Source organism: Pinus tabuliformis, chromosome 2_2 (assembly GCF_031772625.1).
Source record: "Pinus tabuliformis cultivar Carrire ecotype Pingquan chromosome 2_2, CPIR1, whole genome shotgun sequence".
NCBI lineage: Eukaryota > Viridiplantae > Streptophyta > Pinopsida > Pinales > Pinaceae > Pinus > Pinus tabuliformis.
Window position 1 is genome coordinate 221270987 of NC_142300.1, and position 72089 is coordinate 221343075.

Sequence of the window (72089 nt, forward strand, 5' to 3'; positions counted from 1 at the left end):
AAGTCCTTTCCATGTACAAATGAGGGGGTATTTATAGCCAAGGGTGAAACTGACCCTTGTGGTTGTTCGAATACCCTCATGACTGTTTGACTTCCATGACTTTTCAACTTTACATGACTCTTTGTACAACAAGTGGGTCTCTTGGACTTCCACGTTACATTACATTGATTTGACAACATGGCCCATAGTGGAGATGTGGACAACATGACTCATGACATGACTCGACATGACAGTGCTAGTACATTCGTGATGCTGTTGGAGTGCATGTCGAACTGTAATGTTGTTGGGTGATGAATGTCTTTATGGTGTATCACAGCTTCACCTCTACATGGAAAAGTGCGTGGAGTCTTCGATGGTCATTGGTTCACTTGATCTTTCTTTGGCACGTTGCTCCTTTCTTATATGTTAGAAGGCCTGATAGGCTCACCTGTTTGTGAAAGGTACATGTTCATCCGTCCATGACCACATCTTACATGTTTGCTCATCTGTCCGTCCACGAACACATCTTTGCATGATCATCTATTTGCGAGCACATCTCTTCGCATGCATCGTTCGTCTGTCTATTGGTGAACCGGTCCTTCTACATGTGCTCCCTTCATTCATCCCATTCATTTTCACACCATGTTTTTTCATGTACTTGTACCTGTAGTCACTCATGATGAGACGACATCAAATCTAAAAACATCTTAGTCTACCATGATACATGATTATTTCGTATGCAGGTGATTGGGAGAGGTAGCAAGGTTGCGAGGCGGGATGATGGCTCCAGACACTGCTGATGAAAACTACGCAATAGTCATTGTGTGATGAAGATGGGCAATCCAATTCGACAGTGACTATCCGCGAGGTCTAACACGACTGGAAGGAAAAACTGCACAAATTTTGGGAGCGAAAATTCGGGCTACAAAAAGGGAAGGCATACAAAATTTGCGCATTTTCGGAGCGAACATAGTTTTTTGGAGGAACTCGCTTGGAGCCTGGAAGCCAAAACTGTGCATTTACTGGAGGGAACTAGTAGCTGGTTGCTGGGTCATTGGCACAAAAAATTTCAAAATGCCCAAGTGGACTGTTGGGCAGCAGAGGGCCTACTCATTAAAACTACGCAATTTCCTTGATGAGTAGTCAGTCGACTGTTGGGAGGAATGGCTTGAAAAATTGTGCAATTTTCTGAGCGAGACAGGGACGGGCATTAGGTTTTTGTCCGACTTGTCTCCGCAATTTCTTCAATCAGCAGGATGGGAAAAGTTAGAAGCCTCTGCGCAATTTTTTAGGGGAGTTAGTCCCGGGGTGGCTACCGGGTCCGACTCTCCAGGTGGCCAGCGTGAAGGTTGATAGAATTGCTTGCGGGCAACACATCTTGAAAAGACTTTCTTGGTGCTTCTGCACTGATTTGGGTGACAGTCAATCGAATCGATGGCAGGGCGATGGTCTGGATGTTAGAGGGAATTCCGGTAGTCAGAACTGAGTAAATTGAATAAGTGTGTGAATGGGTGAAAGATGAAAATGTGATCTTACAAACACACACCAACGTGACTTGACGACACGACGACTCAAACCAACCAGACACACATGTTCAACATGACTAACCGACAGTGCAAGTGACAAGCGTGAAACTTGTGATTGATCATTGATCGAACGTGATGACGCTTGTACGACAGTGGATGTGACTCCGTGTGTGAGCATGACAGATGCTTTCATAGCGAACACAACAAGTACACACGAAGCAAAGACTTTGAGCATAACCAGAACAATGGTTGCAAGCATGACTTTGACATCAACATGCAAGACTTGGTGAAATGAACAAGCAAGGTGAATGCTAAGACTCACACAAGCTCACGAAGTGAACCCAAATGTGTGCAGTCATGAAGTGAAACTCTCAAGGGAGGCTCCGAAATTGGGTGTAGGCCAAAATTTTAGAGGGTGGTTGTAGCCACTACAACACTTGGTGACACACTGGTAGAACTCTAGATTCTCTATTTTGGTTCATTTCTAGCACAGGACCTTAGTCTTTCGAGGAATATTTAATCGTTGTGCGGGTTACTTCAGCTTCCCCACTTACCCCATGGAAATACATGGTTCACCTATTGCTAACTCAATCAACACAATCAAAATTTCAGCATGATCATAGTGTTTTGAATCCGAGAAGGGTAGTTTAGCTCGTGAGTTGAGGATTTTTAGAGTATAAGTTTTCATCTTTGGTGTTGCTCCGCTGCCAGCAGTCCTGAATAGTACCTCGGTGGAGTCACGCAAGAACACATGCATTGCTCCACTGCCAGCGAGCCTGGTCAGTACCTCGGTGGAGTTGCATGCTTCACCTCTCTGCATAGGAAGCCTTTCTTTTCTTTTGCCTTTGTATTTTTTAAATAGGACTGTGCATAGGCACTTATTTATTTTTGGGGCTAAAGAGGGATCCCAACTTATTGAGAGCGGAAGGGGTTGTTCCTTCAGAGAAGCATGTAAGACCTCTAACATAGGTTTGCTCATTTAGATTTTCCCCTTCTCTATTTCTACTAGTTGGATGAGCTTGAACACACAGAGAAAAAAGTTGAGTACAGGCATGAGGCTTCCCAGTGTGGACAGAGGTTCATGGTTGGACCAAAAATTCCCTTGCAGATGGCTCGTATTTTCCGTCAAGACTTCATCGACCAAGGGTTATAACCAAGCACAAAGAAGATAGATACAAGATTGGCCAAGTACTGCAGTGTCACAAATCTCTTCAAATCTCAGCCACATACTCTATTCAAAAGCTAGAACGTAGTAGTTGGCAGCACTTATTTCTGGAAACAAAAATAGTAAGGTATTAAGCAAACCAAATAAATGAAAACAAAAATAATAAGAAAAGAAAACAAAGTGAAAATAACAACAAGCAAGCAAAGCAATCAAGTCATCAAGCAAACAAACATGCAAACCAGAAAGAAAAGACAAGTGAAAAAACAGACACTACTCCTACTCCTACGTTAAACGGTCGGGGTTATGTGAAATGAAATTTCCAATGAAGCCACCATAGGCATACCTGACCTACAGTCACAAAGATACGAGCGATTAAAACAGATAAAAAATTGTGTGCAACAGAAAATGAAAAAACTTGAAAAACTTGCACACGAGAGAGAAGGTCTCGCCTGTGGGTAGAAGAATGTGTCATAACCACCCAACACACACACTTACCTCTTCCATGACTACCATTTTCCAACATACCTCAGAGGCCTCTTGCGAGTGTGTGTTGTTTTGCGCCAAGTTTCTCAGCGAGTGCAAGGAAGGACTGAAGCTTGTTACCTACAACATGACTCACCAAGTAAGATTATTCCAGCCATTCAGCGATTGGATCATAAAATTTGTGATGGCCATTTTGAAAGCTTCGTGATCTTTGAGAAGATGGATTCTTGATTCGAGAGAGGGGATCACGATGGGAATCTAATACAGATAAATAGATCTAGTCATTCTCATCAGTCATTTCGAGATAGTTAGGACCTTCCATAACCATCAGTGTAGGCCTAAGTGCCTCACTTGCTTGACATAAGTCTAAGAAGAAATATGTTACATGGTGAAGATCATAGTGCGTGAAGCGAATGTCAATGGATGTATTGTTGGGAAAATGATAAACTGCATGAAAACCACCCAAGATAGAAGAGAAATCAGACCAGTTGGTCAAGATGACAGATACCCAGTTTGATATGAACAAAGAAACATTTTGAGCAATCGTGTGAACGCTCTGAATGAGGGAACCAAGTTCATTGTGCGCTAGGCATGATAGAAAACCCACCTGCAACTAGTGAAAAAGTGCGTAGGCATCATGGTCATCAAAGAAATGTAGAAAGGATGTCGGCACTGTGAATGTGTGGAACTAGTTGGGGTGTGGTAAAATGAGAGTAACTTGATTCGCGCAATAATTTGTGCACTTGTCATAGCACAGGGAGATTGTTGGTGTGATGAGTGAGCAGATTTGACGTGAAAAAATTGCAAAAAGACTAAGGAACTGATTACGAGAGAGAACATCTGATAAGTATAATTCTAGATAGAGATAGTCTTTGAGAGGATCAAATTCACTGTCCCATGATTGGATGATGGATGGACACTCCCAACCCGAATTGGATGTAAGAGAGGTGCATGAAGACGGACATGTTGTAATGGACTTCTGGATTCAATCATTAGTGAAAATCTGAAATTTTGAAATATCATACCCTGAATAGTAAATATCCTTTACACGGGGATCCACGTCGAGTGAAACCATGTAGATTGATGGATTGTGCATGAGAAACGAGATCTGATTTGGTTTGATGGGCTTACCAAAGTCGCAAGGTCCTGACATAACCATCAACGGATGTTGAAGTGCCTCGACTCCCTGGCACGTCTTGGAACTTTCCAGAATTGAAAATTTTCATTTTGGGATGTGAACCAGATCATGCATGGTTTGAGGATGGTTGTTGTTACTGATTTCAAAACTTCTCTTAGGATGACAACCATCTCTTTCATAGGCTTCATCAAAATTTCCAACAAGCTGACTTGATGAGATGTCTTCATGCAACACACAAGATGATGATGAGTGGGAAGAGTCTTGTGTATTGAGACTATTTTCATCATGGAAAACCTCATTGCCTTGTGTCGATAGAGGAGATAAATCAGAAGATGAAGAAGTAAGAGAATGCAAAGTGCCTCTGACACATGTTGATGAGCTGTGAATGATAGGACACACGGGAAAGTGAGGTGTAGAGGAAGCTTCGCTATGGATGTCTTCTTTGACTGGTGCGCATCCCAGATCTGAGTTAGAGTGTACATGAGATGAAAATAGATCATATGATGTGCTTTGGCGTTCCTCACAACATACGGAAGCATGGGAGTGATGACAGCCCAAGACTGGAGGTTGATCGAAAGAATTTATTGTGCATGATGTTTCACCAAGATTCATAGATCGAGGATCGATCAAGAATGGAAGCTCAATGTTTTGAGAGGAATTGATTGTGTCTGCACTGTCTTGCTCCTCCACTTGTATGATGGGACTACCTTGCACATGACTGCAACTTGAGCTAGCAGATCGAGAATCAAAATAGTGCGCGCAGATAGCTTGTGAAGTAGATCGCTCAAGCGAATCATGGTGCAAGGAGTCATGGCTTGTAGGTGATGGAGGATGGCAGAGATGAATATTAGACTCAAGACTTGGGTTAGGAATAGTGATGTCCTCTTGCGAAATGGAGGGATGAGTTTTCGCCATAGGCTTTCCTAACCATTCTGGAATTTCCTCCATTGGGGCGGGAGATCGTTGAGAAGATGGATTGGGAACATGCTGCATAAATTTCTCAGCTTTGCAACCGCTACGAGGGGGGAATCGCTGCACAGATTTCTTAGTTTTTCAGTTGCTATGAGGGGGCACCCACTTTGAGACATGAGGTGTCTCGTGATCTGCAAGAGTTGAAGAAGAAGGGAAATCAGTAACTTCATCGTTTTGGGAGACATGAACGAAGCATTTCAGCTCTTGGCTCATGAAGTCAAGGTCCACAAACTGCTCAATAATTTTGTGACATACGGGAAGGAAGCGGGTAGCAAATTCCTCAACTGATTCGTCAGGATTCATTCTTAAACGAGAGATTCTTTCATAGACATCTTTGTGGTCACACTCATCGAAAGCTTGATGGACCTCCTTGAGGAAAGTGAGAAGGGAATGGACGGAAGCAGGTGGTAGGGTATGACACCACTGATTAGCACAACCTTCAAGGGTGAGGAAGAAGAGTATGCATACAAACTCATCACTATCGATTTCATGAGATTCACAGAAATTAAGAAAATCATAAATGTGCTCGGTTACGGACGTTCTGTCCTCATTGTCAAACTTTAACAAGGACAAGTGATCGAGAAGCTCATTGGGGATTGATAACTGATTAAGGGAGAAATGAGAGAAACACCCGAGAGCACGAATTATGTATTATTCATTGGGTAAAAGGTTCAACCTAGATGTACATGCTCAACTTGTCATCTAGCTGTCCTCCTAGCGCCAAAATGTCAACGGTGTCGAACCCACCAACATCAGGGGATCTCCCAGGTATGAAGTCCTAACTAGACCTCACACCGTTTTGGGTAGGAGTCCCATCCGGTACGATGGTCTGGTTGCCATTATCTTAATGATTTTCCTCAACTCTTACTTGTCAGCATAGGAGAGTGGTTTGCTTTGTCTTCCGAGAAGTGAGGTTCGCATGCCTAGTGAGTGTAAGTGTCACTTGTGTCAATGGTTCTTTCACCGTAGAGGGAGAGGGTGGGAGTGAGTCCCAAGTTGGTTGGGAGAAGTCCCAACTCTGCTAGGAACACAAAACACAACAGGACATGCGCAGCTTCCGACCAAACAGTCCACACGGATGCAGCAGTCACAACACACAAGGGAAGATAACACGTATAACAATCAGTGGATTAGTCTGCATGAGTACAATGGTTGTTATATCAAGTTCCATGTGAAAGGTTTGTCTGATGTCCGGGAGAGTAGTCTACACGGGCAAGATAGCGTTAACAACATATACAACACATTTTCATTAACATATAAGTATTATAACAAGTGAATTAGTTCAAGTGTTAAACATAAGTTCAAGCAACATGCATTACAAGTGTTAAATGTTAGTCTTACAACAAATATAGTACGTGTGAAAATGTGTTGTCCTATTAGTAGGCTTTTGAATTAAGCGAAAGTTCCAAGGCACATCATTACACCATACATCACAAACCCCGTGTGAGGGGCGTTGGAGCCACTGCTTACTCCTCAAAGAAAAGATAACAAAATCTCTTGGCTATGTGGGAAGAGTTGAGGTGAAAAGTCTTTTCCATGTACAAATGAGGGGGTATTTATAGCCAAGGGTGACACTGACTCTTGTGGTTGTTCAACTACCCTCATGAATGTTTGACTCCCATGACTTTTCAACTTTACATGATTCTTTGTACAACAAGTGGGTCTCTTGGACTTTCACCTTACATTACTTTGATTTGAGAACATGGCCCACAGTGGAGATGTTGACAACATGACTCGACATGACAGTGCTGGTACATTCGTGTTGCCCCTAGAGTGCATGTCAAGCTGCAGTGTTGTTGGGTGATGGATGTCTTTATGGTGTATCACAGCTTCACCTCCGCATGGAAAATTGAACGGAGTCTTTGATGGTTTTTCACTCACTTGATGTTTCTTTGGCACGTTGCTCCTTGCTTGTATGTTGGAAGGCTTGATAGGCTCATCTGTCCGTGAAAGGTGCATGTTCATCTGTCTGTGAGCACGTCCTGCATGTTTTCTCATATGTTCATATGTAAAAACATCTTTTCATGATCATTCATTCGCAAGCACATATCTTCGCATGCATCTTTCGTTCATCTGTCAGTGAACATGTCCTTCTGCATGTGCTCCCTTCATTCATTTCATTCATCGTCGCACCATGTTTGTTGGTGTACCTGTACCTACAGTCACTCATGACGAGACGACATCAAATCTAAAAACCTCTTAGTCTACCATTACACATGATCATTTCAGATGTAGGTGACCAAGAGAGGCAGCAAGGTTGTGAGGTAGGATTATGGCTTTGGGCACTGTTAATGAAAAATGTGCAAGAGTCACTGTGTGGTAAAGATTGGCAGTCCAAGTCAACAGTGACTGTACGTGAGGTTTAGCTTGGCTAGTAGGAAAAACTGAGCAAACTTTGGGAGGGAAAATCTAGGCTGCAGGAAGAGCAAGCAGACAGAATCTATGCATTTTCCGGAATGAGCGAGCAGCAAGGGCTTGACAGCAAAATTTGCACAATTTTCTGGAGGAACAGGTCAGGCTGCATGGAGGATCAGCGGGAAGAAATTGCGTAGTTTTTTGGAGGAAATGGCTTGGAACTTGGCAGCCAAAACTGTGCAATTCCTAGAAGGAACTAGCAGCAAAAACTGCAGAATTTCCAAGAGGAACTAACAGTCAACTGTCGGGAGCTTGGCAGCAGAAACTACACAATTCTTGGAGGGAACTGGCAATCTGCTACTGGTGAGAGAAACTGCATTGGGGTTGGGAGGTTGGCTTGCTGATCATCTTTGCATAATTTCTGAGCTAAACAGACTGTTGGGCAGCAGAGGGCCTGCTCATGAAAACTGTGCAATTTCCTGAATGAGGAGTCGTTCGACTGTCGGGAGGACTGACTTGAAAAACTTCACAATTTTCTGAGGGAGACAGGGACGGGCACTAGATATCTTTTTGGTAGGTCTACGCAATTTCTTCAGTCAGCGAAACGAGCAAGGTCAACAACCTCTACGCAATTTTTCAGGGGAGTTAGTCACAGGGTGGCTACTAGGTCCAACTCTCTGGGTGGCCAGCATGAAAGTTGATTGAATTGCTTGCGGACAATGCAACTTGAAAAGATTTGCTTGGTGCTTCTGCATTGTTCTGGGTGACAGTCGATGGCGGGGTGATGGTGTGGCTGTCACAAGGAAGTCCAGTCGTTAAAACTGAGCAAATTGACTAAGTGTGTGAACGAGTGAAAGATGCAAATGTGATCTTACAAACACACACCAACATGACTTGACAATGTGACGGCTCAAACCAACTAGACATACATGTTCGATATGACTAACCAATGGTGCAAGCGACAACTCGTGATTAACCGTGACGACGCTTGTGCGAAAGTGGATGTGACTCCATGTATGAGAACGACAAATGCTTTCATAGATAACACAAAAAGTACACAAGAAGTGAAGACTTTGAGCATAACCAAAACAATGGTTGCAAGCATGACTTTGACATCAACATGCAAGACTTGGTGAAATGAACAGGCAAGGCGAATGCTAAAACTCACACGAGCTCACGTAGTGAACCCGAGTGTGTGCAGTCATTGAGTGAAACTCTCAAGAAGCTCTACCCTACAACAATACCGTAAAAAATCAATCAATACCATAAACCCATAATTTTATTCTATAAAAAAATAAAAGAAAATGCATCAATTTCAAGATAATATTTCTCTTCTAAATGGTTCACCAATCCAGATATTAAATTTGAGATAAGTTTCTAGAAAAAGATCTGGTTAACCGAGTTCATAACGTGTATATAATTTTTTAAATCAAGAATGTGTTAACCGAGTTCATAACGTGTATATAATTTTTTAAATCAAGAATGTGTTAAACTATTAAGAAGGAAAGACAAGATTAATGATTTGTATGAAAAAATCGTTTTCAAAACCATCCTCGGCTTTGCCTATTTTTCGCGTTCTCTGTAGCTATTGCTTATCCACGGTGGGGGCTCAGACAATTTCACTGCGGCTATATCTTTTTTTCTCCGGGGCTTCCATTTTAGGCCCCGTGGCCATTTCTTAGCGACGGGCTTTTTCTTCCTGGGAATTGAAATTGGTTCCTGTAAATCAAAATTTCACTCACAGCCACCTAAAATAGAGGACTATTTACCTCCCAAAAAGCCCCTCTTTTTCTTTCTACGACGATCCTCTTCTCGTTTCCTGCCACCAATATAGAAACAAGCACGTGCTAATTAAAGTAACATTGACGTACTTTATATCACACGTCGTTTATAAATTTCAGTACCAAATATTCTCGATGTGATGTAGTCGGCATAGAGTCTATGCTAAATATTATTGAATATCACAGGTCGTTTATAAATTTCAGTACCAAATATTCTCTCTGTGATGTAGTCGGTAGCATAGAGTTTATGCTAAATATTTTTTATTATATTATATTCTTAGATATTTTGGAATATGCAATATTTGGCAGATAGCTGGAGTCAGCCAAAAGGCTCATGAAGTAGGATCATGAGAATAAAAACTATAAGAGCCCAAGCATTGACAGTGGAATGATATAGATTTATATCAGAACAGGATATGACTGATTCTGTTCTCTGGACATATCAAAATATATAAAGATCTGCTGAATAATAGCATCTGTAATAGAAGAGGATGATAGAAAATAGAAGAAACATAGAAGACAGCAGGTTCATGCTACGTACCATATATGAGAAGAGAAGGAATCAAAAATATAGAAGAAACAAGTTCATACAAAGTACCAGATATGAGAAGAGAAAACTATTATGCTATGTACCGGGGAGAGGGAATTCCTGGATGTTGTGCTGAATTTCTCCAACAGTGATGGAAACCTGCCATAATTCGTTTGGAGAGGAAAGACCTTCTTTGGACAGCGCATCTGCCTCCTTGTTGAATGACCTTCCAATGTGATGAATTGAGTAATCCTTGTGAGAATTCCATATAAATGCGATTCTTTCCAGCCACCCCAAAAGATTGATATTCTGAATGATATGAGCAGATCTCACATGATTTATGATCACCTTGGAATCACCAAAAATGTGCAGTCCTTGAATGTTTAGGAAGTCACAAAAGCTCAGGAGACCAGCCAAGGCCATTGCCTTGGCTTTGTTATTCGATCCCTTCCCGCCATTCCATGAGATTTTAATATGCTGGTCCACATGAGGAATTATGTAAACCCCACAAGCGCAGATTCCGTTCAAGGTTGCCCCGTCAAAATAAGCATGAGGAAGAACAGAAAGATCCATCGAGCTCCCAGCTTGTTTCTTGACATTTTGTTGATTTTGAGGGGGCATGCTGATGGGAAGGTGAGATAAGATAGACTCAATAACAAGTGTAAAACATACCTTTCTATGCTAAATATTATTGAATAGAGAGTTAATAATATTAATATATGTGGAAAAAATGTATTGTAATTTTGTTCCCAAATTTAGTTCTATCATCTTGTTACTCTTAACTTTCCCAAGGATTAAATCTTCACTCTAAATTTCTTATTATCTTGAACTCTTTCATTAAGTTTGAGGAAAGCTAATTCTTAATCAAGTAAAAATAATTATACTCGAAATCTATTTTTAAAACATAGATATTTATAATACAATATTGTAAATAATGATACCTTTTATTGATTTTTTATATTTTGGGTTTTGTTTAGAGGCTTCTCTAGTTGAGATTTGAAGAGTAAAATTTTAGAAAACAAGATATAATTAGAATAAGGAAAGGAAGATAAAATGAGAATCAAAATATTAAACCAAAAATAAAGAGCAAAGATGAAAGGATAGTAATAAACAATTAATAATATTAAAATCATATAAAGAAAAATCAATAATAAAAAAATAAAACATGAAAAAACAAACAAACAAAAAAGACAATAAAAATCAAAATTAATGATTAATAAATATTATAACAAATAAAACTAAATAATAAGATAAAAATAGTTGAATTGAGGCTTTTGTGAACCATATTAAGTTTATGAGAGATTTTTCGGCGTAAATCACAAGATATTTCATTTGTTGACACGTTTCGAACCAACCAGTGTGGTTCATTGTCAGGACAAGTTGAAATAGAGCAGAACCTCCAACAGCTATATTCCTTGACCAAGTAACAGCTATATTGACAATGGCTAGATTTGATTGGTTAGTTAGGACAGGATTAGGGGTATATTAATTAAATAAGTTACCCTGGTTAGTTAAATTCTTATTAAAGTAAATGGACCCTTTTTATCCACTTAAAATTATAAATATATATTAAAAAAAATAAATTATAACCTAAAATTAATAGTTAGTTATCAAAGTTATTATATCTAACTATTAGAGAATTAATAGTTAGTAATAAAATTATTAAAAATATAAAATATTAGAGTAATATATAAATAGCTAGATATATTTTTATTAAAATAAAAGTCAAAGGGACTATTTCATACACTAATAAAATGAATTATAGACTAAATTAATTTTAAATTAATAGTTATTTATAAAAGTTAAATATATAAATATTAGAGTGATTTAAGGGTATGATAATAGAGTAATGTAAATTATGATTATGATATTATAAATATATATCTAAATAAATTAAAAATAAATTAATATAAATTAATAGTAAGTTATCAAGATATTATATTAGAGTAGTTAGTTAAAAAAGTTATAAATATTAGAGTAATTTAAGGGTTAGAAAGAATATTTAAATATTTAAAATTATTGGTTCATATAAGTGTTAAAATTATCATAGATTAATTTCAAGATTATTTTCTTTATGTTATTAGCCTAAATAAGTGTTATTACAATACCTCCAAAAAAATCAACCTCAAAGAACAAAGGCCACAAGAAACATGAAACCAGTGGAAAAATTTCTTAAAAGACAACAAGAAAAAACAATAAATAGGGAGGGGAAGGGAGGAAGACAATGCCTCGGAGGAGAGGGCTGGGACCCAGCAACTACTGATCTTCCAGCCATCCTCTCTACTAAGATTGTTTGGCCTTTTTTCAATCTCAAGTGCTTCCCTAAATTTCCGGTGATGGAATTGGGACACTCTTGCAATCACACTAGCCTCCTCAATGCAAACATGATGATTGGTCTTCTCCACATGCTCTACTAAAGCAAAAGACTTGGCTCTCCTATGCTTAAGGTCAGTTGTGTGCTCACTAATCCTTTGATTAATGGAGCGCCCAGTCTCACCAATATAGGGGGTCCCACAAGAACAAGGAATAATATAAACCCCTTTCATGTCCTTGGGGTCGATAGGATCCTTCACTGATCTGAGAGACTTACGAATGGTGTTAAGAGGTCTAAAGGTCAAGGGGACATTATGCTTCTTAAAAATCCTCGCAATCCTATCCGTGGTCCCTTGAACAAATGGAAGATGGACACCGGGAACCCTCTCCTTCTTATCTCTTTTAGTCAATGAATTCCTAGCTACTTTGAGGAAAGCCTTCTGTCCCAAGTGCCTACTATAATTGTTCTCAACAAAGACATTAAGGAGATGGAATTTTTCCTCCTCAAAGCTCTTTTCATCAGAGATCCTTAAGGCACGAGTAGCAAGGGTGTTGAGAACCCCTAACTTCTGAGCCAGGAAATGGTGGGAACTAGCATGAAGGTATTGCTCCATATGAGTTTTCTTACAAAACACTCCATGGGAGAGGGAACCATCACTATTCTTAGAGATAAGAATATCAAGGAAAGGGAGGTAGCCATCAACTTCCTGCTCCTTTGTGAACTTAATGGTCGGGGATTGACTATTGAGATGATTGAAGAAGAGGTCTAACTCCTCTTGACCATGAGACCAGATGACATTAGTGTCATATACATATCTTTTCCAAAGCTTAGGCAGGAGGCAGGTTCAGTTAAGAGCCTTGGATTCAAAATCCTCCATAAACAGATTCGCAACAATAGGGGAAAGGGGTGAGCCCATGGAAACCCCATAGGTTTGCTCAAAGAAATCACCCTCAAAATTAAAAAAGGTCGATGTAAGGCAGATCTCAACTAACTGAGCAGTATCCAGATCAATTAGACACTTGATTACTTCCATGGCCTCATTTATAGGGATGCAAGTGTACAGGGAAACAACATCAAAACTGACCAGAATATCCCCAGAGTCTAGCTTAATGTCCTTGAGCTCCTCAATAAAAGAAGCCGAGTCTTTAACGAAGGACCCTGTACGACCAACTAAGGGTTTAAGCTTCAAGGCAAGGAACTTTGCCAGAAGATAGGTAGGACCTCCAATGGTGTTGACTATGGGCCTAAGGGGAGCTCCTTCCTTATGAATTTTAGGGAGACCATAGATTCTAGGAGTGATAGGATTTCTCTCAATGAGTTTATTGTGCAGGGGGCCCACCGAGCTACTGGATTTAATGGCAAGGGCCACATTCCTGGAGATCTTCTTTAACGGGTTTTTGGGAAGCTTCTTATAGCTTCCACTATTATGAAGATGCTCCAACATTTTATTGCGGTAGTCTTCCTTGTTGAGAATGACAACAGCCCCACCTTTGTCAGCTTTCAGAACAACAATATCTTTGTTCTGATTTAAGGATCTTAGGGCTTCAAATTCGTCCCTGCTAAGGTTGCTCTTAGGAGGCTTAGCCTTCCTAAGGACAACAGCACAATCCTGCCTAATAGTGTTTTTAATACTATCAGGTAAACCATGAATCCCAAATTCTATGTCACAAATAATGTCATCAACCAGGATCTTCTTAGGGGCCAAGGCAAAATTTAAACCTTTGCCTAAAACCTTAAAAACAGAAGGGGGAAAGGAGAAACTAGACAAATTGACAACCTTCTTATTACCATGAGAAGGAGGGGGAGGAGGATTAAACTTATTTAAACTATGATTCTTCTTAAACCTAGAATTACTGTTCATGTTAAGAACTTTTAACTTATTATTATTATTAAAGATCCTACTACTACTTTCTATGTTATTATTCCTAGAACTAAAATTAATTACGTCGTCCTCTTCATCATCATTATTATTATTATTATTATTAACACCCACATTATTATTATAACTAATATTAATATTATTATTCTTATTATTATCATTATTATTATCATTATTATTATTATTATTATTATTATTATTATTATTATTATTATTATTATTATTATTATTATTATTATCATCATCATCATTATTATTATTATTATTATTATTATTATTATTATTATTATTATTATTATTATTAATACTATTATTTTAATTATTATGATTATTATTATTACTAATATTATTATAATTAATATTAAAATTAGACAATAAACTACCAAGAGAGCAACGCAGGGGGAGGCTAGAGCCCATCCCGATGGCAGGAACCAAGCTGCAACTCCGAATTGGCTCAGAAAGAATTGAAGTACTATTAGGACAAGACACGCAGAGGGAAGAATTCTGCGTTGGACAACCAGCAAGGGATACTGGCCCACTAACCCCGCGCTCAACGTTACCATGCACTCCTTCAATCGGAACCTGCGCGCCTGAATCCCGCATAGGTAAACTGCCACCGACTACTATAGGACTGGACGAGACCTGGCTAATGGCACAGTTCGATGCATTGAACGGGTAAGAAACGCTTAGGGCAGAATCCGAGGATGGAAATCCATCAAAGGATGCTGGCGATCCAGTCAAATCTAGCCGTTGTCAATATAGCCGTTACCTGGTCAAGGAATATAGCCATTGGAGGTTCTGCTCTATCTATTTAACATGCAAAGCATGATCTATTCTTTCAACTTGTCCTGACGATGAACCACACTGGTTGGTTCAAAACGCGTCGACAAATGAAATATCTTGTGATTTAAGCAAAAAAATCTCTCATAAAGATAAAAATAATAATAAGATTAAAATAAAATAAAAACAAAAACAAAAATCTATCATAAACTAAAGAAAATGAAAGAATAATATGGACAAAATTAAAATGAAGCAAATCAATAAAATTAAGTTGAAATGAAGTCTTATAAAATAATAGGATAAAGTAAGAAGGATGAAAATAATATAAAATAAATAAAGGATAATGAAGAATCAAAGTAAAAAAGCATATTATACAAACTAGGGGCAAGGAAGAGAATACAGACAAGAGGAGAGAAAGAAGCGGGAATAAGGAAAGGGTAAAAATATAGTAAAAATACAGTAAGGGGAAGGAAGAGAAAAAAGAAGAGGGAAGGGGAAGGGAAAGGAGGTGTATGGAAAGTAAGAGGAAGAGCTTCAGGAGGAGAGAAGAAGAGTATCAAGAAAAGAGAAGAATAAGTTAAATGATTATGATTAAAGGCATCCAACTATTATTGATCTCACCCTCTCCATCTTTGTTAATATTGTTGGGATGTTTAATGATCTCTAAAGCTTCCCTAAACTTTCTCTTGAAATAATGATATTCCTTAGTGATAATTTCAGTGTCTTCAAGGCATAAGTGGTGTTTAGTTTTTTATGAGTGTTCAGCAAAACAGAAGAAGTGAATTATTTCCTTCTTTATGTCAGACCCATGTTCCTTGAGTCTTATTCTGAATGACCGACCAGCCTCCCTAATGTAACACTTTCCACAAGAGTAGTTAATCTTATAAACTCCTTTGAACTGAAATTAATCAACTTTATCTTTATCTTATGTCAGATGGTTTCGAGGGGCTTGAATGATGTAATAATACCATTTCTTTTGAGTATTTTTGCAATTATGTCAGTGGTACCATGAATGTATGGGAGGAATGCTTTACCTTTAGGGGAAGGGGAAGGGGAAGGGGAAGAAGACTTAAGAGAGGGAGAGTTTCTTCTAATTTTCCTAATAGCTATGCATATGTATTTGTAATTATAGCCAATTTCAAGAAACACTTTTGTAAGGTGGTCAATTTCTTTCAGGAAATGTTCTTTATTAGATAACCTAGAGGATCTCGTGATGAGTGTGTTTAAAATCCCCATTTTATGCGGATCGACATGGAGGTATCTATTTGTATGAATATTCTTTCTATATACTTGATGTCTTATGCTTCCATATTCTTTTCTTGTGAGAATAAAATCCACAAAAGGAATGGTATTATTGTCTTCAAGTTCCATGGTAAATTTCATATTCTCATAAATTCCATTGAGATGTTCCAAAAACTTGTTAAGTTCCAATTCACCATGGGGCTATTTGACATTGGCGTCATCAACATATCTCTTTCATCTTTTTGGTTTTAAGTGATAGGTGTTGGTGGTCTTCTTCTCAAACATTTCCATAAAAAGGTTGGCAACAAGGGGTGATAAGGGAGAGTCCCATTGCAACACCAGTAGTTTGTTCAATTAATTCCCCTTGGAAAGTGAACAAATTTGATCTAAGACAGATCTTTGTGAGTTTAGTTGTTAGAGGGTCGGTAACACCTTTTACAACTTTGATTGATTCATTAAGAGGAATTTTGGTGAATAGTGAAACAACGCAAAGCTTATAATTATATCATTAGGTTCATATTTATCATTTGTGATCAGTTCAACAAAGTGTTTGCTATCCTTAATGACAGAGTGAGTGTTACCAACAAGAGGGCTAAGGATACTGACAACATATTTCGCTAACATATATGTGGGAGAACCAATGGTGTTCACGATAGGTCTCAGTGGAATTCCCTCTTTGTGAATTTTAGGGAGACCATAAATTCTTAGGGTGATTTCACTTCACGGAGATAATCTCTTTTTCAGATATTCATCAAGATTTGATTCTTTGACTACTTTTTTTACCTCTTTAATAATTCTTGAAATCATATTATGTTGCAATTTTTGTAACTTCCACTATTGTAGAGGTGATCTCTCATTTCTAAGTTATATTCCTCTTTGTACATAATTACCATTGCTCCACTTTTAGCCGCCTTCAAAATAACAATATTGTCATTATTTCTTAGGTTTTTAAGAGCCAATAATAATTTGTTACTTAGATTGGGCTTTGAGATTTGGTTTTTCTCATGATAAAAGCACAATCATGATGAATATGTTCTTTGTCTACATCATTTAATCCTTGAATGTTATCCTCCACACCACATATGATGTTTTCAAAGGGATTCGTTTTGGCGCAATAGTGAATCCTAGGCCCTTATTAAGCACATCAGTTTTGTTGTTTCTTAATACATGTGAGAGATGTTGACCACTTTATTGTTTGAACAAGGATGGGCAGTGTTAGTGTTACTTCTGGACAAAGGAGGAGTTGCCAATGATGAACCATTAATTTTATTATTATTATTAATGCTTTCATTGTTAACTTTTTCATTGTTTATGGTCAACATTAGAATATATTGTTTTAGCTTTTCTATATACGTGTATATGAAGTTGGTATTAGTTTATTCTAAAATCATACTAAAAGTTCATATTGAAAAGATAAAAATATGAGAAAAATTTTAAATTCATTTTCTTTGTATCTTTATATGAAATTGATATAAAATTATGTTAATTAATATGGAAATTGAAATATTTTATTTATGGGTGACACTAATTTTTTTTTGTCATTCATATTTGTTTTTAAAATATTATTGTAAACTTATGTGAATTAATATGGAAATTGAAATATTTTATTTATGAGTGACATTAATTTTTTTGTCATTAATATTTGTTTTTAAAATATTATTGTAAACTTTGTATTGATCACGGAATGAATTTCATATTTTTTAATGGTGGGTTGCAATATCAATACTATTTTAAATGTTATGTCTTGTCTCCATTTCACGTAGTGAATGAATCACACATCCCTTCATAATAAAAAAGTCTTTCCACTTAGGAATGAATTATAACTTTTTTAATATCAATTATTATATTTCTTTATAGAGTTGATATAATTGTGTTATTGGTGGTGGTTTCACATCTTCATAATGAGTTGCAATATCAATATTATTTAAAATTTCAGGTTGAAAAATAAAGGAATTAAACACTTATACATAAAATTAGAATCTTTTACTATCAATTTATTTATCTTTATATATAATCGATATAATTATATAATTTAAAGTGGATGTTGAAGTATTTATATTGAAATATATTTTGTTATTAATATTTATGTTTAATATTAAAATAATTTTTTATTAACTTTTAATGTAATTATTCTTATTGTTTTTAATGTAATGTTAATTTTTGAAAATATTAAATATGTAATTTATTATAATAATTCTTTGATTGTTTTTCTTTTTATTCTTAAAAAATTATTTAAATACAAAAATTAAATTAATAATTGAGTAGAAATAACAATATAATAATTTTAAAAAGATAAATTGAAAATATAAAATTTAAATGTGATAAGATTATAATTCAAACAATAGGACTTATAGATTAAGAAATATTAAGGTATGATATTTTATCAAAATGGTGATTCATAAGTTTTTTAGGTATGATATTTTATCAAAATGGTGATTCATAAGTTTTTTTTTTAAGACATCATCGTGATGAGGAAAGAATGAAATGAAAAATAATATCATCGCTTTGAAAGAATTAATAACAGAATACATAATATTTATAAATTGTTGTTATAAAATATTATAAGACACTGAAGTATTATGAAAGAGCTAAATAATTAATATTTAAAAGTAAATTTAAGGTTAAAATAAAATAAATTAGTTAAAAATTTAGAAAATTTATATTTTAGTATTAATGAGTTTTTAATATGGATTAATTATATATATAATTAATGAGAAGGAAAAAAAAATATGTAAATAAAATATTTCAATTATTGTGTTAATTAGTATTGATTTATTTTAATTTTGGATTTATTAGATAGAGTGATAAAAAAACTTTAATATGTCAACTTAATTTCTAGTATTAAATTTGAAGAAATTTTTGTATCTTAATAAATTTGATTCCTCTTGATGCTTGATAAATAGATGCTAGTATTAATATTATTATTTATATTTATATAAATTTCACATATCTATATACTGAAATATTCTTATCTTTAATTTTATTAAAACTACAATACATGTAGTTTTTAATGTGATATTTATACAACTGATTATATATAGATATATATATATATATATATATATATATATATATATATATATATATATATATATTCTATTAATTCCAAAAAAAACATGTTACATCGAGATCATACAATCTTTGATATTTATATAAATTTCACATATCTATATACTAAAATATTTTTATCTTTGATTTTATTAAAACTACAATACATGTAGTTTTTAATGTGATATTTATTGAACTGATTATATATATATATATATATATATATATATATATATATATATATATATATATATATATATATATATATATATATATATATATATAATTCCAAAAAAACATGTTACATCAAGATCATACAATCTTTGCATTTATGGTATCAAATACCAGAAATGATTGAATCATAGGTTTATTTTTTCCCCTTTCTCTTTCTTACATGAATCCATCCTACAAAGTTATCTATAATAGTTGAAATTGGGACCAAGTTCCCATCTCTTCGAGAGAGGTCCATAACCATCACATCCTATTCATTAATTCTTTCTCACTGTATGCGTGATTCGACTCATGGGAGAACATTTGGCCATTACTTGTTGGCATAATAAGAGCTAATTTTCTTTCATCAACCTTGTCCAAAACGTTCCCCTCTGCAAAGTGATATTACTATTTGGCTGAGCGTTGATGAAATGGTGAAGCTAGGTTGTCACTAGATGTCTTCTACTACTAAATGTTTCCCTTCCGTTGATCTACAATAATCTTAGGACCTGACGCTGCCTTCAATTCATGCCATCCCTAGTTTTTCTTTGGGTCATAGGTGGAAAAATTCCCTTTAGGGAAGAGACATGGATTCTCGAGATTCCCTATATGTTGACAACCTCTACACCTGAAAGTAGTATTTTTGTAGTCAAATGGTTGTTGATACTTCTTATCATCACATGTAAGAAGGATTTTGCATGGTAATACTTCACTAAGGTCCACCTCAACACATATGCAGACAAAATTGATGAAGCATTTTACTAATATTTCACTGTCTATTTCGATAAAATGGCCAATTAAATCTCCAATATTTTGAAGGATGGTTGGTCAAATCTAGTGAAGAGCTAAATTTGGGAGTCTTAACCATACTAGAGTAGACAGCTATTTCATGGTTAGAGTATTAAAGTTTGGGAACCATGGATGAAATTAAAATCCAACTCAAACCCAAAACTAGGGACCTTCATTGAAAACCTTCTTCTGATCTTCCATATCTTTAAAAACAACCAAAAAACAACCTCATGAACAAAAATAAGATCTACATTGTGGGACCCGTTTTGATGAACCCAATTGTGGAGGGAAGATACTGAGGGCCAAAACCCATTAAATCTATAAATAATTGCCCGTTATTTATAATATACCACCTTTATCTTGGCCATTACATCACTCACCTTGAGCTTTGGGTATCCTTTTATTTCTTTACCATGAAAGAATGACTTAATATATCTTTTGAAGTCAGGGAGCTAGGGTTAGGGTTGAGAGCATCCTTAAAAGACTTGAGCTTAGAAGTCAAAAATGCCCCCCATGACTAGAATTTGAATTATAGGTTTATTAATTAAATTTATAAGTTTCTACATGTTTATTAATTATATGTTTTGAAATATGAATTATTTAAACTCATTAATATTTAAATATATTATGATTTTTTCTTTAAAAATCGCTTATAATTTTATTAAGAAAAACAAAATTACAACAAAAAAATATCGAATTGAAACAATACATAATTTTATTACTTTTTACTTTTTATTACTTTTTTGGTTGAGTTTACATTATTATTATTATTATTTGATTTAATGCTTCATTTTACAAGCACTACAACATATCTCTCATATTAAATCAATATTTAAATATGTACATTCGTTTGCAACCACTACACAATCTCCACCATATTAAGATTAAACTTAAATATTTACACTCATTTACAACCATTACGACATCTTGACACAACCAATGTGTCTCCCTTGACTTGAACCACATTATTTCAAGATAGAATGGTTTTCTCTCATCCCCTAGTCACAACTTGTTTTTGAAGCCCCACAATAGCTTAAACCACGAGCTCGATCCACACATAATCACCATTCCCAGGTCACTTGTTGAGGTCACACCCTGAACTGTTTATCAAACCTCAAAAGGTGCTTTTCCCAGACACTCGCAAATACCCCTCTTATTTTCCCCAACCCTCGTAGTTCCTTAATCGATTGGGCTATGGGATCAAGTCTAGGTTTCTAGCTGCTTCCATCCCATAGTTAACTTGATTTGTTATTAATATTTCATTTTTAAATACTAATGTCAACTTTATTTTGAGCATGGAATTAATTTCACATCTCCTTCAAAATGGGTTGCAATATCAATGTTATTTTATATGTCAGGTATAGAAAGTGTTGGGACACAAAATTGGCATTCTTTTTGTACCTATTTTTCCTATATTTTTCTACCATTTTTTCTTTAAAATCCATTCTTTGTCACTTCGCCGATAATTATTGACTAAAGTATGTTTGCATTTTGTATGGCATCCTTATTATCTAGTTCTACTTGTAATTTGACATAAAAGCTAACTTCTTTAGGCTATTTTATTAATGAATTGATGATGTGCCATTTTAGGTGGTATGGCTTGTTGATATGTTGTTACAAGACGATATCTCCCTAGTTATTTCTCGCTAAAGATGGCACGAAGACTCTAATGAACTGTTGTTATAAAACCAAACCTATTTTGGATACTTTGTTCCTCTATTATTAGCAACAAAGACCAACATAACTAGACACATAGTCAGAGCCAATTTCATTGATTGAAATAGAAAATCATGGACAATGCAGTTGGCTTAGTTAAAATAGTTGGGATTTCCAAATGATAAACCATTTTAATTTAGAAAATTAATACAAATAAAAAAATAAAATATTTCATCCTGATGGGGTATTGGAAAATGAATTAGTTGGGAGAGAATGTCTACCACACCTTCTCATTAAAGAGGGGATGGTGTGGTTGACTCCCCCATGCAATTACACATGCTACATATCTTGAAATCACAGTGAATTAGTATGGAAACCCTCACTTTTTCTGAATTTTCTATCCTATTTTATTTTGCTATGTCATTTTGTATTAGTTCTACTCTTTTTCTAGGCTACAAGTGGAATTTTATTTCCCCTCAATGTTTGTATCCTTCATGTTCCAGTGAAGGAATGCCCAAGGCCCTCCTGACCTGGACCTCCATTTCTCTTTCCACATTTCTACTAGCCAATTCAATTCCCTCTCTTGGTCTCTAGGGCATAAGAGAGAATATTGAATGATTTCCAACATGAGCATTGTCCCCAAGGACCTTGAGATAACGAACAGAGTGAGCATGCAATCCCTAAGCTAGTAAATTATTTGTTGGCCATAAGTTCTCTTTGGTTTTGATTGTATAACCTTGTTGGAGTTGCATCACTATAGTTATTTACTCTATGCTTTTTATTATTTTTTGCATCGCACTATTTCTCCATTTTACTCAATGTTCTTTCCCTCTACAACTATCTCTTGTGTTGCTTCTAACCCAATTCCGCTTGATAGCATGGGCTAAGTGTTCGATTTGCTCAACTCCAACCTCTCCATATCCTTTCATTTCCAATAAATCCTTCTCTGGAAGCCCTTAGTGTGAGTTCTAGTCCTTTCCAAGTGTCATTCAAAGGCAGATAAAGAGCCCGAGTCATGGGTCTAGCATCACAATTTTTTAGGCAGCTCCAAAGCCTAAACACAAGCTTAATGTGGCACTGAAATTTAGCTCACTCCCCATGAAGTTAAAGAGGAAATATAATCTCATTCATATTATGAAATTAAAGCTTATGTATTTTGATGGGTTCTCATCCCTGACCATATTAGGGCGAATAGGAACTAGTATCTCCATTCCATCACCCTTCACTAGCCAGTGAAAACTCTATCAAGCCACATCCTCAAAGAGAAACATGAAGATCACAATGAAATTATAACCTAGTTGAATGACATCCAATTGATTCAAGGAAACTAATGCTCTTTTTTGGTCAACCTATATGCCTAACTAGCCCACGTTGAGAAGAATATTCACTATGAGTATCATTCTTGAGTAGGCCTGAGAGCATAGGATCTGACCTTGGCAACAACTTGCGATGATTGATACATGTATAGGTTTTCTAGTTGGAATATGATCATGGAATTTTATTTTACTTTGTTAAATAATATATAGCTATAGTATGTCAGTCTCATTCTGAAAACAATATGTAATGTTTTTATCAAAGGTGCTAGACGTCTATCTTGGCATAGGGATACACATCAACTAGACTTTTTTTCCCATTCTGTTAGAAAAAATACCAATACAATACCTCCACTATTGTTGGTCTATTTTTCCTTGTGGTACCCCAAGATAATGAGGAGGATTATAGATATGCTATGTATGTTTGAATTATTGTCTAATGGGAGCAAATTAACTAACAAAAAATAAATTATATATATTTCAATATTAATTAATTATTTATCTATCTATGCACATAAAAATGAAAAGAACAAAAAATATTATAATTAAAACATTACAACAATTTGTGCTATTGAGTGTGATGGGCCTATATAATTCCTTTCATGATCAAGATGGAGTTTCCATGTGTCAACTCCATTTAATTTTATATTTATTGTGTGAAAATATGTTTCATGTCGCTTGAGGTGAGATATTTTTTAAATTGAAAAAACATGGGAAGGGTTTGAAACTTGATAAATTTGATCGCTATCGAGATAAAATAGATGTAAATTTAAAATATATTTACAGCAACATATATACATGTCAAATTCGGATCTACCATGCATCCAAGAGGGTCAAATACCTCAAGGTGCTAACTTCCTTTTAGGGTGTAAAATTTCAAAAGGTTTGTAGCATCAAGGATTTAATCTCTCTCAATGCATGATAGATCCAAGCTAAGATGGATCTATGTTAGTTCTAGTCATATGCAAAAAGAAATTTTTAGATCATCATCATTATGTTATATTTGAGATCAACTAGATTCTTTGAAATTTGCATCATTATGAATGTGAATAATAATAAATTAACCATATTCCATGGTGAATATATTAAATAATAAAAAAAATTAATTGATTAAGATATTGAATAACATATATACCACATCATATTTTAAGATGATGTGATATAGACTTAGATAATGAAAACTTCACAAATTGGATAGTAATTGATCTCAATCCATCCTCTTCAACTTAACTCTTAAAAATACCCAACACAATTTATCCTCTTTTAATATCAATAATATGGAAATAGAGGATGAAATCAATGATCATCCAAAGATTTAGCATGAGATATTTCAAAAAAACTAAGACCCTCTATCGTTGTCTTTCCATTATTAGTAGTTTTCTTATCTAATGTCGATCCCTAGGACTTATAGATTTTTAATCCTCATCGTCAAGTCTCAATGGAATTTATCTATTATTAAGTCTTAAATAATATCTATAATAGAAATAGTATGAGGGAACAATTTATCCCATGGAACTATGACATAAGTAAATATTTATACAATATATGCAGGAGGATCCTTAGGGGATGTTCCCTGATTATACATAACATGTTCATTTACTCCAAGTGCACCATTAACAAGTTCTTCATTATTCAATACATTTCAAATTAAGCATAATTGTAGCTCCAATAAAGAGAAGAAACTCATTGTCCAATTTTCCTTCATCTACTTCCATGGAGAAGTTGTTATTTACTCGTAGCAACATTACATGAAATAATGTGATTTAGGGATATCAATCAATACTTAATGTGATTTTGTGCATCATCATTTGTTGTAAACAAATCTATTGTATTATCAAAGGATTATTCTATTGAAGCATCTTTATTGATATCTGTAAGTGTGATTAATAATTTTCATTCTTCTAAATTTCAAATTTCATATCTGATATTTACTAGTAAATGTTTAAAAAAATCATTATCATTACTTTTTCCATCTTTCCTAAACATTGTACGAGTTACTATAGTTGTGAATAGATTCCTTAATTATTTTGCACGAATTTCACATATATATGTAGGTTTATCCATAATAGGAGTATGTCCAAAATAACCTACCAATATAGTTGATCCACCTCCAAAAGGAACAATATATTTTTTAGTATAAGATTCATGAAGTTGAGAATCAGTTTGTGTTAACAAAATTCTCCCTATAAAACCCTTATCATCAGTATGGATGTATTTTGTAACAACCCTGGTGAAAATTCCATGTACTAAAAGTTAATAAAGGCAAAATAATAACCACAGTTGATGGGACACTTATTCCAAGCTGAATGTTGGGCAAGATATCCTAGTGTGGGTGTTCATTGGATTATTATGGCTAAGAAAATTGGCAAAGGAAATGCCTAAGGCTTTGGAAAGTCAAAGTGGTATTAATTGGAATTTATTTATGAAAATAATGTAAATAAGGAGAAAAAGAAGGTGAAATATCATAGGTTGCATTTGAGGAGTAAAATGAAGAAAAATAATGGAAAATGAAAAAAAAATAGAGGCCTAATTGATAAAATGGCTTCTGAGGATCAGTTTGTAACCTTTTGTCAGTTTAGTTTTGGATCTCTCCCATTATTCTCTCTCTCTCTCTCTCTCTCTCTCTCTCTCTCTCTCTCTCTCTCTCTCACACACACACACACACACTCTTGGACACTTAGAGTTTTCTTGGAGCACTTTGGCATTGGATCAAGAAAGGCAAAGAAGGCAAGTGGAAGGAAGTAGCAAGCAAGGAAGAGCATGATCAAGCAGCTACAACATGATTCTTTATAGGTATCAATTTGCATGTGTGTTTTCTTTGCTAGATTTGTCATGCATGTTATTGCATGTGATTCCTTGTTGTTATGGGATGAGTTTTTTCCAAGTGTGACAATGTTTTCAGCCTAGCCTTGTCATTTCTAGATAGCCATGGTGTGATGGGATTCTCATGTTTTGTTTGAGTTGGATTGTTGGATGGATTCAAAGTTGAGTGAGGTAATCTTGAATAATATAACACGTGGCCTAGTAACCCCTGAATTGGATTGTGGGTTGTGGTAAAGCTGAATTTTGTGTTGCCTCGGTGGGCCTAGGAATCCTTAATCGGTGAATGGCGGATATACGGTAAATCCTAGAGGTGGTTTCCCTTGATTAGGCCTAGGAATCCTTGCTGGTGAATGGTGGGATATACAGTAAAGCCTAGAGGGTGGTGTCTCGGTTTAGGGCCTAGTGATCCCTATATCAGACTATGGATTGTGGTAAAGCCTATGAGACTAGGAGACATGAAAAATCCTCGTTGTGTAAGTGAAGAAATCTGGTGGCATCCATGCTTGTTTTGGCCTAGTGATCTGGTGGAGATCATGGTAAAGCTTTTTATTACATGTTTATTGTTTTGGCCTTGTGATCCGGTGTGGATTGTGGTAAAGCCTGGTTTCTATTGATGAGAGTGAGGAGGTTTAGCCTCGAGATGCCCTGGTTAGTTCTTTTGGTTTGAGTCCCACATTCATGCTTGGAATATGGCACGGGGATGAATGGATGAAGAGAGAATTGGCTCAGCCATTCTATGGTTGGGTAGAACATGGTAGTCCCATCCAGGGTTGGATTTTCCATTCATTAATAAGAGGTTTTTTCCTTGATATTTTATGTATAAATGTATTGATTTATATTTGGATTCTATGGTTGATGTATCCTTGATAGTTATATTGTTATTATACTTGTTATAAGCATGGTTTAAGATAGTGATGATGTATGGTTCTCCTCATGTTTTTATTTGTAAATGAAGGAATAATGTATCTATGACCTAATAGATGATAATGCAACAAATGATATAAGGGAAAAATGTTTTTTAGTGATTCTTAGATAAGTATGAGACCCCTATGCTCAGATCTATTATTTAAACCTATATATTACATATTTTTTATATGTTTGATGAAATTCTTGTCATGGTTAGTAGGGGTCCAATTAAACACTTGTTCAAGTAATTTCATTTGTATCATCATTCCACTATTATCTTTCTATTCTGAAGGTTTCATTTAGTTTTGGGCAGTGACCTGGCCTCTGGGCTGGAAAAAGTATCTCAAATCCCAGGGACATAAGCATAGGACTGGGCAGAAAATTCTCTGGGTGTTGGCATACCAGGTTGTGGGAGTGTCCAAAGCCCTTTAGATGCATGCATGCCCATATCAAGGGAGTGTCCATGAGTTTAATGGTCTAAAACTTTAGTGGGACCCAGGGACTAGTTAGCTGAGAAGTTGGGATGGTTCCTAGGAGTCATGTTGCTAATGTGGAAGGTGTTTATGGTGTGTTTATGTCGATTCCACTTCCTTAAGGTCACCTAGGAGGTTGAATCCTATCATAGTAGCATCTTGTCACATGTTTTCCCCATTTGGTCGATTACTTGGGTAGATGTGGGAGGAGGGTATTACAAAGTGGTATCAGAGCATGGTTCACCCCTTGGACTGGATGGACGGTGTGTGATGGTCATGCATTCATGTCAGTTGCACATGTGTTAATAATCCTTGTGGTCTATATGCTTGTTGCATATGCATAGTGTCAGTAATGGTTGTAGTGATGTCGTCATGTGAAAGAGGATGTTGTTGTTGTGGTGCCGTCATGACTGTATGATTGGTTACATGTTATTTATTCCTGTGTTTTATTAGTGTACATTGGTATGGTTGTTTTTTTCATGCATGAGGTCATGATATGTGTCATTGATATGGTCATGCATTGATGACTAGACTCTTTCTAGAGTGATGGTTATATGGTTATGTTATTATGTATTATATGTATATATGTTTTCATGATTATGTTATACATGTATTATGCTGATTGGTTGATCTTGTAGATGATATATCCTCCTGAATTTTTCCCAGGTACGTTGGTTTATTGTGATTTGGTTTAGCTGACATAGTATTCCTTGCAAGAAGAAATATCAAAATGACTAGCAAGATGGTAGGCTAAAAAGATTCTCCCTATGAATTAGATGAGCAGCGTGGTGTTGGCCACTTTTTTGATTTTGAAGACACACTAAGAAGCTTGAAAGAAGAAATAAGGAGTTGTAAGGAAGACAATGACAAAATCGTGTAGGGACAAGAGAAACAAACAGAGGTTAATGCAATATTCCTTTAGAGTTTGTCAGAATTGCAGTGATAGGGGCCACTTCAGATCAGCCATGGACGGGAGGACAGAACTAATGGGGCATATGGTAGTAGGTCTCATGGTGGTCACAATTCAAATAGAGATTACATGGTTAGATATGGCAGATTGTTGGATATTCCAGATAGGAGAGGAGATGGATACATGTATTATTCTAGTTCTGGTTCTAATTGGCATCATGATCATCATTTTTATCATCCTTATAGGGGGAGTGATAGGGGATACTTTCCAGATGAGTTTAAGAAATAAAATCCACCTACCTTTGATGGATACTTGAAGAAACCAGAAGATGTAGAGGCTTGGATACTTGGGATGAACAAGTTCTTTGAGTTGCATGAGTACACAGAAAAAATGAAGGCGAAAATTGATTTCTTCATCCTAAAAGGTAAAGCAGATATCTGGTAGGAAGATGTGAATTGGGTCAGAGACATCCAGATGGAGGATTTGAGTTGGCATGAGTTCATGAGGCTTTTCAGGAAGAAGTACTTGTCTGAAAGGTACTACAACGGTAAGGCCAAAGAATTCTATGAGCTAAAGATGGGATCAATGACAGATGAAGAGTATACGACCAAGTTCTTGGAGCTATTGAGGTATGTACCGTATCTTAAGATGAGAAGGCTAAAGTTAAATGATTTGCCAGTGGTTTTCCATTAGCATTTAGAGATTAGATTGAGTATGATGAGCCTCAATCACTAGAAGAAGTTACTGGGAAATTGAAGCATTACAATGAACAGTCAAAGCATAAGAATGAATCTCAGCAAGGATGCAAAGGGAAAGACAAAGATAAAGCTAAATAACAGCCGAAAAGAACAAGGCCTCATAATGTAGAAGAGAAATAAAATGCGGCACCTCAAAAAAAGTTCAATGCAGCTAGACAAGGACATGGGTCACAACAATAGCTTAGAGGTGTTTCTATTAGAAGGTTGGAGAGTTGTACATGTGGTAAGGAGTAGCTTAAGAGAGATTGTCCACAAAATCAAGGTGGTAGGCCTCAAATATATAGTTCACAAGAGGCACGAATTGTTGGGATGTTGGTGAGAGCGTTCCTCGTATCTATGTAGCACTGGATAACAAACAGGCATACCATCAGGCATCTATCATTGAGATGCACAGTAAGATTTTTGATCAAGTCATTTCTATTTCGATTACCTTGGATCTAATTATAGTTATGTTAGTACTGAATTGGTGGATAAGTGTGGTTTGAATAAATAAGTGTATGCAAAATCTTGGTTAGTGTAGTTGGTTGTAGGTACAAAGAAAATAGTGTGCCATTAGGTAAGAGCTTGTGCATTTGAGTTGAATGGCATGTCTACAACAGTGCACTTGAATGTATTGCATTTGGGATCATATAGAATGTTATTGGGTATGAACTAGTTATACCTTCATAGGACCAAGGTGGATTGTTATGACAAATCCATTAAGTGCGTGGATGAAAATGGGGAACAAAGAGTCTTATAGGGAAATAATAAAGCCACATCAGTCAGGATGGTGACAGTTATGTAGGAAAAATTTAGTCGCGGGAAAGGGTGTGTGTTATTTTCCGTACCTAACTCTAGTGAAAAAGGTAAGGAAGTTGAGGATGAAGATGTTTTGAGCAGGTACCCAGTTCTAAAAGAGTTTCAGGATGTGTTTCCTGCAAATATTTCAGAGTTTCCACCTCACAGGGAAGTAGAATTTTTTATTGAGTTAGTGTTAGGGGCAGCTCTAGCATCAAAACCACCTTACATGATGAGAACACCTAAGTTGGTAGAGTTGAAGTTGCAGTTGAAGGAAATGTTGGACAAGGGATGCATTAGAGCTAGTGTATCACCTTGGGGCACACCAATATTTTTTATGAGGAAGAAGGATGGTACTCTTAGATTATGCATTGACTACAGGCAATTGAACAAAGTGACCACTAAGAACAAGTATCCATTATCGAGGATTGATGACTTGTTTGATCAGCTGAAGCATTAGGTTAATTTTGAGGTCGAAAATGGGCCTCATAAGGAAATTATAAAATAATAGTGAAAATAATAAAATAAGATTAGATTACATCATCAAATTTTAGAGGGAAAAAAGAAAAAAACTTTTATTTCAACTCGTATTTTCAACTTATCTCCCTATGGGTTTACTCAAATTTCGAGAAGAAACAATTGTTGGATGCAGAATTTGATTCCTCATCCAAGGAGTACCCATGTTGCATACTTTCGATGGACCCTAGTACACAAAAAATGAGAAATACATGAAAAAATGTGATTGCAATCACGCTTTTCATGTATTTCTCATTTTTGTGTAGTAAGGTCCATTAAAAGTATGAAACATGGGTACTCCTTGAATGGGGAATTGAATTTTTCATCCAACAAGTACTCCCACTCGAAATTTGAGTAAAACCTTAGGGAGATAAGTTGAAAATATGAGTTGAAAAAGTAGTTTAGTATTTTATTATTTTTTAATATTTTTACTTTTTTACTCAAAAAATGGTGAATCATTCCCCATGGTTGACATCATCATCTTGAATCCTATTGGTTCTTAGAAATTTTATTTTGGTTGTACATTTTTCTTAGGAGGCCCATTTTAAACCTCAAAATTCCATTAATTTGAGCAGCAGTGTTCTCGGAAATCGACTTGAGATTAGGATACCATCAAGTACGCATCAAGGAAGAGGCCATCTACAAGACAAATTTCTAGACTAGGTCTGGGCATGACGAGTTTGTTGTAGTTCCATTTGGTTTCACTAATACTCCAACTACATTTATGTGCTTAATGAATAGTGCGTTGCATCCATATTTGTACAAGTTTGTTATTATGTTCATTGATGACATATTGGTATATTCTAAAAATGAAGAAGAGCATGTTGAGCATTTAGCAGTGGTGTTGATATTTTTGAGAGACCATCAGTTGTATGCTGAGCTCAGCAAGTGTAGTTTCTTTCAGACTGAGATACATTACTTGGGACATGTTGTCTCCAAGGAGGGCATAACAGTGGATCCAAAGAAAATAAGAGCTATCATGGAGTGGGCAGCTCCTAGGAATGTAGATGAGGTGAGATCTTTCATGGAATTAACAGGTTACTACAAGAGGTTCATCAGGAACTTCTCACAGATCGCTTATTATCACATCATTGCATAGGAAAGGTAAGAATTTTGAATGGATAGAGGATTCTGAGGCAAGTTTTGAGCAGCTTAAGCAGTTGTTGACACATGCACCAGTGTTAAAGATCACATATCTAGACAAAGAATTTGTAGTATGTACAGATGCTTGCAAGAGAGGACTTGGTGGAGTCCTTATGCAGGAAGGATAGGTAGTGTGTTATGAGTCACAAAAACTGAATGAGTACGAGTGGAACTACCCGACACATGATCTTGAGCTAGTAGCGATCATACATGCATTGAAGATGTGGAGGCACTATCTTCTTGGCAGGAGGTTTGTATTGATGATTGATCACTGTGGTTTGTGGTATCTATTTGACCAACCGAATCTAAATGGAAGGGAGGCTCGATGGTTGGCCATGATCAGTGAGTTTGATTTTGAGATCAGATACATCAAAGGAAAGGAGAACATGGTCAAATATGCTCTTAGCAGGCGAGTACAGGTAAAACATATAGAATTTATGAGTTCCTATGGGACATATCTACAAGGTAGGATCTTGCAGGTACAAGTGTAGGTGCACAAGATGTGGACTATATTCTTACAATGGATGGATTGCTCAGGTTTAGAGATAGGATATATGTTCCAAATAGTTGTGAGCTCAAGAAGGTGATCTTGAGGGATTTTCATGTGAAACCATATTCAAGTCACCCAGGTTATCAGAAGACACTGATAGCAATGAAGAAATTTTATTATTGGCCCAATTTGAAGAGGGGCATAGCAGATTTTGTGGCTAGGTGCTTGGATTGTCAGTAGGTGAAGGCAGAGTGTAAGAATCTAGGTGGACTGCTACAGTTGATTTCAATTCCAGTGTTGAAATGGGAGGTCATTTCCATGGACTTTATCATAGGGTTGTTGCGAACAGTGATACAGCATGATTCCATCATGGTAGTGGTGGAAATATTGACAAAGGTATCACACTTCATTCCAGTGAAGTCTACATTCTTAGTGAGTGATGTAGCATAGGTATTCATCAAGAACATGGTCAGATTGCAAGGAGTTCTGAAGAAGATTGTGTCAAATAGGGATGCAAAGTTCACTTCCAAGTTTTGGAAGGAGTTGTTTGTAGTTTTGGGCACAAAGTTGGCCTTCAGTACAGCTTATCATCCGCAGACATATGGACAGATAGAGAGGGTCAACGAGATATTGGAGGACATTTTGAGGATGTACAGGATGCATCAACAGTGAAAGTGGGAAGAGTATATTTCACTGGTAGAGTTTGCTTATAACAATGGGTATTAGGAATATTTGAATATGAGTCCATTTGAGGCATTGTATGGGAGGAGTTGCAATACTCCCATCAGTTGGAGTGATATGGTTAACAGGGTGTTGATTGGACTGGACATGTTGGAAGAAATGGAATAGGAAATACAGGAAATCAAGAAGAATTTGAAAGCATCATAGGATAGGAAGAAGGTCTATGTAGATTGGAATAGGTTGTTCAAGGAGTTTTAGGTTGGGTAACATGTGTACTTGTGCATCAAACAAACGAAGATCTCCTTGTAGATTGGATCATGTTCCAAGCTAGCAACCTGGTTTTGTGGACCTTTCAGGATTATTGAGAGGATCGGACTAGTAGCCTATCCAATTGCATTAGCTCCAACAGTGAAATTAAATGATGTTTTCCATGTGTCATTCCTTAAGAAGTATGTTAAATATGTTGATCATGTGATTGGTTGGTCTGTATTTCAAGTGGAGCCAAATGGATAATTCCAGCCGGAGCCTTAGTGTATATTGCAAAGAAAGGTGCCCATGCTCTGGAATCGAGCAATTGAGCAAGTTAAAGTGTAGTGGAAGCACTTTGGGCCTGATGAAGCTATATGGGAGATGGTGGATCAAATGCGAGCTATGTATCCTTCATTGTTTATCGGTTGAGGCAAAGTATTTTTGGTATGATGTCTGGTATATGTTTTGGTTCATGTTTAGGTGATGTTTGGATATATGTACATATTTATATGGATCTAAATATTTCCATGAGCTAATATGTTATAAAGCTCCAATAACCAGTATGGGTATCATGTCATTAGAGTTTTCATATTGTTATGTTGTCTTGTTGGCTTTCTTTTCAACAAGGTGATCATTGTAAATACTGCATCGAGCTTAGTTATAAAGCTCCATGGGAAGTATGTTTTATTTTCAATGGTTTTTCTGAGGTATAGGTGTGGTTGAACATCGAGGATGGTGTCCCCTGAGGGGGATGGTTTTGTAATAGTCCTGGTGAAAATTCCATGTAATAAAATTTAATAAAGGAAAAATAATAGCCACGGTTGATGGGACACATATTCCAAGTTGAATGTTGGGTAATACATCCTAGTGTGGGTGTTCATTGGTTTATTATGGCTAAGGAAATTCACAAAGGAAATGGGCTAACACTTTGGAAATGCAAAGTGGCATTAATTGGTATCTATTTATGAATATAATGGAAATCAGGAGAAAAGGAAGGTGAAATGTCACATGTTGCATGTGAGGAGGAAAATGAAGGATCAATTTGTAACCTTTTATCAGTTCAGTTTTGGAACTCTCTCATTATTCTCTCTCTCTCACTCTTGGACACTTAGAGTTTTCTTGGAGCACTTTTGCATTGGATGAAGAAAGGCAAAGAAGGCAAGAGGAAGGAATGAGAAAGAAGGGAGAGCATGATCAAGCAACTATAGTGGGATTCTTTGCAGGTATTGATTTGCATGTATGTTTCCCTTGCTATATTTGGCATGCATGGTATTGCATGTGGTTCTTTGTTGTTATGGGATGGGTTTTTTCCAGGTGTGATATTATTTTCAGCCTAGCCTTGCCATTTCTTGCTAGCGATGGTGTGATGGTGTTCTCATGTTTTAGTTGAGTTGGATTGCCAGATGGATTCGAAGCTGAGTGAGGTGGATATCTAAATAATAGAATACATGGGCTAGTAACCCTGAACCGTACTGTGGTTTGGGTAAAGTCGGATTTTGTGTTGTGTTAATGGGCCTAGGAATCCTCGACCGGTGAATCGATGGATATACGTTAAATCCTAGAGGTGCTTGCCCTTGATTAGGCCTAGGAATCATTGTTGGTGAATGGCAGGATATATGGTAAAGCTTAGAGGGTGATGTCTTGGTTTAGGGCATAGTGATCCCTGGATTGGACTGTGGATTGTGGTAAAGCCTGAGAGACTAGGAGACAAGAAAATTCCTCATGGTGTAGGTTGATAAATCTGGTGGCATCTGAAACACTTAGAATTGAAATTTAAGAACGACAATTGGCGATTGGGGGGATAATTGACGTGGGAGAGCCGAAGCGACTAGGGTTACCGAAGCTAGCAGAGTTCGACTCTAATGGAGAGTGGCAGGGGAGGGAGCTCGGCTCCCTCCTACAGAGACGTTGTGGCCAGCAGAAGCAAATCACCGATTGGAAATAGTAGAGTCTGTATGAATGACAGGAACAGGGATAAGGAAAAGGAAACAGATGGGACCAAAACAAAAGAAAACAGCAGCACAAAGGACAAAGAGGAAGAAGACAAAAGTCTGGGTTCAAGAGACAAAAAACAAAAAGGACCTTGCAAACCAAAAGCAGAAATCATTCCTCGAGTAATTTTAAATGATCCTGCTCTGCAGGAGTACAGAGAACACATGGGGACCTACGCCATTATCTGTAAATTCATGGGACTATGGCCCACTGAAAAAGCTTTGCAGACGTGGATCAAGTTTCACTGGAAACCCAAAGGAAGCATTGACCTACATCTTGGGTCAAAAGGATTCTTCACAGTGGTGTTCTCAAACATCGAAGATAAAGACAGAATATTCGAAGGAGGACCCTATTTTTTTGCTGCAGCGGGTCTCTATATGAGACCTTGGAGAATGAACTTTGTCCCAGAGAGGGAGACTTTCTCTTCGGTTCCTGTGTGGGTTAGGCTCTACTCCCTACCTCTGGATTATTGGCAAACTGAATCATTGGCTGCCATAGGCAATAAACTAGGATGCTTTGTTAAAGTTTCTGAAGCCACAAGAAGGGGAAAATACACCTCCTTTGCTAGGATATGTGTGGAAATGGATCTATCAGGAGCGCTTCCAGATGAAGTTATCCTGGAAGTTTTTGATGAGGAGTGGGTGCAGACAATAGACTATGAGCATATCCCTTTCAGATGCCGAAGATGCCATGAACATGGGCATCTGTTAAGAGACTTCCCTCTCAGTAAAGAAGATAACAAAGAAAAACTTAATACAACGAAGAACACTGAAAGCTTTCAGAAAGTGGCTAGTAGAGGAAGGGGAGGAAAAAAGGGGTCAAAGCAACAACATACCGAGGGGCAGAAGGGTAGTCAGAATAAGTTTCAAGTGCTAGAAGAGACTAAAGAAATCACAAAAGAGAACCAATATCAGGAGGAAGAAGCTAAAGAAAAAGAAAAAAACGAGGAAAAAAATCAATCTCTAGATATTGATTCTCAAAAAGAGACCATGAAAAGTGATACAGAAATGGAGATGGACCAGGAAATGACCCAAAGTGAAACAGATCTAGAAGATCATGAACTACAAGAAATTCTAGACAAGGAAAACTTGGATCTGGAAGGATTCCTGATGCAGGGAACCAAAGGAGGAATAGATTCTCTGCCTCAAGAAGAATGCAACAGAATACAATAGTTGTTTTTATGGAAAACTCAGGAACGAGGGCTGGAAAAAAGTAAAAACATCCACAAACAGGAGCACAAAGGAGTGAAAACAATGAAATTAGCTCCAAGATTAGCCACTAGAAATCTAGGAAAGAAAAGAGGCAGAAAAAAGCAAAATGAGCTCTTGATGGAGTGTGGGAAGCTAATGATAGGTTCGGGCAAGATGAAAGATCTAACCAGTTACTCCTTTACAAATATTTAATTATAAATTTCATATCTTGGAATGTTACAATTCTAGGTAGTAAAAGAAAACAAAGAATGCTAAGTAACAGAATGAAACTAGCAATGCCAGACATAATATTCATTCAAGAAACAAAATGCTCCATTTAGAAAATAAAACAAATCCACAGCAAATGGCTTAGTAAATTTGAGTTTCTAGAAGTCAAAGCAGAGAACATAGCTGGAGGGATTCTCACTCTTTGGAACCCCCAAAAATTCAGCATAGTAGATGCGGAGGCATCGAGAAATTATTTATCAGCTATCATTCAACCAGTGGGGATGTCTGACACCTTCCTAGTTACGAATGTTTATGGTCCTCAAAGAATAGATGAGAAACTTAGATTTATTGACTCCCTGGTAGATCTCAGAAGCAGACATGAAGAAATCCCTTGGGTCATTGGAGGAGACTTTAACATGATTAAATCTCTTTCGGAAAAAAAGGAGGTACCAGAATCCTAAGTAAAGATTCAGTAGCGTTCCATTCTTTCACAGAAGACATGAAAATGGTTGACTCTGAAATTCAAAACGGCCTTTTTACTTGGAATAACAAAAGAGGAGGTAATGCCCAGGTTGCCTCCAAGTTAGATAGATTTTTTATCTCCGAGAAGTTGATGCTCACAAATAAAGAAATATTTGCAAGTGTTCTCCCATTTGGAGGCTCAGATCACTGGCCGATTCAATTAGAAATCAAGGGGATCGATTCTCCCAGGAATAGACCCTTCAAATTTGAGAATATCTGGCTCTCCCACCCATATTTCATTAGCAACATTGAAAAATGGTGGTCCGAAGATCTCCAGTTTCAGGGCACCAAAATGTTCCTCCTTCATAAAAGACTAAAGCACATAAAACTCAAACTCAAAGAATGGAACAAGAAGGATTTTGGCAACATTTTTGTAAACAAAAAATCAGTGGAAATCAAAATGCAAGAACTAAACCAAGCAATGATCATAGATGGTTTTGATAAAATCAAAAGTGAGCAAGCTGAAAAACACAACCAAGATTGGGAGAATTTATGCAAACAAGAGGAAATCTTTTGGAAACAAAAGTCTAGAGTTCAATGGCTCAAAGAAGGTGAAAGAAATACTAGATTTTTCCACAGATCCACCATAGCCAATAGAATGCACAATAGAATCTCTTTGATATTGAATGAAGATGGGGAGCTTCAGACCTCTCACAGGAATATTGAAGCTGTGTTGGTTCAGCATTTCAGAGGCATCACAAAAGAAAACAATCTAGACAGAGATCAACACATCAAGGAAATTATAAAGAATATCCCCAGGTTGGTGTCCAGAGAAGATAATTTCAACCTAAATAAACCAGTAACTGAAGCAGAAGTCAGTGCGGTTATCAAAGATATGCAGAATGGCAAAGCTCCAGGTCCTGATGGTTTTAATGTAGATTTTTTCAAAGCCTGCTGGAATGTGGTCAAACAGGATATTTTGGATGTTGTAGAGGACTCTAGAAGAAGCAGATCCATTCTGAAAGCCCTCAACACCTCCTTCATCTCCCTGATCCCCAAATAGGACTCTGCCATGTCTCCTGATAAGTTCAGACCCATTGCTTTATGCAATGTGGTTTACAAAATCATTTCCAAGATTCTGGCCAGCAGACTCAAACCTCTTCTTCCTTCTTTGATTTCAGGGGAACAGTCTGGTTATGTTGAAGGAAGGCAAATCCTAGACAACATTATTCAGGCTCACGAGGTTGTTCATTCACTCACTAGTAAAAGGCAAGCCGGTATGATTATGCAATTAGACATTGCAAAAGCGTATGACAAGGTGAACTAGATTTACATCAAAAAGGTCCTTTCTGCTTTTGGGTTTGATCATGATTGGATCAGATGGGTTATGGCTATGGTCACTTCACCCAGCTTTTCAATTCTGGTGAATGGTTCACCCTCAGAGATCTTTACTCCCTCCAGAGGCCTCAGGCAGGGAGACCCACTCTCTCCCTTTCTCTTTATCCTCATAATGGAAGGTTTGGGCCGAACCATTAGAAATGCTAAAGTCTTAGGAAAGATCAAGGGCCTCCATTTAACGGAGAATAGTCAAGCATTGACTCATCAACAATTTGTGGATGACACTATGCTGCAGGGTATCCCCACAGTCAAAGAAGCTTCAGCGTACAAGAAAATCTTGAATGACTTTGCTTTGGCATCAGGTATGGAAGTCAATCTCTCCAAATCAAAAATTTTTTCTTAAACACTAACATTGCTATTCAAAGGAACATCTCCAGAATTCTAGGATTCCAAAGGGATGTCCTCCCTTCAAAGTATCTAGGAATTCCCCTCACAGCCAAACCATTGCACAAGAGTATCTGGGAACCGGTGCTCAACAAGATGCAAGACAAGATCAAAAAATGGACTTTCAGATCGCTGAACCTGGCTGGCAGGTTGATTCTGACAAAGGCAGTTCTGCAGTCTATCCCTGTTTTCTTTTTATCAGCCCTGCCAGCTCCCAAAGGGGTCTTGCAGCAATTCAGGAATATTCAGAGAGACTTTCTTTGGGGAAAGGAGGAAACTAGGAAGAAATGGGCCCTAGTTTCTTGGGATAAAATCTGTAAACCCAAAAGTCATGGAGGACTAGGCTTAGATGATCAGGAGATTCTGAGTAATGTATTAGGAGCCAAGCTCTGGTGGAGATGGGTTAAAGAACCAGAGGCGCAATGGGCTAAAACCTGGAAAGAAAAATATGCAAGCTCCTGGCAAACAAATGATCTTATAAGAATGTCAGGAAACATTAAAGGCTCTCACATCTGGAACAAAGCCTGGGATAACAGAAGCCTAGTACAAAACAATAGCTTCTGGGAAATCAGAGCAGGAGACCAAGCTCTCTTCTAGGAAGATAAATGGCAACAAGAACCAATGTTGTTAAGAGAGGACTTTATGAGTCTCAAGTAGGAAACTGATCCCCAAGGATTAATAAAAGTTAGAGATTTCTGGAATCTTCCTCATGACAATGACAAGTGGAGAAGCTGGAAAAAATTAGACTGTAGAGGGGACAGCCACATAAAAGCAAAAACAGAAGAACTCATGAGTATATTAAATCAAAGGAAGATCTTGGTAACAGATGGGCTGGATCAGTTAAGATGGGGCCAAAACAAAGAATGTATCTTTAATATCAAGGAAGCAAAAAGAATAATCCTAAACATAGATCCATGCATTTGGGAAAAATCCTAGCAAAACAACCAAGGGTGGATGAAGATCAAGTTATTCATGTGGTTAGTTCATCACAAGAAAATTTTAACTTGGGAAAACATTCAGAAGAGGGGGATTATGGGGCCTTCTAGATGTCAGTTATGTGAAGCTCAAGAGGAGACAATGGAGCATATTCTCAACAGCTGCACCTATACCACCTGGTTGTGGGATTCTTTTAACACCATTTTTCAACAGACAGATAGAGACAAAGGTAGTATCATTAACACCCTGAACAGGTGGAGAAAAAACTTTTCAGGGTATGAGATCCTTAATTTGGCCTGGACCTTTATGCCAAGCTTCATTATCTAGAATGTGTGGAAGGAAAGGAATAAAAGAATTTTCAAGGATGAAAAAACTACTCCTCTTCGCATAATGGATCTGATCTTAAAGCAGATTAAGGAGACAGTTTCCACCACTGTGCATAGTTATCCCAAGAATCCTCCCACAGCACTTGAATTGAGAACTCTCAAGCATCTGGGAATGCAAGAGATCATTCACCATGGTCCTAGCAGAAACGAAAGAGTGTTGGAAATGGAAAAGGAGTTCTGGCATCCTCCACCGAAAGGTTTTCTAAAATGCAATATTGATGGGGCTTCAAAAAGCAACCCGGGGACAACAGGTTATGGAGGGGTGTTAAGAGATGAAGAAGGAAAAATAATCTTTACTTTCCACTGTCATCTAGGCAAAGCCACCAACAACATGGCTGAATTAATGGCTTTGGAACAATGTCTAGAGCTTCTTAAACTTAATCATAGCTCGAATGTCATTATCGAAGTAGACTCAGAGATTTCTATAAATGCAGTTAAGAAAATCAGTTATGGAACAGCGCCAGAAAGAGTCTCAAAACATTGGAGACTAATACAAGTGTACCAGAGAATCCAAAAACATCTCCTTAGTCTTCGAACTGTTAGCTTCAATCATGTTCGGAGGAAAGCCAATAAACTTGCAGATTTACTAGCCAACCAAGGAGTGTTAAATTCCGAATGTAGGATTGAGATGAAGTGGCAGGAGATGCCTCCAAGCAGGTTAAAAGCTCTCTGCAATGAACAAGCTATAGAGGATAAAGAAATTTTCAAATATTGGGCACGAGGGTCAGGCACAGAATAAAGCTTTCTATGCAAGTTCATACACAGAACTATGGTCGGCTCCTTGAAAAAGGGAAAACTCTGAATGGTGACAACTTCCTTTGGTTTACTGATTGCTTTGGCTGCGAGCTCCATGGTCAGTTTTAGCGGATTAAAAGGTTGGATTGCTCCCACGAGGGAAATTCCACTGTACCCCTCTTTCGGTGCGGTAAACCAGGCTTTGAGTGGTTTTCCAATGATCGCGAGGCTTTCAAATGGTAAGTGGTATTGGTTTGTTGAGAGCGATTCCACTAGGCTCTCAACACGTGGCTTGGGTGGGGTTCGTGAAACCACCCTTCATCGCGCCTTAAAGTTCTTGCTTCTTGGCTTTCCGATTTCTCTCCGAGCCGTCCTTTCTGGCAGTGGCATTCGACGGTCAGATTTGGTCGAGCATTTCAGTGGGGCCACTTCTATTTTCAATCTTTGCGAGTTAATGAGGGATGGGTTCGCGACGTTCGACTTTGGGTCAACTTTTAACCGTGGGGACCATTTGTTAGGTTAGCTTGTCCTTTAGTTTGTTTGTAGGTCACATCTATGGCTGTATGGCCTTGAGGTTTCCGTAGACCTTGAGAAATTCAGGCCTTTTGTATTTATTATAACTTTACTTTCGGGTTTTTGAAATAGAAGGAAAATCTCTTGCTTCAGCAAAAAAAAAAATCTGGTGGCATCTATGCTTGTTTTGACCTAGTGATCTGGGGGAAATCATGGGAAAACATGTTATTACATGTTTATTGTTTTGGCCTACGGATTTGATGTGGATTATAGTGAAGCCTACTTTCTATTGATGAGGGTGAAGTGGTTTAACCTCAGGATGTCCTGGTTGGTTCTTTTGGTTTGAGTCCCACATTCATGCTTGGAATATGGCACGAGGGTGAATGGCTAAAGAGAGAATTGGCTCAGCCATTCTATGGTCGGCTAGAATGTGGTAGTCTCATCCCCGGTTAGATTTTGCATTCATTAATAAGAGGTTATTTCCTTGATATTTTATGTATAAATGCATTGATTTATATGTGAATTCTATGGCCAATGTATCCTTGATAGTTCTATTGTTATTATGCTGGTTATAAGCATGTTTTATGATAGTGATGATGTATGGTTCTCCTCATGTTTTTATTTGTAAATGAAGGAATAATGTATCTATGACATAATAGATGATAATGTAGCAAATGATATAAGGGAATAATGCTTCTTAGAGATTCTCAGATAAGTATTAGAGCCCTATGCTCAGATATGTTATTCACACCTATAGATTACATATTTGTGATATGTTTAACGAAATGCCTGTCATGGTTAGTAGGGGTCCAGTCAAGCACTTGTTCAAGTAATTTCATTTGTATCATAATTTCATTGTTATCTTTCTGTTCTGAAGGTATCATTTAGTTTTTGGCAATGACCTAGGCTCTGGGCCTGAAAAAAGTGGCTCAAATCCCGCGGACGCAGGCATAACACTGGGCAGAAAAGTCCCTGGATGCTGGCATACCATGCCATGGGAGCGTCCAAATCCCTTTCGAAACATGCACACCCATATCAAGGGAGGGTCTAGGATTTTAATGGTCAAAAACTTTAGTGGGACCCAAGGGCTTGTTACCTGAGAGGTTCGGATGGTTCCTGGGAGTCTTGTTGCTAATGTGGAAGGTTTGTATGGTGTGTTTCTGTCGATTCCACTTCCTTCAGGTCACGTAGGAGGTTGAATCCCATCATAGTAGCCTCTCTCACATGTTTACCTCGGTTGGTCGGTTACTTAGGTAGATGTGGGAGGAGGGTGTTACATATTTGACATGTTCCATATCCTCCTATACGTTAGTGAAACATGGCCCTTGTGAATTGGCCATGTGCTTTACTATTATATAAAATGTAAAGTGTATTTTCAATGTAAATATGTCGAATGTTGCAACAGTGTTAAGGGTCATAACAAGAAAGAGGATCTTATGATGAAGGGAATCAATTTCCTATGTATATTTAATAGTGTTAACAAATTAAAATAAAGATTCTAGGACTTTTATCCCCTTGTATAATCATACACAAGTGTTCTCTATGACCACCTCCTCTATAATTATCAAGAGATTTATCATATGTTAATTTTTGTTTTTCCACTAAATTCTCAAATGAATATTTTTTTAGAAAAGTAATAATTTCATTCATTTTTTCTTATGAGATATGAGGCTCACTGCATAGTTTGATGTATCTTCATTAACAAAGTTAGAGATTCAATTTTCTATAACAACATTGTCCGTGAATCAAACTAAGTCAAGTTCACTAACATTTATAAATGTATACAAACCTAAAATAATCTCTCAGCCATGTTTCCTAGAATCTCTTTTCACATTTGGAAAATCTTCATCCTCGTCTTCACATCAAGGTGGAAGTTTTTGTGGTATTTGATTACAATGAGAATGCCAAGGAGTATAAAAAATTGTTTCCCAATGTTGTATGATGTCATTATTATAGCACCTATATTTGTACTAATATCACAAAATGGTTTATAGAATACCAATTGAGACTAACTGAACTCCATAAACCTATCATTTTTGCAAGGGGTGTATAAACTAAACTTAGGAAACACTAATACAATGGATGGATTCTTTCATGGTAAACATTTTTCATCATGGTGGGTTTTTCATATGAGTAGGATGTAGTGGCTTCTATCTATTAAATGCACCCCATAATTATATGTATTTAAGTATATGCATCGATAATAGAATTATCATTATCTTTGTTAGATCTATAATTTTCATCCCAACACTTAGAACAAAGATTGAAGGCTACACTCACAAAGTGGAAATTTAAAAAAAAAAATGGCATGTTCTTGTGTTAGTTTGTCCTTGTCAATGATGATCTTGCACAACAAAGTCCCATATACATATGTTACTAGTTCTTTTGAATTTCGAATAGAAGGAATGCACATCATAATATCATGGAAGTTATATGATATTTTTTGCTACATATTTTTCCACATAATCAATGACTGCGAGGTATACGAATGGATGTTATATAAATGTTGCTTAATAGGGTGGAGATATTGTAGTGGTTGGAAATTGACATAAATATTTAAATGTTTGTCTAATATGGGAGATATGTTGTAGTGTTTGTAGAATTAAATCAAATAATGATAATAATAAAACATAATGTAAACTCAATTTGAAAAATATTAAAAAGTAATAAGTAATAAAAAATAAGTAATTTCAATTCAATTTTCTATATTGTAATTTTGTTTATTTTAATCAAATTACAATTAATATCTTCAAAGGAAAATTATAATATATTTAAATATTAATGATTTTTAATAATTCATATTTCAAAACATACAATTAATAAACATATAAAAGCTTATAAATTTAATTCATAAAGATATAATTAAAAATTTGCTCTTATTAGTGTGTGTGTGTGTGTGTTGATTTATAATAATTCATGTTTGAAAGCATATATATATTTGCCGAGTTGTTTGACTTTTCCAAAGATTACATTATGCTTGACCTACAATTTGAGAAACTGTGACCGCCCTTAACATGGCTAGATTTATTTCCATAAATTTTTGAATTGGTGACCTTCACATCATGGAGTGACTTAATAGTACATCGTGTCATCGTCTATTCTATGTTCAATGTTCTATTTGAAAGCATATAATTAATAAAAATATAAAAACTTCATAAATTTAATTGATATATGTGTGTGTGTGTGTGTGCACATGCTTATGCGTGTGAGTGAGAGAGAGAATTAGTTATAAATTACAATTTGTTTGATCATAAAAATTAAATAATCATTTTTTTCCCATAGGAAAAATCATAATTTCTATTAAAAGGAAATTACACTTTGTAAATGCATTTAAGCATATTCAAATAGAGAACCATTGCCTATCTTCAACAAAATTATGTTCAAGGACATATGTGATCAAAACATTGATACCTTGTGTCCACGCAGGGAGGTATCAATGGCTGTAAATATACTGAATAGGAGTTCTATATATTAATATAGCACTTTGTGAGTGTAGATAAAATGTCAAAAAAGAAACTATGAATATTTACAAATGACATATATATGAAGTCTGTTCTTCCTATGAGATCAGCAAAAATTTGAATTTATATAGTGATATCCATAAATGGTCGATGGTAAAATTGGTAATGTGCACCATCACGCTGTTCCCGGATCAACCAGTTGTTTGGATCCCTGTTTGCAGCCTCTTTGGATAGCCTGTCAGCAGCTGTGTTCCGCTCCCTGTAAATATGATGGCATGTAAAAGAGTCAAATGATGTAATCAATCTCAGTGCCTCGTCCAGAATATGACTCAAAGTATAAGCATTGCATCTAGAAGATTTATTTAGCCAATCACAAACAACTTTTGAATCCCCAAATATTTGTAGATCTCTACAGTTTTTCTCCAATGCAAATTGAATGAGGAATTTTGTTGCAGATAATTTGGCATAGTTATTAGTGCCTCTACTGAATCCCATAATAATATTGTATGAGTGATGTGCATTAATATGAAGGATGGTGCCCCCGCCACACCCATTCTCCTGTGCAGTGTCGTCAAAGTAAGCCCACGACCTCTGATAATCAATTGTCTCAGGTATAATGCTGTGCGGTCGAGGGGGTGGTGCATCTTCGGGGATGAGGGAGTAATCAGCTAGCACGTGAGTAGCAATGGAGGGCCAGTGAGGGGAGTCATTCTGGAAGGTGAGTCTGTTCCGGGCGATCCAAAGGGCCCAATAGACAAGAAGAGGGATATTATGTAGCCTGGTAGGGGAGGTAGAGGTGCACCAGTTCGTCCATGCCTCAAGGATAGATGTGCCCTCCCAAGTATTGTGAGGAGCAGCCGAAGGTAAAATAGTATTCCAGAGATTCTTTGCCGCAAAACATTCCAAAAATAAATGTGAGACAAATTCATTGCAGCATTTGCAGAGACAACACCAGAATGGGTCGTGCTGTGATCGCTTGAGGAGGTTGTCTCCCATGGGTATTTTGTTTCTTAGAATGGTCCACATGAGCAGCCTACTTCTTGGTGGGGCTTTGAGCTTCCAGAGACTTTTAAAATTAAATAATCATTTATATTCATAATCATTATATTTTAGATTTTTATATATAAATTTAATTAATAACATATGTAGCTCGATATTTAGAGTAAGTTAATATATGTGTGTGTGGTTTTAGTAAAATTATATATATATATATATATATATATATATGTGTGTGTGTGAGTTTTATATAGATTAATTAATTTTATTAAAAACTAGTATAAATGCATTTATCAAGTGTCAAGAAAAATCAAATCTTTTGAAATGTAAACATTTTATAAGTTTCACATTAAAAATGAAATTTACATTTTAAAATATTTTTATCTTAAAATATTTCCCTTGTGACCCTTGATAAATCTAAATTTAAAATAATCTATATTGATATATATTATAACACTCATTAACAATTAAAATGTTTTACTTATAATTTTTTCCTTTTGCAATATTTATAAATAAATAATTCATGTTAAATTTTTTATTAATAATAAAATATAAATATCATAAATTTTTAACTAATTCTTTTTATGTTTGTCACCTAAATTTAATTTTAAATATGAGTTATTTAACTTTTCATAATATATTATTACATCATTATATTTTATACAGCATTTTATAAATATTATTTTTTCTTTTATTAGTTCTTTCTTTCAAAAGGATGATATTATTTTTCATCTTCAGTCTCTGTTCATCATGATAATGTCTTTAAAAAAATTATGATTCTATCATTTTGATACAATAACATACATTAATTTTTCTCAATCTATAACCATAACTACTGGTGTTTGAATTATAAATTTATCATATTTATTTTTTATATTTTCAATTTTCAATTTATGTTATTAAAAGTTATTATAATTATCAAATTATTATTTTATTTAATTATTATTTGTTTTTATTTAAATATTATTTAATAATAAAACAATCAATCACATAATTATTATAATAAATTATGTATTTAATATTTTCAAAAATTAACATTACGTTAAAAAATTAAAATAACAATTACATTAAAAATAAAATAGGTTAATAATTTTTTTTTAATATTAAACATAAATATTAATAACAAAAATATTTTAATGTAAATATTCACCTTAAATAACATAATTATATCAATTTATATATAGAAGTAAATAATTGATAGTAAAATATTTTATTTTTATTTGTAAGTGTTTTTAAATTTTTGGTAAAGGGGATGTGTAATTCTTTCAATTTTGGTAAGTGGTTTCTAATTTTTAGTATGGAGATATGTGTAATTTATTCACTACTTAAAATGGAGAGGACACATAACATATAAAATAGTATTTATATTGCAACCCATCACTAAAAGAGATGTGAAATTGATTCCATGTTCAACACAAAATTGACATTAATATCTATAAAAGAAATATTAATGACAAAAAAATTTCAATGTCAACCATTAATAAATATTTCAGCTTTTTTATCAATCAACATATCTTTGTATATAAATCACCCAAGAAATATTAATAAAAGTAATATAGGGTTTAATAAATATTTTAACCTACTAAAAACACTCTCACACTAGAGTGTCACAATTATCGTCAAATTATCATATTTTCCAACATCATAGTGTGACAAACATCGTCACAATGCAACAATGAGCGTGGTGGATATTGGTCGCCACTGCTTATTCCACTAGGACTGCAACACCACTTCCTTTTACTTTCCTCATTTCTAGCCCAATTAATATTTTTGGTAGTCTTTTGGGTCCTAAACTTTGAGAGTTGTTTTGAGGCCCAAAAAGTCATTATAGACAAAAAAAAGTGTCAAATTTTGTCCACAATTCATTTTTTGCCTGATCGTAGAGATCATCAAAAAGAGGTATTATGATATCCAAACAGAGATTGGATTTTAATATGTGCTTTAAATAAAGTAATATCAACTTCATACATACATATATACAGAGAAAAATTAAAAAAAAAAAATTATATATATATCTTGACCATGTATTATTTTACAATAATATTAATAATGAAAAAAATCAATAAATAAATAAAAATAAACACACAAAGAAAGAGAGAGTTCTTATTCCATAGATACATGCATTCTAATTCCCAATATGAGGAAGATTGTGTTTAAAAATATTTCAATGTCAATTATGTATATATTATATGAACCAATTAAAATAAAAAAATTCTTATCGATAAAATATTTTATTGTTGTGTAACTTAAAATGAAAGAGATGCGAATTTTTTTATGTTTAGCAAGGAGTTTATATATATATATATAAAGGACCAACATAAATACAGAGATGATCCATTACTACTCTTGATAGATCCAATGTAAAATGGATCTCCATCTTAGTTTAGACCAAAGATTTGATCCCTCTCTTGGCCTGGTAGATTCCAGGTAGAATGGTTCTTATAGAAATATCATTAAATTATTATCTTTATTATAATATCCTTGTGTTAACTTTATTATAATTTTTTTTTTGTGGGGTAAATACCCATGGGGGATTTGAACCTTGAATCTCACAATTTACATAGTACTTCATTTTTTTGCAAATCAGAACCTTTTATTAACTGCAAATGTTAATATTTACATAGATATTCTAGAAAAATCTATTGGCCTCATCTTGACAGGGTTTGTTGACCATAGCTAACCGACCAAAACAAACATTCCAAAAAATACACAAGTTAGCTTACCATAACCTCAAAGGCCAAGGATGCCAAAAAAACATCAAAATCAACAAACAACTAATGGATATAGTAAATCATCTAAAGTGATTGAATTTGGATTATTTGGCCCATTCCCCGCTGGAGGGGGAGGGTGGTAAGGGCAATTGACATGTTGCTCCAGGTGTACTAGCCAAGCTTCCAACTGCTCCAATCTTTTTAGGATGTGTGTATACCCGCATCACACCACCACTAATCATTCCCTCAAATGAATTTGAAAGGCTACCACCAAGGCCTCGTGCTCCTCTCAATAATTATTCTCAAAGATATCCAACAGGTCTTTCAGAAACTGCCACGGATGAGTTGGAGTGGCATGAGGGGGTTTCCCACCCCTCCACTACAATGGCCAACGACCACTATGAGAGCATAAAGCTTGCACTTCCTCATTACTAGTCGAACCTGCAAACCATGTCACCTTTCCCTGACGGCGTCCTCTCAGAGCTGGCTCAGGGGCCTTGCTTGTATCATCAAGAACCAAGTTGGAGCCTCATCTAGGGCCCAGGGAAGACAATAACCAAAGAGACCTTCCCTTGCAAAAACCCACATCATTTCCCAATTCTGGCAAATGGTAGATCCTCCTACAACTGCAGACCACCACTTCCCCACTGCCAACACCACACCAGTGCTAAGAATGAGAAGCATTTTTTGGTTCCAACACTAGAAAACCTTTTTAGTTGAACTATCAAAACTCTCACCCTGTAGATATAGACCCTGTTGTGGGAAACTTTAGACTGAAATTATAGACCACCACCCAGAAAGGCCAAGCTTCAACAATTTGAATTAACACCCATGAATTCCATGACTAGGAGCCAAAACCACCGCAACAGTAAACTCTAAAACCTACATCCATGAGCCAACCATAAACTAGTCACAGACATGATGAAAAAATCCTGAGATAGAAAAGGGTGGGAGCGAGGAGATGTGCTTAAAAGAAGCAAACAAAGTAACACTGCACCTTCTGCGTGGGTGTGACTTCTTGTAGGTTCCTTTCCCACTCTAACACCATTAATAAACACATTAGAAAGGCGAAATTCCAATCAAATGACAGCCTAAGGAAACTTCCAGACCACACCCAACATTTGAGATGTAATAAAGTACCTTGAGATTTTGGTGGACACCAAAGAGATTTCAAGTTAGGACAAAGAGTAATTATGCGCCCAACAGACTTTCGCAGACTCCTACCTCCCTTATTAGTAGAAGAGGTGCATTATGCCTCCCAATCCAACCTTCATCAACTTCTAGAGGACAAAGGCTTTGTAATACTACAACGAGTTGCCTCTCCTTCTCCGCACCCTCCAAAAGATATCACCATGAAGGTACCCATATTGTATCTTATGTAGTGCCTGAACCACCTACGCATGTGTGAATTCCTTCCTTCGTCGGGGTCTTCCCTCACATGAAAAAATGGGTTCAAGTACTTCCAAACACCCGAATCTCCTCCCACATGCATTATTAACCTTGAAAAGAGCCTGGCATGGCTCCCAACCGCCTTGGGATTTCCACCCACATCCAGGAATTTACATAGTACTTCATAACATGACCATCATCAGGAATTAATTTACCTAGTTGGTTATCTTAATTTTATTAGTAAAAATAAATAATATATAATAATCAATATCATCAAATAATTAGTTTTTCAATAATATATAATATTTATAAACATTGTATTAGATTTTATAATTTTAAATTTATAGCGATATGCTAATTTGTAATATTATCAAATAATTGTTTTTCTTTAAGAGTATATAATATTTATAAACACCATAATATATTTTATAATATTAAATTTATATCTATATGATGATGGTGATGATGATGATTAACGTCCACTAAGACCAATGTGGTCTATCGGACCTTAAGAAAAGAGAGTCTAATTGTCATTCTTCAAAATCTTGTTTCTGTGATCAAAGAGTAGGGAAAGAAGTGTTCCAAGATCACTATAGTTGGGCTGACTTAATAAGTCAAGAAGATTGGAGGTGTGGCTGATGATAGGGAATTGAGAGCAGATGTGGGCAAGAGTTGGGCAGTCTAAAAGGAAGTTATTTTCATCTTCCACCTTCTTAGTATCACAAATCTGACAAATTTTATCATCCTAGGGAGTCTTGCGAGTAGACCACCGCCTGATCTCACTCCAAAGCTCATGAGATTTAATTCTAATCCTAACGTTGTTCATTTTCTTCTTGGTGCTAGTCAACATAGAGAGAAAATTCTGGTTATCAAGGGTGAGGTTGATCACTATTGAAAATAGCAACATGAAATGCTAAAAATAGCATTGCTATAGATAGCATTTCAAGGTATATTCCAATTTTAATTTGTCCTTGAATTAAAATTGAGAATTAAAACTCGAATTTAGTCTCACCAGCTGTTTGAAAAATAATTAATTAATTCATCTTGAGTTAAATAGTTGGTGAAAATCAAACATGAAGTATTTGTGAAGACATGCAACAGTTATCCCTTTGATTGAGGAAGTTATCCCTTAATTAAGGAGATAAGGATGAGTTGTATTTGAGTTGTAATTAGTTAGCTCAATTAATTGAGTTCAGTCCAGTTAAATTAGTTCCAAACAGTTTGAGGAACTAATTGTGAGTTCAGTAAGTTAATGCATGCATGCATGCAACTAGTGTTCTCCAGATAACTGAATATTCTCTCATAAATAACTCATGCATGTTAGTTCAAACAGAGACCCAGTTGAGATTAAAGGCAGGGATAGTGTACTATTAGTTGCTAGAATATTCCCTTGTGAATATCTCTTCCATGCAGAAGGAATTCATTCCTTGAGGATTGTGTAGTTATTATAGAGGTCAAAGCAGTGTGTGAGGTGAGAATCACATAGGTGGCAGCTGGAGGACCCAGGAGAAACTGCGCAAGGAAATAGGAGGCTTGGAGGACTGAAGGAAGGCATATGTCTTGTCTATTCTGTCTATGAGCAGCAATGAGGGATTGTATTGAGAGCTGGATAGCTTGAGAGCTAAAGCTTTGTGTAATGCTGAGATATTTCCACTTGTATGATAATACAAATAGCGAGGTTTTTAGCTGAGGCTTTCCCCAGAGTATTCTTTTGTGTTTCATGTGTGATTGAATCTTCTTCTCTGTTATATGTGTTCTGGTTGATCTTGCTCAAATCGATTAAGCTTCCACAAGTTTGATTGTATAATTATATTAAGTATTTTGCTTTAGTACATTGAATAATCAGTTTAATCTACAGTGAGAATTTCTATAATCACCTCCTTATAGTACCTTATCTTCCTTTTACCATCCAACTCCTTAGCATCCGATATCTATTCCTTAAAACTGGAGGTAATAGTGTCTTTGATTCTATCCATGCTTCCCATGGTGATCTCCTCCTTAATCCCCTAAAGGTTGATCCAAGACTGGGCATCCTAATGCCACCTACGCTTGAGGCGTAGGTGGGGGTTTTGACTAAAGTTAGAAGCAACTTTTGGAAGCCTCTTAGATTCCATATTGTAAATCTTCTTCTTATACATCAGATATCTAAACATAGCGGCACATTCAATGGGGAACAGACCATCTTCAATCAAGAGGATAGGATAGGGAGTATTTCCCTTGATCTTGAGGTTATAGGTTATGAATTTATTTTGGATCATCTCAATATTTCTCCACGACTCCCTAGATATACTGCACCCCCAAACTTCACATCCATATAAGATAACAGGGGTGACAAGAGTCTCAAAGAGGAACCTTTTTTTACTCCAAATGTAAAGATCAGCTGACTTATAATTGTTTTCAAGCTCATAATAACCTTTCCAACCTCCAATAATTCTTTTCTCAATGTTATAATTCTAGTTGAGCTGATAAGGAAAGTCAATACCCAAATATTTATAAGAAGAAACCTGCTCAAGGCAATGGTTATCATAGACGAAACTACCATGGGTGATATTTTTGGATTTAATGATCATGACTTTAGTCTTGTCGGTATTAACTGCCATGCGCATCTTAGAGAAGTAGACATGAAGAGTCTTAAGCTACTTATCTAGGTCAGCATGGCTCCTTGCAAGAAGAACGATATCATCAGCATAAAGGAGAAGGGTAATGATAATACCAGCGAACTCAGTGCCTTTACAACTCGCAGTTTCTAGACACTCCTCTAGTTTATCGATGTAAATACCAAAAAGGTTAGGGGAAAGGGGACAACCTTTCTTAACCCTAATATTACATTTAATATATTTAGACCACCCTTATTTAGTCTTAAGCTTGGCAATGACAGTCTCATAGAGGTGGATCATAGCAATCCTCAATTCAAGAGGAGCCATGATCTCTTCAAACCTCACCCAGAGCTTATCTCGGGGGCCAGTGTTGAAAGCTTTTCTAAAGTCCACAAAACAATAGAAGAGATCAGTTTTACTATTGCGACATTCCTTTGCGATAATCCTAAGGGTGACAAGGTGGTCAATGGTTGAGTGATGTCTCCTAAAACCAGCTTTCCCTTTAGCTCTTTTACCCTGGTTCTTAAGCCAAAGGCTAAGCTTTTTTTCTAGAATGAGCCCATAAAGCTTGGCTAGGATGTGGCTAATCATAATGGTCCTGTAGTTAGAGGGAATACTTTTGTCCCCATTTTTGAAGATAGGCACAATAAGGCTTTGTGTCCAAAGCTTAGGGAAGCCATGCTTTACAGCCAAATTGAGAAGCTTGTGGAGATGAGGAATGAGGATATATTTTCCCATTTTAAAGATCTCAGCTTGGTAACCTTCAATATCTTTGGCTTTCCCATTAGTGAGCTTATTAATCCCAAACTCAACGTCTTCCAGAGAAAAAGTATCATCCTTAATAGGAGTGTTTAAGATGGTGCCCATGGTTTCTAGAGAGTCATACAACTGTTGAAGATAGTTATTCCAATTTTCTAGAGGGATAGAATGATTATCTTTAGTTTTACGAACAAGCACATTCCGTCAAAACATTATGGGCAGAACTTTAGAGAGGTGGATAAGATGCTCTTGTCTCTTATTAATATATGACCTCTTCTTCCTCTTAATTAGATATTTCTATATAATTATAGTCTGGAGCTTAATGCTCCCATTAGAGGCATCTCTGATTGCTTTCCTAGCAATTTTACTGCCTTTTTCATACCAAGGATTGGAAATTGTATTTTTATTATTATACAAAGTCTTATTAGAGAATTCACTGATGGTGGTGGAAAGGGTAGTAGTAAAGTTGTAATAGATTTGATCAATATTGTTATTAAAAGTCAGGGAGCCTAAATTCCTATGCAAAATCTTCAAGAAAAGGTTGACATTACTTCTATTGAAGTGAATGTGACTTTTTCTTTCATTGTTCTCCTGCATGTGGATGGTATGCATAACACGTTTTGAGGGATAAAGAAAAAGGCTTGTGGTCAGAGTTAGGCTCATACCTGTTAAGAAGCTCAAATTTTGTAACATGGTTGAGGACATAGATGTAAGAGATCATATAATCCACGACATTGTTACCCATCCCATGGAAACAGGTTATTTGACCAGAGAGAGGTCATTTATTCATACCATTACAAATGATTAAGTCCTGGGAGCTACAAAGTTTGAGGAGCTCGGTGTTGAATAAGTTATCGATTATGTCTTCAAATTTTCTCTTGAATCTATTAGCTAAGTGACCATCCTCATCAAGCCACAAGGGGTGAGGGTTAGATTTATTACTTAACATAATAGCTTGGTTAGTAGTAGTCTAAGCATTAAAGTCCCCAAGCAAAAGGATATTGCCATCATTCCTTAGGTTGTAGATGTCTTTTTCTAAGGTATTGAAAGGACAATCCTTATCCAGGTTGATTTTCTTATAGGATGTAGAGTTGATAGGGGTGAAATAGCATATTGAAAGGAAGATCCTACTAGTTGTAGAAATAGAGAGCTCGAGCCAAATGTATTGATTGAAGGGGTCAGTTTTATGAAGTCAGATGTGAGAGGAAACAATGTTCCTAATATAACAGGTTATACTACCAAAACCTCTCCTGGAGGATTTCTTATTCCAGGCAGACCAAAGAGTGAACTCGTCAAGGTGAGGGACCCTAGATTCGTCATGCTCCCAAGTTTCAACTAAAAGAATGAGACCAATGTCACTCGGGATCCAACATAACATAGGACCCTTACTCCACAAAACCATATTTGTTCCAAAAGAGGATCCGGAGTGATGCCATTCCCTATTTATCATTCATGTTTGGAACTCTGTCTCTAATAATAGCATCTCTATTCCTAATGATTTCCCATTTCCCCTCTTTTCTTGCCTCCTTGACCTTTTGTACTTCTTTCCTAAGTTCAACTTGGTCTTCTAGAATGAGGTCTTCATTTATAAAGATTCTCATTCCTTTTAGGCTTGGGGATTTCCTAAGTATATCTAATTTATGGTCATTACAACTAACTTTGACACAGAATAGTCTGTGTTTATGCTCAAGTATCTTTCCTACCCTTTTTACTTTGGTGAGATAAGTTGTTTGAATTTGACATTTTGTCTTTAATTGTTCTTTAACTAATTCTAATGTGTCTTCATTATTTTGTTCTTCTATACCAGCAATTATAAGGTGTAAGGCTCTTTTGTGGCGCTCATGGTCGAGTACAATTATTTTATTAATTTCTTTTTTTATGGGTTTAATATCTAATTTACTCTCTATGATATTTAGGGTTGAGTTATTATGTAGTTGTTCTTTTAGATTTTTAATCTTGTTTTTCAAAGTGTTATTTTCTTTAACCATTTCTTGTTTTCTATGTTCAATTTCTTGAATTCTACCTTTCATTCCTTGGGGTTCAGTCTGGAGTGAGTATTTTATTTTCTAACGATTTGTTGTTATTGTCAAGCATTGTAGTTAATTCAAGTTTAAAATGGTTTTCTCTGTTTTCTCTTCATCTTTCTAAAGATATGATGTACTCATAAAGACTCTCTAGGGTAATTTTACTTGCTCTCCTTTTGCTAGAGGGGGGTTTAGAAAGATGAAGAGAAGTATTCATAGTGGAAATAAGCAAAAATTAAGAAGAGGAGAATAGGTGGGAACATATGCACCTCTCACAGTTGTCTGTAGTTGAATTGATTCACTCGTAGTTGACTTGTAGTTTGTCTCCCTCTGAGTGTGTGTTGTAATAGCTACTGTAAATAAAAAATTTCCCAGCTCTAAATCTACAATATTAAATTTCTAACTTTCTGCAACAACTACCTGAAATTGGAGTCTTGTAGTCAACGTCATCAGTTGTCCCAATGCGAAATTGGAATCGTGTAGTCAATGCGATCAGATATCCCAATGGGAGATCGAATTTCCTAAGAGAGTGTCCTTTGGCATAACATAGAATAAATCGAGATTTTATTAACCATGTGACACTGGATCCTCTTTTATATTAAGTTATGGGAGACTGGAACCAAATTAAGCGAGATCAGATCCTCTTCTGTATTAAATTATGTGAGACTGAATCCTCCTTTGTATTAAACTATGTGAGACTGTATTAACCATGCGAGATCGGATCCTCTTCTGTATTAAATTATGTGAGACTGTTACTATACAACTCTTGGCTAAAAGGAATTTTTAGCGAAGGACCTAAAGCTCACGATATTCTTCCTATTGAACTTCACGATGTCTATATCATGCATGGTCTTCGAAGACCTGTTTGAATAAAATAGCCAAAACCCTACCAGGCTTGTTGGTCGATTTTCAAAACACCTTCAAACTCTAGGGCTTTCGAATGAAAAAATGATGTCACTAGTCTATGGTTCGGGCAGAGAATTCTTCGATCTACATTTATGTGTTTTCAAAACTACGACCTAATGGTGGCCCTTAGCAGGGACAACTTTTCTTATACTCATTGTGTCGGAAAGACCCTTTTAGCAAATGGTGGTGTTAAACAACCAGGGTCTATTCTTATGGGAATCAGTATTTCACCAATTACTTGGCAGAAAAGTGCATGTGCAAGCGTTCTGGGAATGGAAGATGCAAGTCTTACCGTAGAAGAGAGCTTCAAAAACCTTCAGTGACCACGATCCATATGCTTGCAAGAGTCCTGTAGAAGAAGTGGTTTGAGGCCACATAAGACCCGAGTGAGGTCGTAAAAGAACCGAGTCTGGGTTACCGATGCAATTGAAAAGTATATTAATGTGTTATGGTATTATTTTTTTAAGTGTAATTTAAATTTTTAAATTTTTAATTTTTTTAAATATATTTTTGATTTATTTTATTTAAAATAAAATTAAAATTTATTAAAATTATTAATTTAAACAATCACATTTGTATAATTTAGGTATTTTGTAACCTTTTTAAAATAATAAAATTATTTATATATTTTAAAATACAATTTAAATAATAAGAAACAAAATATGTAACTTAATCAACTATAAAAATGTTATGAAATATAATATTGTGTAAACTATAAAATATAGAATTCAAATTTTTATGAAAAAAAAATATATATATATATATAGATATGAAAAACCAAATTTAAAAAAAAAAAAAATATATATATATATATAATTAATTTTATCTCTAAAATTAAATAAAACAAACTCATAAAACTTATCATTATTTACAATATTGCATATGTTTCAATAATTGGTTTAGAGTATTTTTGTTTGATTAAAAAATTATTTCCTCAAACTTTAAAAAAGGGACAATGAGATATTTAAGAAAAAAAGGGACAATGAGATATTTGAAAAAAGTGAAAACTTAGCCCAAAACTTTCAAATAAAAAAAGACAATGAGATATTTGGAAAAGGTGAAACTTAACTCAAACCTAAAAAAAGACAATGAGATATTTGGAAAAAGTGAAACTTAGCCCAAACTTTAAAAAAAAGACAAGGAAATATTTGGAAAAATTAAAAACTTAGCCCATGACAAGTTTCCTTAAATAAGAGTGAGTTTTTCCACCTATATTAAGATAAAGTAGGGAATGGTTTTCCTTGATTTAAAAATAATAATAAGCCCCTCAATGAGTTTTCTTATGTAAGAGTGAGATTTTCCAAATATATTAATGTTATTAATTTTATATTGAACGATATTTAGTATTGACTCTATGATGCCGACTAAAACGACATGTGATTTAACGTAGGTCAATGTTACTTTTAATTACATTTATTGTTGAAACATACACGGACATCATTTATTTATTTGGGTAGAAACCTTTTTAGGTCTCACTTTCGTAGTTGGCGGCGCCACTTCTGGTTGATCCACATTACAGAGATATGTCACCTAAGGTGGTGGTCGGACGACGTGTTTGGCGGCCGCCCACATTCATTCATTTCATCCCAAATTCATTCATCCATTCATTCCACCGGAAACTAACTAGAATAGAGTGGTACACAATATCACACTAAAGTTATTTTTAGAAAAAATAATTTTTTGTGTTAAAATTTATTTTTTATTTTAGGTATTTTATTTTATAATTATAATTTAATATCAATTGAATTGTCTTAAATATAATTTTTAAAACAAAAATATTTTAAAACGAAATTTTATATTTATGATAAAAATAATTTGAGACAAAAATATTTTAAGACAACTTTATATTTAAAACAAAAACAATTTGAGACAACTTTATATATAAGACAATGGTCATTTAAGGCGATGACAATTAAGACGGCACTCATTTAACATAATTAACAATTAAGACAAAACCCTATCAATTTAAAACAATATTATCTAACACTTGCAAAATTGACTATGATAGTACACCTTAAGTCTGCTAGACTGAGCCTGCTACTTACCATTCACCTTATATTATATAAAGACAACAATTTGTTGGGTTCTTCATTTTGTGGGGTAGTCGAGTTTGAAGAACGCGCCTGGAAAGATTTCCCGAACATCAATTCCTCTCTTGTCCCTTTGATCTATGCTGATAGATTAGAGACAACTTGTATGTCATTGCATTCAAGAAGTTTGCACAGAGATTCCATGAGTGGATAAGAGATAATTATATTTTTTATTTATGAATAGTTGTTCAAACCACATGAAATTTAACTATATAAATTTATTTCTTTTATATTATATTTTTCTTTTTTCATTAATTATTTTTAATTAAATATAAAATTACACTATGTTAATTATATTATTTTTTCAATTAATTATAAAGTTAAGATATTTTTAACTAATTTTTAAGTATTTAATTTAACGTATATTTATTTGAAAATTATATTAAAAATTATGTAAAAGTAATAAATTAAAGATAATTTGATTTCAAAACAATTACAATATACATACCATATTCTAAAAATATAATAAATAGATAGATAAAGATTAATATTTTTTGGTTGGCCTAACTTGTGGGAATTTGAACTTTGAATCTCATGATTTTACATAATACTTCATAACAAGGTGTTTGTGAATTGAGTTACACTCCTTGAGCTTTTATTTTTTTAATATGTTAATTTTTTTAATTACTTCAACTAAAACTTTGATATTAATTTATTGCTAGGTATTAAGATTTTTGTAGAGATTTTCATCTAGTAATTAAAAAACCATGAATGCATTATTAAGAAACCTAGTAATATTAGTCATTGGTATAATTTCAAACTAGGGAATAAAAACTATGTGAATTATCTTCCCCACTTAATAGAGATATATATAAATAAATTATGAAGGAGGTTGAAAGAGTACCTCTAACATAAACTTTAATTTAACCTAAAAAACCATTGTCATGCCCCTATAGTCACCCACATTGAAACCCATCACTCTAGATTTATGGTGCATCGTGACTCTTTTCATCTCATCAATTTTCTCAATCTAAAACTATGTGATTCCATACTACACCTCACTTTTTATATTTCACAATTATTAAAATTCATAAGTTTAACGCTTATTGAAGTATGTAGATAATCATTCCATACAATTATGCCTTAACATAACCAACATGCAAATGATATGAATGAAAGTAATATTATAGAATCAACAACCCAACTGACCTAATAATTGTCAACTATTCAAATGTGTTACAGCCAATTGAACTCTAGTCTCGTATAATAATTTAAAAATTATAAGAGCACACAATTCATACAAACCTATCCCCAAATTTCCTATTTGATTTAATACCATCAATCGCAACTTTGTCATAGATAAAAAAATGTTTCACTTGATAGAAATAGTAAGTACTCTCATATGCATGCAATGTATGAAGAGTTAAGTTAAGTGAAGGAAAGCAAGTTAAGTATAATATTAGAAGTCAAGTGAGTCAGGGTTAAAAGGTCAATGCCTTGTCAAGAAAAGATAAGTTAAGGAAAAGAAAAATGTTGATTTATGTTAAAGTGAAGTTAGAAAAGTTTAGTTAAAGCGTCAATTCAGAGTTTGCATGAGGAAGAGAAAGTTAGAGTTTGCATAATTCCATATTCAGAAAGTTTAGCGCTTATATACTCATGGTTGGGTCATTGTAATGTGAAGTAAGAAGATAGGATAACAAAAACTCAGTGCATGTATATGAGAGAATAATTCATTAATGAAACTTCTTTATTCAAGCAGAAGCTTGTTTGTCTTGTGTTTGCATGTTTATCTTTGTCTCTAAATAACAAGTTGTATCATACCAAGGTTTAGTAATTTTTCAAAGAACCAAATGAGTTAAGAAGGCCATGAGCTACTTCCACTAAAAGCCTTGGCTATTGTGAGTAGCCCGCAAATTGAAGTTTGCATCCATTGGTCCATAAGTAGAAACTAGAGCTCATTAAGAGTTTGTAAACCCAACTACTAAAATATTAGGGTGAGTAGCCTACAGAACTACCATCATATCAAGAGGAAAGAACCAATGCCATTGACCAAAGAAGGAGTCTCCATCGTAAGTTGTAGCCATGAGCCTCCATAAGAATCTGTGTAGAAGAGATTAGCAAAGTTGTTAGTAGTTATTAGGAGCCATTGTTAAAGTGAAGGTTAAAATGTTTAGTTTTAAATATAATCAAGTGTATGTGATGTTCATTTCTATAAGGCTGACACAATAAGGAAAGAAGACAAAAGACAAAATTAAGACGACAGTGATGGGTCACAAAGCAAGATTGAAGCAAACCGAGAAAATTAATCAAAAGGAAGATCCAAATATTTCGAAGAGCTCATAGAGGTTCTTGCCACAATTAGAGGATCTAAAAGACAAGTAGATGAAGTAGAATAATTTGAGGATGAATGGATCAGGATAGATCTCATAAAACTTCCAAAATTTACTGGTAAAATTTTTAATTTTTGGGAACTATCAAAATGAAAACTTTTCTTCGATGTAAAGAGTTGATTGAGTATTGGTCTAATAACCCATATGATGAAGTATGTGATGCCTTAGTATTGGATCTTATAAAACATGCATTGGATGAGAAGTCCTTGTGTAAGGTAGTAAAAGCTACATCTTCCTAAGAAGCATGGAAGACCCTGGAAGTAGAATTTGGTATAAAGGAAAGTGACATAAAACAACAAATTCTATTATAGTTTGTTGACGAATCAATAGAAAGTCAACTACAGGTATGAGAGTAAATGAGCAAGACTCTAGGAGGAAAACAAATCTTAGATAATCCCACTCAAATGTGGATGATGGTCATAAATACTATAAAAGTGAAACCCATCATGCAAATATGAATATGGATGAAGAAGACACAGAAATGATTCCAGAGTTAGAAGTCGAAGCCTATACGTGTGAAGTAGAGCAAGAGCATATAGATGCTTGAGAACCCCACTATAACATGGATGGTGAAGATGATGGTGAATCCCATTGTGACGAGACACATGTGGATGGTGGTTGCAAAGTGAGTTGTGAATGATGTTCATATTGGTGTTATATTGTTCACTAAAATAACCTTTATTGGTACTATATTGTTCCATTTTTTTAGTCTTGGCTAATCCAATTTCTTTATTTCCTCTTGCCCCAAGTTAGATACATATGTGTCAAGTTTCCTTGTGAGATTTCAATTATGAGATGAAGTAATAAGCATAAATATTTGTGAAAGTCGAGAAATTTACTGCATTTCGAAACTTTTTTAGGTTGCAATTGTGATCGAACAATGTTGTGACCCAAATTTATATCATTTTCCCAAGATATAATATGCACTATTTAAAACTAAAAACGTATAGAGAAACTAACTATTGTATTCTAAAAAGAACTATATTTGTATATGGTGTTGAAAAATGTAACTAGGTTTGGTCTTCATAAAATGTATTTGTCAAAAGAATTTTTATTATTGTTACAATGACTTATCAAAGCATGGGTTTCATGCTTGGGTCATCATTTTATTAGTCAAAGTCCTCATTGTGGACTCATAGGATTAATAAAGAGTCATTAGAGTCATTGTATATTTTATGAGACCCTCCTTGGGCTTTTGAATAATGTAAAATGATTTTTTTTTAGTCAAAAATGAATTATGTAACCTCCAAACCAATTCGGCCTCAAGGAAGACAATTCGACCTCATTGGAAGACTATATATACAAGGCAGTTCGAATTCATTTGGAGCATCTCATCGATCTCACACAGTTTGATACCTAAAGTTGGGAGTTAGAAGCTGGGAAAAGTGTGAAGGTGAAGAAGGAGGCTAAAAGGAGTGTGATTTTGGTCAAGGAAGAAGGGAAGAAGAAATCAAAGTTTTGGTCTCTCTCTCTCTCTCATGTGGGTTATTTTGGGATATCGAATTCTCCTTGTCAAATTTGAAGCTGTTGTTGATGCCAGAAGCTGCCAAGTCGAAGTTGCTACGGTCAAAGTGTTGTTGCTACTAGGTCAAAGGTTAGATAGAATAAGGAGAGGTTGGCTTGGTGTGGAGGAGGTCTATGTCTAGGTTGAAGAGTCTCAAGAATAACTATTGAAGGAAGATATTTTTCACTGGATTTTCCCCTAGATAGGGTTTTTTCCCTGGCAGAGTGGCTACATCTTATGACTTGTTTTTGTGATCTTCATGCACACTTAATTTGGTAATTTCTTGATGAAAGATAATATAACAAATAAGTAAAATAAGCCAACATAATTCACAAGTAATTATCAAGAAATAGAAATCTAACCCTAATCCTACTAACATTGATTTCTCAACATGGTTTTAGAGCTAAAGGTCGAAGAAGATTGAAGATCACTTCATTGGCTTAAAGGAAATGATTACTCCCTCAATGATAAGAATGGGATTCAATTCTACAAGAAGATTGTCTACTACTTATTTGACAAGGTCAAAATTCAAGGGTTCTTAGTTGCACTTAAAAGATCACTTAATGATGATAATGCATGGATCATTCACAGTGGAGCATCAAGGCATATGATAGGGGAAAGTAAACAACTACAAACTCTATCAAAGGAATCATCTTCCCATGTAGTGGAATTGGGATACAACCAAAGCTATGTTGTTAGAGGCTTGGGATCAACATCTTTGAAGTTGGTGAATGGAGAAAAACTACATCTCAACAACATGCTATATGTTCCAGGTTTGAAAAAGAATTTTCTTTCAATTTATTGCTTAGATGATAAAGGGGATAGAGTGTCTTTTGTTGATGGAAAGGTCTTGGTTTGGGGAAAAGATTCAAGCATTGATAAAGCTAGGGTTATTGAAGTTCGTGAAGGAATTTTGTATAGAGTCATTACACCACCTCCTCAAGCACTAGTTCATATGGAAATCTCTCCTATTGAGCTATGGCATAGAAGATATGGTCATCTTCACTACAAGGTCATTCCCACTCTTAAACATCTAGTTCATAGCATCCTCAATATCAAAGAATATTATGAAGGAGTTTGAAAGGGATTCTCTTTGGAAAAACATACAAGAAAACCATTTTTTAAATTAGCTCTTCTTCTATCAAGCATTTAAGAAGTCCTGATGATGGATCCTGGTTGGGATTTGAAACGTTGGCAGAAAATGGTTCTTACTGTGGATTCTCCGAAAACTAAATCAAAATATTTAAACCACAAAGGTCTTAAATCCAGAAGGATTAAGTATTTGAGAAATTAAAGGAATTTAGATGTGAAGTGGAAACCCTAACCGAAAGAAAGATAAAAGCTTTGAGATATGACAATGGTGGGGAATACACTTCTAAAGAATTGATTGCATATTGTAAAGAAGAGAGAATTAAGAAGGAGCTTACTGTTCCCTACTATCCCGAACAAAATTGAGTGATTGAAGGAAATAATAGGAAAATTGAAGAAGGTCTACGAACAATGCTACTTAATCAAGACTTTCCATAATTTCTATGGGGAGAAGCAGCAATGACAACCGTATATATTAAAAATATAAGTCCTCATAGAATTTAGGAAAGAAGCCAAGTGTGGACCATCTTCAAATCTTTGGGATTCCTACCTATATCCATGTTCCAAAGGACAAACGAAAAAATCTAAATTCTACAAGTATCAAAGGGATCCTCATTGGCTATAGTCTCTCCTCAAAGGCATATAGAATCTACATCAAGGAAGGGAGACACATTGAAGTAAGTAGGGACGTTATATTTGATGAAAATCAAGCCTACAAAAGATCGAAGGATATTCCTATCGAATCCAATGACGAAGATCTACCCATATTTGAAGAAGAAGAAGTACAACCTGACAACCCTTCTATAATTCAAGAGGAAGAAGAAGGACCAAGTGAGCCTATTCAATATGTGATCATACCAAGCACAAGGAAAAGGCCAAATTGGTTAAAAGCCACTCTTGAAGATGTTGAAGGGCATGGAGCTACAAAAGGAACCTTTAGGGAAAGAAAAAGGCCAAAGTGATATTTTGGATATGCTACATATATGAAAAGACTAATTGAAGTAGAAACATCTACATTTCGTGAAGCTATTCATCAAGAAGTATGGAAGAAAGATATGCAGGAATAATATAAATCCATCATAAAGAATGGGGTTTTGGAAATTGTTCCTATACCTAGTGATAAATCGGTTGTCACCTCAAAATGGATATACAAATATCAAACACGTTGTTGATGGAAGCATATATCAATACAAGGCTAGATTCGTTTGAAGGGGTTTCTCTCAAAAGGAAGGCATAGATTATGAAGAAATCTATGCACCCATAGTAAGGTATACTACCATTAGATCTTTAGTTTCATTGGCTGCTACAATGGGATGGAACATCCATCAAATGGATGTGAAGGTGCCATCTCTAAATGGGACCATTGATGAGGAAGTATACAATGATCAACCCGAAGGTTTTGAGGTAAATGGCAGGGATACTCATGTATGTAAACTCAAGAAGGCCATGTATGGTTTGAAGCAAGCTCCTAGGGCATGGTATGCAAGAATGGATGCATACCTTCTAAGAATTAGGTTCGTGAAGATTTTCACTGATCCTAATATCTACATCAAGGTTGTGAATAATAAGCCAATAATTATTCTATTGTATGTGGATGGTCTATTCAACACAAGTGTGGAGAGAAGAATACAACAATGCAAGAAAATATTGGCAACTAAATTTGAGATGAAGGATCTAGGACTGGTGCACCATTACCTGGGTCTGGAAGCATGGAAAAATCCTGGAGATATATTTGGGGTAAGGAAAGTACATCATCAAGTTGTTGCAGAAATTTGGGATGATGGATTCCAAGCCCGTGACTACTCTTATGATCACCAATCTTAAGAAGTCAAGGAGCTCTGACTCAAGTTTCGTGGATCCTACCTTTTATCGTAAGTTGGTAGGTTCTCTGACATATTTGGTAAATACTAGGCCGGATATATGCTTTGTTGTGAACATCCTCATTTAGTCTCAATTGGAGCCTCGTCATGATCACTGGATAGCTACCAAGCATATATTGAGATATATTCATGCTATGATACATCACTACCTAAAGTACAATACCAAGGAAGTCAAGTTGATTGGCTTCACAGATTCTAATTGGGGTGGCAATGAGACAGATTGAAAAAGCACTACCGGAGGATGCTTTAGTTTGGGATTTGTCGTGATCTCATGGATGAGTAGAAAGCAAGATATTGTTGCTTTGAGTGGTGCTGAAGCAGATTACATGGTTGCATGTGAAGTAGGAAAGGAGTTTGTATGGTTGAGAAAGCTTCTAACAAATTTGTTTAAGAAGCCTTTGGATCCTACTATGATTAATTGTGATAATCAAAGTTGTATCAAGATGTTTAGAGATCTCGTGTTTCATGCTAGGATGAAGCATATCAAAAATAAGTTCCATTATACTAGGAACTTGGTGCAGGATGGGATAGTGAAGCTACAGTATGTCCCAAAAAATGATCAAGTAGTTGATATACTAACAAAATCTCTTCCTAATAAGAAGTTTGGATATCCTAGAAGCATGCTTGGTTTAGTCAATATTTCTGATTTTGTTGATGATAATAAAAGTTTGGAAGAGATTTGTTGAGGCCTTGTGTGTGAGACACAACGCCTGGGAGGACATCTGATCAGCAGTAATATGTGTTGATGTCTAGTTCTCGAATTAGGGAGGATGGCATTGGTCATGAAGATCTAACCTTGGACACGCACCTAGATCCATGGGTTGATGCTTAGCAAGTAATCTTGATGGTACCTAGAGACACTGAAAGCTTTAGTCCTTCTTAGTCCCACTTGGATAGATTTCCCTAATCAGGAATCTAGTCTGTGGTATTGCAATGCCTAAACTATGGAGAGACCCTGGATATATTTCCCTGGCCAGGAATCTAGTCCATGGCACTGCGGTGCCTAAATTATTCATAGTTCATATAGTTTTAGATCTTCCATATGAATACCTCCATAGTTAAGAGGGAGTGTTGAAAAATGTAGCTAAGTTCGGTCTTCAGAGAATGTATTTGTCAAAAGAATTTTTATTATTGTTATAATGACTAATTAAAGCATGGGTTTCATGCTTGGGTCATAATTTTATTAGTCAAAGTCCCCATTGTGGACTCCTATTATTAATAAAGAGTCATTAGAGTCATTGTATATTTTATGAGACCCTTCTTAGGCTTTCGAACGATGTAAAAATAATTTTTTTTTAGTCAAAAATGAATTATGTAACCTCCACACCAAGTCGGCCTCAAGGAAGGAAATTCGACCTAATTGGAAGAATCTATATACAAGGCAAACCAACTTCATTTTGAGCATCTCATTTCTCTCACACATAGTTCAGTATCTAAAGTTGGAAGCTGGAAGCTGGGAAAAGTGCGAAGGTGAAGAAGGAGGCTAAAAGGAGTGCGAGTTTGTTCAAGGAGGAAGGGAAGAACAAAATCAAAGTTTTCCTCTCTCTCTCTCTCTCTCTCTCTCTCTCTCTCTCTCTCTCTCTCTCTCTCTCTCTCTCTCTCTCTCTCTCTCTCGGGCTAGTTTAGGAGATCAAAGTCTTCTTTTCATCTCGTGTGGGCTAGTTTAGGAGATCAAAAGATGTTGTTGATGCCAAAAGATTCCAAGTCAACGTTGGTAAGGTCGAAGTGTTTTGCCAGTCGAAGGTTGGATCAAAGAAGGAGAGATTGGCTTGGTGTGGAGGAGGCCTGTGTCTAGGTTGAAGAGTCTCAAGAATAACTATTTAAGGAAGAGATTTTTGTTATGTATGGCCATATGGAGAAATACAACAATTTTACAACTTATTCCTTTCTTTTTTGTATAAATTGTATACCTCATTTTGAGATGATCCTGATGACCATGCAGTTGTTATTTGAGTATCTTTTAGAGGTTTCCTTGAGGTATGTATAGCTGATTTTGAAGAAGAAATTACTTATGTATTTGCAAAACTCTTTTATTCTTCCACTACCTAAATTTTCAGTTACAATCATATGGATCCGTATGGCCATATGGAGCAATACAACAATTGTACAACTTCTACATTTCTTTTTTTTGTAGATCGTATACCTCATTTTGAGATGATTCTGATGACCATGGAGTTGTTATTTGATTAGATTGTAGAGGTTTCATTGAGGTATGCAAAGCTGATTTTGAAGAAGAAATTACTAATGTATTTGCAAAACTCTTATTCTTCCACTACTTAAATTTTCAATTATTGTGTGATTGATGCTATGATCTGAAAGTAATTTCTACATTATATTAAATTTATCAATTTATATATTTAACTAGGATCATATGGATAATAGTCACCTAACATCGAATTTTTGTTATGTACTTAACCCCAAATACCTCAAAAGGTGAAATATGCCTCAAAATATGTGAAAATGTGTCCTTACCCCCAAAAAATTCTACTTGAGGGGGAAACACACCTTCAAATACATGGAATCTCTTCCATTAGGGTTATTTCTCACCCCTTCTTACCTGTAACATCCCCTATCTACCTCCTTGAAGAAGGTGTCCAACTTTAAGACTCAAGTAGGTCTTTGACCAAACCCATGTGTAACTTAGTGCTACATGGCATTATTTCAAGTTGGGTGTTCATCTTGTAAATCTCCCTTTTTGTTCAAATCCTTCATCCACATGGTCTTAGGCCCTAGTTTTAACCTAGGAACAATGATCTCCATCAATGACATCACAAAAGAGAATGTAATCCATGTAACCATGCCTCCAATTACATGTAAAACATGCTCAAATGGATCCTCATAGTGAAATACATCTTTGGAAGAACCTTCATCAAGCCAACCATACACCTTCTATATGCTTGTTCTTTCCTTGGATGATGAAGAGTTCTTAGGCTAGATTGAACAAGGTGAATGGCCTCCAAGTCTCTCCCTGCAACTTCTAACTGTCACTAAAATTCAAATATCTATGATGTGTTGGTGAGATAAGAAATCCCATGAAAAATGGAGATTAAGACATGCATTTTCAGGCTGTATTAGTCCCTATTAAACAATCTTAGAATAGGTCTTGGAGAAACACCTTGCTTGATGGTTTGAATCATGCTCAACAATATTCAATGGGTGCACCCTCTCCTATTAGAAATATCTCACAAAAACAGTCATTAAAGTCACTATGAATTACTTATGAGTGCAACACCATGCCTCTACACTTGTAACTCCAGTTGGTATTGTTTTAAGCAACCGCAAATGGACTCCAAAAAACAACTTTTGAGGTCTAGAAAGAGAGCATAAAAGTAGCTAATTGACGTAAACAAAAACACCCTTCTCACTTCAGCCTAATGGTAGTGATAGATCTCAAAGAACATGGTTCTTTATCCATGCAGGTATGGTGTTTGAGTTTCATTGAACAAATCAATTTTGTCCCCTTTTTTTGTTGAATGTTTCAAGGGTTTAACACCCAAACTAAGAAAAATTTGGTGCCAATGCCTCTCAACTAGAGGACACAAGCAAAAGGTATAAGGAAACCCAACTATTTTTGTAGACTATTTAAATATTTTAGTGGAAGATGTCCTTTAATGTGATGTATGTCAGTAAATGTTTCCAACTACATTGCAATTCCAATATAAGAATTAGAAGTGTCCTTTCAAGATGTTAGGCAATTGCATCACGTTACAAGTGCATTCGAGCAATCTTACCTATATTTAAAGTCGTGCACTTCTAATTGAGAAGAGGTTGAGCTTCTCTAAATTAATAGAATTCTCATTTCTCTAGAAAAATCTTGTTGTCATGTAGTCAAATTTTTCCAACTTCCTTTCCCAACTCATATCGTTCCCTATACAACACAGCTATGCCAAACCTTAATTCCTTTAAAATTTTCAAACTGATAGATCCATTAAACATTTTGGCAAGCATATTGCAATCTAATGGTAACTTAGAGTACTTGTAGTAAGATAAGATAGTTTTAGTAATGTCCATAGGTAATCAAAGTAGTAGGTCAATGAAAATCAAAATTACAACCAATAGCTAATGGGGCATAGAACCATTAGTTAATGGATGCATTGTTAAGGCATATCTTGTGTTGGGGGCCAAAACTGCCTTGTTTTGTTTATCTCTTTACTTTTTTTTCTTGCTAACTATACTTTCATACCAATTATGTTGTGCCTAAAAGCCCTACAAGTGTAACCCTTGTCATGTTTCACAAGTTATTTAGTCATTTATGTTTAAGTCTAAGGAATCATCACCGATTGGATGCTAATCTCGTTAATTGCAAAGATTTGGAGCCATGCAGTCAAGATTCATTACTAAAGTTGGCAGCACTATTGTTAACCCACAGCTGTTACAGTGCAACTTTTGCAGATCTCTTTTTGTCTATATTTTGATTCAGTTTTTCTGTTACAACTATCAAGTAATTTTAGGAAAAACAACCTCCATGGTGTTTGGATGTAATTGTATACAAAGGGATTTGTAGTTGGGAGTCGGGGTTGGCGATACATCTCTGCGTTTTGTAACAGTTACTTTTGATATTAATGCAATCTTGAGCTTTCTTATCTTCTTCGTGAATCTGTGAGTTAATCACAACCCTGACCAGAGAGTTGGGCCCACTCTCCTGATCAGGTGATGTGCATGTGTTCTTATGTGTGTATTGTTTTAGTTATGCATTTTATTTCCTTTTCGTTGTGAAACATATTGTTGTTACAGTTGATGTCGTGAATCATTATGCTGCTACTATTTATTTATTACTTTGGATTGCATGTTTAGTTAATTAATCGAACTCCTAATCAACTGTTGGATTATGAATTTGCCCCTACATATATAGTGCATGATATCCTTGCAATAACAAATGACCCCGGATTGACATATTAATGTGGTAAAAGGGGTCAATCATAACATTCACACTCGGGCACCAACATTTTGGTGTCTTTGTCGGGGAGGATATCAAGGCACAAGAACATAATCGGCATTGATCTTGGAATCGATCTCTCGTCCTAGGGAGAGAAAGGGGGTTTTCCATGATGCTCCAGGTCCTGAGTGTAGTTATTTTTTATTTTGTTTTTTTTCCTGTTGTTTTTCTTCTATTTTTTTTCTCACTCTTTTTGATTTTATAGGGGCCACTCTCTCGTCCTAGGGAGGGAAAGAATTTTTCACCCTGCTCCAGGTCCTAGGCTTAGAATTTTCATGCAGTTTTGTTTGTTTTGATTTTTAAAGACCCAATCTCTCATCCTAGGGAAGGAAATAGTTTTCTCACCCTGCTCCAAGTCCTGAGCTTTAGGTTTTTTTCGTTGGTTTATTGTTTCTTTTTTAATCATCCTCTCATCCTGGGAGGGAAAGAGTTTTTCACCCTGCTTCAGGTCCTAAGCTTAGAATTTTCCTACAGTTTTGTTTGTTTTGATTTTGAAAGACCCACTCTCTCGTCCTGGGGAGGGAAAGAGTTTTCTCACCCTGCTCCAGGTCTTGAGCTTTAGTTTTTTTCGTTGGTTTATTGTTTATTTTTTTTAATCATCCTCTCAACCTGGGGAGGGAAAGACTTTTTCACCCTGCTCCAGGCCCTGAGCCGTGTAAGTTTTAATGTTTTCTTTCCAATAAATGTATGAACAAGGGTTCGAATAAAAGGGGAAGAGGAGGACCCCAAAGGCAAGGAAGGAAGGATTTGGGGAGAAATACCTATATCTAGGAGATTATTGCAAAAGCTGCATCAAAAACCTCTTCACAAGCTGCTGCGAGGGTAAAAGTTCACACAAAATCCGAGGGGAATTCTATGGAACAATTGATACAGCCCCAAAAAGTGGAAGTATCCCTTCCAACAGCTAGAGAAGAAGCAGGAAGAAGGGCATCAGAGGGATCAGAAATGCCTCCTTTAGTATCAGACAAAAAAAAAGTGGCCAACAAAGGGCTAGAAGAAGAGATCCACCCAAGGATTGAAGAAGTAGACTTCAGAATATTTTCTTCACCTAGCGATCAGGGGAGTGTTGTTAAACTTCCACAACCATTAGTTGTTACACAGAAAGAACCTGTTGAAATCCCAAGCGAGTATTAGAAAGTATTCATGGCACCCCCAACATCTTCAATCGAATTTCTAATTGGGGATATCAGGGGTGATGCACCAATGAAGCCTATTCCACTGACCGCACTGCCAAACTTCCATGGGCTTTCCACGGAAGATCCAGACACTTTCCTATTTGAGTTTGATATATTTTACAAAGGATATGACTATATCAATGATGCTCAAAAGCTGAAATTTTTCCTGCTACATTAAAAGGGACAGCGTTGTGATGGTTTATGGGTCTAGGAGGAAAATCCATCTCTACCTGGGATGACATGAAGAAGACCTTCCTAGAAAAGTATCAGGATTACTGTAAATCCGAGGACATTAAGGAAGAAATCTTTAAATTCATGCAGAAGGAGGACGAAAATATGGAGGGAGGACTATGTGGGGTGTTTTAAGTACACTCTCTAGAGGTCTAGCCACAGTGACCTAGATAAGGATATCCTAAAAATTATTTTTCTTCGAGCCCTGATGGAAGAATCTTTGGAGCTATTAAATATAGTAGGTAAAGGAGATATATCTAAAGAAGATTTTGACACCATCTATGAACTCTTCATTCAATGTTCAAGGGGAGCTGCAAGGAATAGATAGGGAATCCGGACCTTCAAAGCATCAAGTAGGGGAATCACAAAAGTAGAAATTGGAAACCTACTGGATAGTTTGAAAACTGATATCCTAAGCACATTATCTTCCCAAATGGATACATTGTAGGCAAAACAGAAGCAGATGGAGTTGGAAAGAACCATGGCTATTTTCTGCCCTCGATGTAGGAAGAAACATCCACTGAAGGAGTGTCCACTAGACACTATAGAGACATGTGCTATTTTTGAACAGATTCACTCCATCGGGGCATGTCCATCCATTCCAACACTAAAGGCATTATTTCAAGGGATGAACGAAGAACTAGATCAGCTATGCTTTATGGGGTCTAAGAAACCATGGTAGCAATAGTCATCAGGCTTAAATCTAGGTAGATCTCAGGATCCTTTTCAATATTATAATATGAATCCTCAGTCAGTTCCATTTTGGCCTCAATATTATCAGTATCCACCTTGGCAACCATGGTGCCCTCAACCCAACTCAACTTCTTCATGGTCTCAAAACTGGCGTAGCCCTACTCCCCCCACTGCTTAATTTTCTCAACCTTCATAGCAGTAGTAGTTAC